The following is a 72,089-nucleotide window of genomic DNA, read 5'->3' on the forward strand; positions in this document are numbered from 1 at the left end:
ACCAGAGCTGCCCTTGTAATGCTTGAAAATGGGTACAAGTGGTTAAAACAGACATGCAAGTTGGGCTATCAGGCAATGATCGAAGCAAGACTACGAGCGCCTTGAAGTTGAAGGATCGTTTTTAAGCGGCAACAATCATATATGATTCCATCTGCAGTGCTGTATTATGCGTAGGTTGAGTGATAGGATCTCATCCGATTAGCATGAAAATCACTACACTTTCTTCCTTGATGCTACTATGTTTCACACCATCTTTCTTAACACTCTTTTTCAACAATATACTAAATGTTGGTATCAATGAGTTGTTATCTACACACTTCTAGATTTGATATTGACTTAAAGATGGCAGCCCCCATTGGATCTTGTTGTGCCATGCATGCAAATGCACCATTATAATTTTATCCACAATTTTGAATACATGAATCATCACCATTCTGCTTTGATCAATATCTAGATATATAGTTTTGTTTTAGTTAGTCGAAATGGCTGCTTTGCATGTGACATGGAGTTAGATATACTGGGTTTGGTGGGATCATTAATTAGGGGTTGGGGTGTCCTTATCAGAACAAATAATGATAACAATGTACCAAACATAGTCTAGAATTGTTTATTCTGGTGATTCGTGGCCAATTTTTCCACCTCTAGCCAGGCTTTCCTTGTATTTTTATTTGTGTTTAACTTAACTAGCCACCAATTGGAACGGAATAAATGCTTTTATGTGCAAATATAATTTTACTTTTAAAATTGGTTCTGTCTGTCGTCTTACTTTTTTTTATACCAACTTGGCCCTAACATTTTACTTTTGGTCTATTAAAGCCCCTTGAATTTTTAAAATTTAGTCTTTTTATTCTTAAATCAAAATTGATTATACTAAATTTTAGACTAAATTCGAAAGTTTGAAAAGTTCATAAACTAAGGACAAAATTAAACTTTAACCCTTTTTTGTGTGAGGAAAATATGAACATAAAAAACAAAACAGGCATGAAAATATTTTATATTATCTTCTTGTCAAATTTAAAGTTATTTTCTATTTTCCCCTTGTAATTTAAACGAAATCAAGATGGTAGCACCTAATTGAAATTATGGACATTAACTCTCCACCTATTTAGATGCCAAAATTTTTGTTTAATCTTCAACAAAATCTTGCTTTAGGTTTAATAATTATATTAGGGTATCTCCATTTTCTCACTTTCTCATTTAATTGATTAAATCAACCTTGCAGTAAACTTCGACCGTATTCCAGATACATCGTGGGATCCAGGTATTCACCAATCAGGACACGTGGCACCCGATAACCGTTAGATCAAATCCTGCATGCTCTCCACGTGCACCCTCCCCACCCAAAAACTAACTAGCGTAGTTTGGCAGTGACACTAACTGGGTGACCTGGTATAAAGGGGGGAAGAAAATATCGACGGAAACAATAAGGGTACTTTCGTAAATTTGAGGATAAAATTCCCCGTTTACTTAAAGTTTATATTGCTGCCTGCCGGACTGCTGAGAGATACGTGGAAATACAATTACGTGTGCTCTAAGCGAAAGCTGAAAAGATTTATTTTAATTGCTATTGCTATTGCTATTTCTCACACTCTTCACCTCCTTCTCAATCGTACACACTGTGTTTTTTTTATACAGAGGATTCTAAGCTAATTACTGGGTCTGCTTCTTTTTTCTTTTTAATTAAAAGATTCTTTTCCAGTATTTTTGTTGATTATAGAATATGATGATGCCTTGAATAGTTGTTTGTGGCGAATGGGTAGTTGGGGTTTTGGATTTTGAGTTCTGAATCAGTTACAGAGTTTTTGAGCAAGAAAAAGAAAAACAAAACAGAGACAGGGGAGATGAGGAAATCGTTCAAGGATTCTCTCAAGGCTCTTGAAGCTGATATTCAGTTCGCCAATACCCTGTAATTTCTTCTTTCTTCTTCTCTTCCTTGATTTTCTGTAGATGAGCATGGCCAGTACCGATTCATCATGATTTTCCCCTTTTTTTTCTTTGAATTTTTTATATATACTTCCTTTCTGATTTTCTTTCAAAGTATGCAATGCGTGATACTGTTTCTTATATTACGCTATAATCTAGTATTTGAATTCTTGTAATCCGGTAAATTAACGTTTTATTACTTTGGGGGACTATAAAATTTCAGATTGATAGTTTTCATCCTGGCTATGGTTCCATGTTGAATATTTCTTTTCTTTTCTTTGCTTAATTGGAGTTGTTATTGGTAATTTTAGTGTTTATTGGATGTTCATTGCTTAATAGATGGTTCTGTATTGAATATTAATAATGGCTCCTACAGTAATGAAAAGTGACTATTGTTCTTTTTCTTCTTCAAGCTTTTAAGATATTTTGGATATTCATTGCTTAATTAGATGGTTCTGTATTGAATATTAATAATGGCTCCTACAGTAATGAAAAATTATTGTTGTTCTTTTTTTCTTCTTCAAGCTTTTAAGATATTTTGATCATATATGGTTAAACTTATCCTAAAAGGAAAATACTTATAGAATTTGAAGTTTGAAAATAGTGTTTTTACCACAAAAAAAGCCTAGCCAGAAAAGGGGAAAACAGAGGACACTGAATGACTTGGATGAGACTAATGAGTCTAGAACTTCCATTTAGAGGATTTGGGGGTCCTTCTTCCTTTTATGTAGCTTAATTACTTGTCTATAGTAGTTTGATCTGTTCTACATGTATATCTGCATTGATTAGTACATGATAGGGACTACATTATACTACACGTTATTATTTTTTGTTTTTTTGAATGATTAGGGCTTCTGATTATCCAAGAGAATATGATGGTGCCTGTCTTCAGATGAGATTATCTTACAGTCCAGTTGCACATTTCTTCCTTTTCCTTGTTCAGTGGACTGATTGTCATCTTGCTGGTGCCTTGGGGTTTCTCAGGATTCTTATATACAAGGTGATTTGCAAGCGCTTGTGTAATGAATTTCTGATGTTCTTGTCATATTCTAAACTTATAGCATTTCAAGGACGTTAATTTTGTGATGTTCCTTTTTCTGAAGGCTTATGCTGATGGTAAAACCACCATGTCTATTCATGAAAGGAAAGCTAGCATAAGAGAATTCTATGGTGTGTAAGAGGGGATTTGTTGTTGTTGTGCATAAGTTTGATTCATATTTATCATAATTTTTGAAAAAATGTTTACACTATTTGAGTGGTTTGGACTTTGGATTGTCATGACAGGGGTGATATTTCCCTCGTTATTGCAACTATCTCGAGGAATTACGGATGTGGATGACAGGAAACAGAAGGAAATTTGTGCTTCAAAGTTCTCGAAAAGAGATGAACTGAATAAAGGAAAGGTCTCCGAAATCGACTTAGAGAGGGAAGAAGAATGTGGGATTTGCATGGAGATGCGCAGCAAGATTGTGTTGCCCACATGCAACCATTCAATGTGTATGAAATGCTACCGAACCTGGTAAGCCATCGAAACTGATCTTCTTTTTTTTGTTTCCTTTTTGATTATCAAGTAATTTAGCGTGGTGGGAATGATAGAGATTAAAGTAAGCAACCCGAAGTTGAATTCCGCACCACGGATATAGCTGGACTTCAAGAAACATATACAAACATATTATGAAGAAAAGCTTAGCATCTCCATGTTCAAGCTCTTCTCTTGTCAAAACATAGATTGAAGATAGGCATATTATGTTGAAGATAATATTTGTGTTTTTATGGTGTTTTATAGGCGAATAAGGTCACAGTCATGCCCCTTCTGTAGGGACAGCTTGAAAAGAGTGGATTCAGGTGATCTTTGGATATATACAAGCAAAAATGAAATTGTTGATTTAGCTTCAATCTCGAGGGATAATATGAAGCGTCTTTTCATGTATATTGAGAAGCTGCCGCAGATTGTTCCAGATCCAAAGATTGTTTCTTATGATCCACAGCATCAACGTTGATCACCTTATTATTTAGAAGTGTAAATAACATATGGTTCATTGTAGATAGAACTCATTTATGTTCTTCTTTCTTCATTAGTTTCATTGTAGTAAGTGTAGAAGCACTTTGGGGGGGGGGGGATTACATTCTTTGCTATGAAGTTATATGCTTTTTTTAGAACTGGTTCTCATTTGATTGTTCATCACTGTCTATATGGTACATGAGAGAGCATTCTTTGAAAACATGGACAATAATATTCTCTTATCTTGTCTATCAATGTGTTTCCATACATTAATATAATGCCAACAAGCTGCAAGAGTTTAGGTACTAGTGTAGCGAGTTTATGTTAAGATTATTTGCAGGCATTCCAAGACGCTTTCCATCCTCTAATGCTGGTAAAAAAAATCGTAATATTTTATAATGCTAATTGATGCCAAATTTGTAACCCACATTAATAAGATCCTGTTTAGCTGATATTTTAGGTTTGTCGCAGTCATTTTCCAATTATGAGTTACTTTATTGATTAGATTGATATGTCGAACTCGATTGAAATTTTATATAATGAGAAAATTAAATATATATATTTAAAATATTGGGGTAGAGCTTAATACTGCTTCGAAATAGGGTGTAATTTTAAATTTAATAAAAGAGGAAAATAGTTATATTTTAGAAGAAAAGAACGTTGGGGGGCTAGAATTGGATAAAAATGTTTTAAAATGATATAATATTAACACCACAGTTAAGAGTCGTGTGCATAACGCAAACTATGGTTATCATCTTATTGGGTTGTACCCTTTTAATAATTGAGTTCTTTAATGTTAGGATGGAAGTTCCTCCATTTAATTAATCAAATGTGATAGTCCAAGTGCTTTTTTGTTAGTTTATTTAATTTACACTTTTTCGTGATGTTCTTATAAACAAATGTGAATCATTTGTGCCTTTATAGTCGTGATTTCTGAGTAGTTTTTAAAGGCACAAAATTGAATTTAGGATAATTATAATTTAAATATCATATTTGGATTATATGGAAAAGAGCTTAAACTTGGAGTATCCTTTACTGGTTTGTTTGTGTTAGGCTTTGATTGGGGATTTATACTTGATGTTAGGATTAGTGCTAGTGTTGGGATTATTTGAAAGATTATTTATTAAATTGTATGAACAAAATTTCTTCTTATTTCTTTTTGTTTTCGTTTCATTTTCTATTCAAGGGCGAGGATCGAACGCTCAATGATCTCACTTAACTCTTATGGTCCGTTATTCAAATAATAAAGGAAGGCAAAAGGAAGTAAATGATGTTTAGATGGTTAAAACTCACAAAAGAATTCATCATTTTTGTCTTGCTAAAGAATAGCTGAAAGGAAAAGAGAGCAAGAGTGCATTAATTTGTAACGAAATCTTGTAATTATAACTTTCATATAAATTTATTTTGTTAATTAAAAGTTGAGTTTTTATTTTTCTTGCCTTATTTACAATCAAGTAAACTAATTTTTAGAATGTTCTCATTTTGGTTAAATATTTTATAATTTCATCACTTTATTTTTAGGATGTTTTTATTTTAGTCACTTCAACGTTAAATTCTTAACGATAGTTGATTGTACATCTTAAATCATGTCGTGTCATATTTATACTTTCAAATTGATCACTCAATTTCAAGGTTACCTTTATTTTGACCAGCAAAAAATCCTCTTTGTAAGTATTAATCCAAGTAAAAATAAAAAACTAATGTAAATACTAAACTGATGCATTAAAAGTATGTCATCTTATCTCTTTGTTGAAAGTTTTTAAAAAATAATATTGAGATTTTAAAATCTAAAATATTAAAATCAATTAAACAAATTGTTAAAAATTTATCTTTTGATAATATTAGCCGATTTGTTACTATGATATTAAAATTAATTAAATTGTTCAATTTAATTTTTTCTAAATTTTATAATTTTATTTTATGTTTTTAAATTATAATCAAACCAAATAACTCGTCTTTAATAATTATTTATAAAATTTAAATTTTTTTGATTATATGTTTTAAATCTTTCTTGCTAAGCTAAAAACAAAAGAAAATTATTACAATTAATTACATTAATTAATTTTATCCCCATGCTAAACAAAATTCAGAAATATTTTCATCAGTTTTTACTCTAACGAAGAATAAACAATTAATTTAATTAATTGTAAGGATTTTCCTTTACTTTTAGCGTAGCATGGAATATTTAAGACTATATAATCAAAAGAATTTTAAGTTTCATATACAATTATTAAATATGAATTATTTGAGTTGATTTCGTTAAAGATAATTTAGAAACATTGTAACACCCCTAGAATCGATGTACTATAAAAGCAGTAATAAACTTGAAGTATGTTGTGGTATACTAAATTAAAATAAGGACTAAATCATAAAGATATAAAAAGATTCATGGTCTAAGTGTAAATATTCAACATGTGAGGGGTTAAAGTATAAATATGGAAAATTTAAAGGGCTAATAGTGAAAATATCTTAAGGGTGGAAAAGTCTAGAAATTAAGGAAAATTGATTAATAAGGACTAAATTAAACAAATAGAAAATTATGAGGGATTAAATTGTAATTTTATCAAATTAAGTGATAATTCAAGGATGAAATTTTTAAGGATTATAAAGGAAAATGATCAATTAGAATGAGAGAAAATTCACAAGTGTAATGATGAGATGAGGATATTTTAATAATATTTAAATTAAAGAATTAGATAAATGTTATAATATTAATATTTTAATTAAATTTTTATTAATATTTTATTATGAAAATGTTAGTATAAAAAGGGAGGAAAGATGAAGAGAACTCATCATCCTTCCATGCTCCAACGTGAGAGAGAGCTAGAAAAGAGAAAATTTTATTTTTCTTACAATTTGGTCCTTTATTATGAAAACTCACATTTTCACCCAAAATTCTTGAAAATTTTCTTAGACACCGAAGAGAAAAGGTGAAGTAGAGATTCTAGAGAATATGTTCAATAATTTAGAAGTAAGAAGATATGAAAGTGAAGAAAATGAGAAGAAAAGGGAAGGATAGTGGTGAAGATGAGAAAGGAATGGAAATGAAGAAGAAAGGAAGAAATTCTAGACAAATGAGGTAAGTTTCATGCTAAGCCTACTTGTACTTCAATAGGTTGAGTTAAATATGTTGTGAATGAGATGTATGAAACATGTATTTTAATCTAAATACTAGAAATAGAAAGTATTTGATGAAGTATAGAGATTTAAAATACTAATTTAGTAAGCAAGAGAAAATGTGATTTGTATTGTGAAAAGTACTAAGATTAAGAAATGAATATGTAATTTACAAATAAACACAAGTGACTAAATTGAATAGTAATCAAAAGTATGATGATTATGTATGAAAGATAGTTCAAAGAACCATGGAAAAGAAAATACTTCTATTAAAATAGTTTGGACAACAAAAGTCACCAAAAATCATAGAAATTTATTTAGAGGTTGAAATATTTAGTTAAAACTTATTGAGTCTAGTTTCGTATGGAAGAAACGGTGTAAGAAATGGAATTGTATATTTTGAGATATATTAGTTTTTGTGGGACAATGTCAGAATGGATTCGGGTTCCCCTATTCTTGCAATGACCCGGTTTCTAGTGGTGTCAAAAAAAATCACGGTTCTGAAATGTCGTTTCACAAAAGGTGTTCGTAGATATTAATATTTAATATTTATGAGGTTGGTCTGGAAACATATTAAAGTTGGCCTAATAATTTTGCTTAATTGATAGTAAATTAAGGTACAAGTGTAATGATACTAAAGTCAGTGGAGTTGAAAATTACAATTCTGGGATCTCGTTTCCATAAACTGAGTCAATAGATATTATTAAATAATATTTACGAGTTAATTATAATTTTATATTAAATTTTGATCTGATAAATTTAGTAATTGGACAATTATTAAAAGTACAAGTCCATCGGTTCTTGAGTTAGCGGTTTTGAAAATTGAGGTTTTGGGATCCTGTTTCCGTAAACCGATCTCGTAAATAATATTTATAAATATTTACGGAGTTAATTTGTAGGCTAATTGAATCTTGAATAGGTAATTTCGTATACATAGTGCTTAAATTAAGCACAAGAACTAAATTGCATATGGGGTAAAAGTGTAATTTATAAAAGGATTATAACTGGGCAAAATAGGAGGGACTAAATGGGCAATTATCCACTAAGTTTTAATTGTATGGCCGTTTAGCATGATGAGTATACTATAATATATATATTGTAAAGAAGTATTATAAAAACAAAAGGAAAGAAAAGAGAAAAGAAGAAATAATAATAAATTGTTATAAAATAAAGAGAGATGGAGAGAATAAAGAATAAAGAAAATATGAAAGTAATAGAGAATGTACTTTATTGATCAAAAGGGTGATTACAATGCTTTATCGTAGTCTCTACTTATAGGCATAAAAAGTATAAAAGAAGTAGAGATCTAATTCTGATAACTATTAGAATTTAAAGTACATTAAAACTTTATCTTAATCATGATGGATATCCACTTAATAAAATATTCATAACATAAATGAAGTAATAGAATAATATTAGATTATATATATAGTGGTAGTGGTTGGAGATGAAAGAAAACATTTCCTATTTCTTTCATCTTCCAAGCTCGGTGCAGGGGAGAAAAGAAAAACGCACGACCAGAGTTCAAAAGTCTTGAGCTAAATTTGGTTAGTTCAATTTAGTTCTTTTTTCATAATTTTTATGTTTTTAGAATTATGGTACTTTAAGTTAATTAACCCATGTGAAAAAATTTGTTATTGTTAAAATTTGAGTGCATTACTTTAGTTGAATGTTTGAAGTTTTGGTGTTAAATGGTTAACTTTTAAGTTTAGATATGAAAAATGACTAATTCAGTAAAGTGAAAATTGTTAATTTTGAACATAGTGACTAAATCGTGAGTATATCAAAATTGATATGAAATTTATGTAATTATTGATAATAAAGGGCTGTTGAAGGATGAAATTGAAATGGGTTTAGCTCAAATATGAAAGTTAAGCTTGTTTCGGTTTTAAAGACTAAATTGAATAAAATGAAAAATTTTAGGGAAATTTTGAAAATATTAATAGGAAGAAATATGCATTATATTGAACGTTATAAAACACTTGAGACTGATAATTGGAATAAATTATTATATAGATCGAGATTTGAGCTAATTGGCGAATTAGTCCTTGACGTTTTGTGTGTCGCTATTTTTGTCAGGTAAGTTCATATGAGATTTATTTTATTGATTAATATGCATTTTTTATTATATTGTTTTGCTTAATATTTGAACTGTTATTTATATAATGTTTTTGGCATCAAAGGATTAAATCGAAAAATATGAATTAAATGATTACGATATGAATAGCTCAAGTTTATGGTGAACAATTGATTGGTTTGATGTTTATTAAATTTGGTATGTTATGATATTTTATATTATTATTGCTATAGTCCAATGCTAAGAAAGATTTGATTTATGTTGAAGTAGTTATATGGAGTTAATTTATATATATTAATCGGATTCAAATTGAGTAGAAGCATGTTTGTATTTTTATAACATTTGGTATGCTTTAAATGCTGGCAAAAGTATGTTTCAAATGCTGTCAAAGTAAGGTTTAAATGTTGTCCAAAAATATGTTTTAAATGTCATCCAAAGCATGTTTTAAGTGTTGTCAAAACTAGACATTTCTATAATGTTTATATTAAATTAGATGTTAGGATTAAATAAGTGTTTATGTCGATCTTAATGCTGATATTATAGGTGAATAAGTGTTTTTCCAAAGCTGGTTATATTTGATATGCTTCATGCCAATCTAATGTTTTACTTGATTTTTCCATTATATTATTGTCAAAACTATTTTTTTTTTAAGGTATGATTGGATCACCTTGCAATTTAATCGTTTTAATAAAACATTTCGATTTTACTAAAACAATGATTTTGGTCTTATGAAACTCGAGAAAAACAAATTTGGGAGTCGGTTACGTGCGAGGAAGGATTAGCACCCTCGCCATGCCCAAAATTGGTACCTAATTGATTAATTAATGTCTTAATGTCGAAAATTGAAAATTTTGAAGAAATTTAAAATATAATCCCTTGATTAAAATCATTTAAAAATTAGGAAAGGGTGTATTTTACGTTAATCGAGAAAAAAGATCATGTCCCGTAAGTTAGGGCACAATACCTTACATCCCGAAACGAGAATAAACACCGAAAATCTTATTTATTTTTAGAAATTTCTGATTATCTCAGTTTCGGAGAAGAAATCATATTCCGTAAGTTGGGTCACAATCCTTTTTTAATTCCCAAGATAAATTTAAAAGATGCGTTTTTGAAAAATAGTTCGCATATTTGAATTTATTAGAAACATCGAAGCCCCGTAAGTTAGGGATCAACTTTTCGAATTCTAAAATACGAAATATGGCTTATTATTATTTTAATACGTTTAGGTCAAAATTGATGCGGTACTTAAAATGATATGAAACTAAAATATCGAACCAACAAATGATTATAATACAAACGAATTAATAAACAGTTCATAGCATATGCAACAATAATGATTACATAACATATATTATTTTAATACTAATATTAACCAAAGAACAATAAAATCAACAATAATAATAATGAATAATAATGGTAGTGACAATAATATAAAAAAACATAACAAGACAATATCAAAATTAAAAAAAGAATTAATAAATAAACACACAAAATAGCATTGAGGAAATTAATCTAGGAAATATTAAAAGGACTATTAACAATGGGTGAACTTAGGGTCGTAGTAATAAAAATAATAATAAATAAATAGTTTAAAGTTTTGAAATTACATAAAAATAAGTGCATTTAAAGTGTTTAAATAAGTAAATAAGAAATATAATGGAAATAATAACGTAAAAACAAATTGCTTTAATGATATAGTTATGATAATTAAATTAATAATAAAATAGCCAAAATAACAAAAAAAGACTAAATTAAGCTTTTAAAAAATTGAGGCAAATCAGAAGTAAATGAAAAAGGGATGACCCTTTTGAACGCACGAATAACAAGGAGGGACTAAAAGGGTAATTTTTCCTTCCTCCAAAACGCGTAACTTCATCCAGGATTAAAATGCGATAAAACAAAATTAACAAGCTTAATTAAAAGAAATAAAAATAAATAAAAAGGATCTAATTAAAGCAAGTATAAAAAGTGGAGGGACCATTTGCGCAAATATCCCACTGAAGCAAAAACACGCGGATCCTTCCTCTGGGTCGGGGTCACCGCACGGGTCAAGGGCCTGAAACGGCGCCGTTTTGAGCCTGGTGTTTTAAATCAAAACGACGCCGTTTTGAAAAGCTTTATAAATTAACTTTTTTTTATCAAAAATTCATTTGATTCCTTTCTTCAAAAAAAAAACCGTCAAAAACCTCTCAAAGTTTTTCCTCTCTTTCCAGAATCCGATAGGACTCGGTCTTAGAACCTTTGCACCGACCATCGACTCATGGCGACGGCGTTGCCTTCATGAAGTTTAAAAATCAAAATGCCCATTTTTTGGGCTTTTCGACTCCCCGACTCAAAAGTCCCTGATTTTCATCGAAATCGGCACCTCTTTCGCAAAAAAGGTACAATTTTTATCTTTTCGTTCTCATTTTTGTTTAAAAATAAATGTAAATAAATAAATAAAAATAAAAAAATAAAAACGACACAACTACCTTTGAAAATGGTCTGTATTTGAATTGATTTTTCTCTATTTTCTTTTGATTCATTCGTAACTAAAAAAAACATAAAATCAGGGCTCTTTTTATAACCCGAAAATACCACTTATTTTTCTATTTTTTCTATTTTTTACACTATTTTTTTGCTTTTGGACTCTTCTAGTTTGTTTTGCAGGTACAGATGTGGTAGCACACATGGAGGTGCTGCGCGTAAGAGACGGCGACGGCAGCGACAGTTAGGTTGCTGCTAGGGTTTGCTGTTTTTTCTTTTGTTTTGGGCTAGGTTTAGTGATTTGAGTTTAGTTTGGTTGTTTTTTAGGGTTTGGGTTTGTAATGTAAATAGACTTTTAATTATTGGACTTTATTTATTTAGTTTATTTTTGTGTTTGTTTTGGTTTTGGGCTCAAGCCAAAATTGGCCTATTACAGCTGCCTTTTTTTGCACGTTGTCGTGTAACGAAAATGGAGCAAAGACTTAAAAATGACCAATTTTGCCTGGTCTTGCTGAGTCTTAACCTCTCTTAATGCTTCTCTTCTTCAAGTAGCCCAATTCTAGCCCATTGCGTCTTGTTGTTTCGATTCACTCTACTGCAACCTCAGATATGACTTGTAGCTTCAATCTACTCTACCACGACTTCAAAGGGAACGAGATTTGCGGTTTTAATTCGCTCCACTGCAACTTCAGGAAGTTAGGATTGGTGGCTTCAATCTGCTTCACTGCAACTTCAAGAAGATAAAATCTGCCATAATTTGTGGCTTTAATCTATTCCACTGCAACGCTAGAGAAATAAGATTCGCTGCCTTCAGCTTTAATTTATTCCAGTGCAACGCTAAGGAAATAAGATTTGCTGCCTTCAACTTTAATCTACTGCAACGCTAGGGAGATAAGATTCGTTGCCTTCAGCTTTAATCTGTTCCACTGCCATGTTAGGGGTATAGGGTTTGTGGTTTCACCGATCTGTTCTCTGGGGAACATGACCTGTAGAATCCCTTTCATGGGCCTATTTCTGCCTAGTGATTAGGATGTTCTGACCGGAATGAATCAAAATCTCCTAACTAAATGTGCATGCATGAATGCAAAATGTCATGAAAATTATCCCTTAATGTTTAAGTTGTTATTGCTCATTATTCATTAAGGCTTTACTACCAACACGTCAGAACGTCATCTTGTTCGGCTGGTAACATTCACATCTTACTTAACCGGATTGCCCCCACTGTAATCTTCAAGGTTCAATCCACTGTAATCTTCAAGGTTCAATCCACTATAATTTTGGGACATAAAATTTGAACCATCCTCTTCCCACTGTAATTTAGGAGTATAGGATGTGAATCCTCTCTCCCATCACTTTGGTCATTTACACCACTCCTAGGGTGTCGTACCAATGTAGAATTTTCTCTTCTAAAGAATAACCCCCTCTTATACTTGGTGATCATTGCTCATTTGTTCACCAACATGAAATCTTGTCATTTTTTTCAATCAATAATTTGACAACAAAATCCGAAGGGATAGTCTTAATTTAGACTCTTCCTTCCCAGATATTTCCAACCTTTAAACCTGGTGTGTTCTAAACAATAGTCTTGTTTCAGGTTCTTGTATTATTTAGAAACTTCTAAAGTAATATTCAGAACTTCCTTTGTGAAAATGTTGTTAGTCCATTAATAATTATTCCAATGCAACATGTTTGCAAAAGATCATAACACTTCGAAGAACCGTTTTGACTTTGTCATATGCTTAAGAAATCTACAGTACTTTGTCGATGCCCCAGACGTCGCATACCCCTTTCCTATTAATTCATGTATAGCAAGATCACCGCATGCTCCATTTTGATCAATATTTGAGCTGCCCCTTTCGGGTTTTCAACTCAAATCCCCTTTGGTCTTAAGGCGCCCTTTGCGGGTTTTCACCTTGGCCTCTCTTTTTTTTCTTTTATTTAGGACTCAAAGTGCCATTTACGGGTTTTCACCTTGGTCTCTTTTTAGGACTCAAAGTGCCTTTTGCTAGTTTTCACCTTGGTCCCTTCTCCTTCTTCAGGTAAAATACTTCTTGATTAAATTTGAGTTTACAGGATTAGACAAGTTTTTACTATCCATTTCGTTCAAAATCAATGCTCCTCTAGAAAATGCCCTTTTTACAACATAAGGTCCTTCCCAATTTGACATCCATTTCCCTCTAAATTTCTTTTGTACAGGAAATCTTTTTCAACACCAGGTCCCCTTCGTGGAATTCTCTAAGACGAATCTTTTTGTTGTAGGCTCGAATCATTCGTTTCTGGTACATCTGACCGTGGTGAATAGCTTTTAACCTTTTTCCTTCTATTAGGTTCAACTGATCATATTGAGATTGGATCCATTCTGCTTCATCCAACTTTAGCTTAGCCAATACTCGGAGAGAAGGAATTTCAACTTCAATGGGTAAAACTGCCTCCATACCATAAACTAAGGAGAAAGGCGTTGCCCTGGTAGAAGTCCTGATTGATGTTCGATAAGTAATGAGGGCAAATGGTAATTTCTTATGCCAGTCCTTATAAGTCTCAGTCATTTTCCCCATAATTTTCTTGATATTTTTGTTGGCCGCCTCCACTGCACCATTCATTTTTGGGCGATACGGTGCTAAATTATGGTGTCTGATCTTGAATTGACTATAGACCTCCGCTATTAAGTTGTTGTTCAAATTCAACGCATTTTTAGATATGATTCTTTCAGGCATTCCATACCGACATATGATCTTTTTTTTCAAGAACTTGCTGATTTCTGACTTTGTGACATTAGCATACGAAGCAGCTTCTACCCATTTAGTGAAGTAATCAATAACCACAAAGATGAAACGATACCCATTAGAAGCCTTCAGCGATATTGGCCCGATAACATCCATGGAGAAAGACCATGGAGAAGTCATAACATGAAGAGGTAAAGGAGATGCGTGCATTTTGTCTCCATAAATTTGGCATTTATGGCACTTCTTGGCATAATTGATGCAATCTCCTTCTATGATTGACCAGTAGTACCTGAATCTCATAATCTGTCTAGCCATTGTGAAACCATTGGCATGCGTTCTGCAAATACCCTCATGGACCTCCTCCAATATTTTATTAGCCTCCACAGCGTCCATACATCCTAATAGTACCTGATCATTTCCCCTTTTATATAAGATCCCTCATCTAAGACATAATCAATGGCTAGTCTTCTCAGAGTCTTCTTATCATTCTCAGTTGCCTAGTCAGGATACTCACGATTCTTCACATATCGTAATATATCTTGATATCAAGGGCTGTCATCATTTTCTCCCTCTTCGATATTATAACAATGAGCTGGGGTTTCATAGATGCTCATCTGAATAGGATTCATGTCCTCTTGTTTGGTCACTTTAATCATTGAGGCTAGAGTAGCCAACGAGTCAGCCATCTGGTTTTCCTCTTGCGGGAGATAGCAAAAAGTAATGTCATCAAACTCTTCAATCATTTCGAGAACCAGCTTTCAATAACTAACTAATTTGGGATCTCTCGTTTCCCATTCACCTTTGAGTTGGTATATCACCAATGCTGAATCCCCATATACCTCTAGTACTTTGATTTCACGTTCTATAGCTGCACGAATGCCCATGATGCACGCTTCATATTCTGCCATATTGTTTGTGTAATCAAAATCCAATTTGCAAGTAAAAGGATAATGATCTCCATTTGGGAAACTAAGACTGCCTCAATTCCATTGCCCACAACGTTCGAGGCTCCATCAAAGTTTAGCTTCCAAATGTGACCCACTTGGGAATTTTCTTTAGTGGTTGCCACATATATCAAGTCCTCATTCAGGAAATCAAAATTCAATGGCTCGTAATCCTCCAAGGCTCTACTAGCTAGAAAGTCAGTTATTGCACTCCCTTTCACGGCCTTCTGGCTCACATAGACTATGTCAAATTCGAAAAGTAAAATCTGCTATCTGGCCATCCTCCCATTCAAAAATGCTTCCATCATATACTTTAAAGGATCTAAATTTGAAATAATCCAAGTCGTATGGTACAACATGTACTGCCTCAGTCTCCCAGTTGTCTAGATCAAGGCACAACACAATTTCTCAACAGGTGAGTATTTCATTTCACAATCAGTGAATTTCTTACTGAGATAGTATATCGCCCTTTCTTTCTTTCCTGTCTCATCATGTTGGCCTAGCACACATCCCATGGAATTGTCAAACATCGTTAAATACAGTATCAGTGGCCTATCCGGACTAGGGAGTGACAGTGCTGGAGTATTAGACAAGTACTGTTTTACCTTGTCAAAAGCTTCCTAGCATTCCTATTCCCACTCACCTGGATTATGTTTCTTCAAAAGACAGAAAATGGGGTCACACTTCTCAGTTTGTTGTGAAATGAACTGGGCAATGTAATTCAATCTTCCTAAGAAACCTCGAACTTCCTTCTGAGTACGTGGCGGAGGTAAATCTCGTATCGCCTTGACTTTGTTTAGGTTGATCTCGATTCTTTTTTCACTGACTATAAAACCCAACAGCTTTCCTGACCTAGCTCGGAAAGTGCATTTCGTTGGGTTAAGCTTGAGCTGGAACTTTCTCAGTCTTAAGAATAACTTTCTCAAGACCTGCACATGTTCCTCTTCTGTTCTAGATTTTGCAATCATATCGTCAATGTAAACCTTGATTTCCTTGTGCATCATGTCATGGAACAAGGCTACCATGGCTATTTGATATGTTGCTCTTGTATTCTTCAAACCAAATGTCATCACTTTATAGCAAAACGCTCCCCACAAGGTGATGAATATGGTCTTTCTCATATCTTCGGGATGCATTTTTATCTGATTGTATCCAAAGAATTCGTCCATAAAGGAAAACAAAGAGTAGCCTGTTGTATTATCCACTAAAGTGTCAGTATGAGGCAATGAAAAATTATCTTTTGGGCTGGCCTTGTTCAGGTTCCTGTAGTCCACACACATTCGTACTTTTCCATCTTTTTTAGGGGCTAGGACAATATTGGCTACCCATTTGGAATACTTGACCACCTGTATGAACCCAGCATCAAATTAATTTTTGACTTCCTTTTTTATTTCTAGCACAATATCAGGCCTCATCCTCCAAAGTTTCTGCTGAACTGACTTGCAATCCTCTCTTATAGGAAGGCGATACACTACAATGTCAGTGTTTAACCTCGGTATGACCACACGAAGACATCTTTGAATTCTTGAAGTAACTCAATGAGGTCTCGCCTCGTCTTTGTGGTGATGTCAGTTCTAATCTTCACCTCTTTTCCCCCTTCCAAGCTCACAATTTCTATTGATTCCCTGTGAGGTAGGATTTGTTTCTTTTCCTATTCTATTATCCTCAACAAGTCTGGAGATAAACCACAGTCTACATCATCTTCAAAGCCATGCAATCCCTCTAAACACATGTCTCGTTCAAAAAGAAATTCTGAGCTTGTAGCAGCGTCACTCATGTCATTGATATCCAGGGACTTATTGTAGGTACAAAAGAATATACAAAGAATGGATGAATTTATGGATAATTATTTGTACAGTATAATTAAGAATGAATGAAAGAATGATTTGGAAGAAAATCTAAAAGAATAAAAGAATCAAAAATAATTACTCGTATGGAATGAAAGAATATTTACTCAAATGATTGCAAAAAATGTACTTCAATAAAATAATGATGTTTGGACATGAGCCTATTTCACAAAGGGATTCTTATCACTTCTAGGCTAAAAGCGATAAGAGTGTTCTGAACATCACTCTGAGTAAGCTTTAAATACTACAGAGATTTCTTCTGTAGTCCAATTGCTTAGCACGCTCCCAAGTTCATAAAGGCGGATATCTAACAAGGTCCTGCCTTCAATTGTTTCTTCATGAATGGCATTGATATGAACATTTCCCAACATTTCTTCAATACTTTCTCTCATTGGCGTCTTTCACTCGGGATAAATAATCTCTCCTAACACAAAAATTTTAGATATGCAAGGGAATATCATTGGTTCCCACTTGATTTCCTCCCCACTTATGCGTGCCCTTTTTCTTCCTTGCCTTTTCTCTAACTCTTTCCTTCTTTGTCTTGTATTTCGCTTGTAACCTAAGCCAAAACGGTCATGCTTGTCCTTCAGCATTGGAGCCTCAACTCTTCCCTGAAGATGTCTCTCTAATCCTTTTCCCGGTAAGGCTCCTCTTCTTACCATCAACTGTAGACTCATTCTTCTAGTCTTGGATATTTTTGGCACTAGAATCCTGCTCCCCTCAGTAATAAATGTTGCATTCACAAACTTCAAAGACCGGAAAGAACATTCCACTACCTCATCATTTGTCTCTAAGTACGGCGCATTACTGGTTACGGCCGCAATAATATCCTCTTCAGCATTTATCGTCACTAGCTTACCTTTTGACACTAGCTTTCAGCTTTTGATGTAGTGATGAAGGTACGGCCCCTGCCAAATGTATCCAAAGTCTCCCCAACAAACAATTATAGGAAGGCTTGATATCCATCATTAGGAAGTCCACCTCATAGGTAGTTGGGCCAATCAACAGAGGTATTTAAATTCTTCCCATGACTCTCCTTTTTGTGCCATCAAAGACCCTTACTATATTCTGGCATATCTTCATGTGTGAACTATCCATGGGTAACCTGTTAAGTGTGGATAAGGGCAATACGTTCAATGCCGATCCATTGTCAACCAGAACCCCCGTTAAAGTATACCCTTTGCATCTAGTAGTGATGTGCAGAGCTTTAGTGGATCCCATACCCCCTAGTGGTATGTCATTGTCGTTAAAGAAAATGAAGTTATCAGCACTTGTGTTATTAACCAGCCGATCCAATTTATTGACCGAAATATCATTGGCCACGTATGTCTCATTTAACACTTTCATCAATGCACTTTGGTGTACTTCCGAACTCAAGAGTAAAGCTAATGTAGATATGCGAGCTGGTTGTTTATGCAGTTGCTCCATAACACTATACTCGCTGTGTATCAAAAACTTCAAAAATTCTCTGGCTTCCTCCTCTTTCACTTGCTCAATAATTGGCGGCTCAGGTTCGACTGTTTTTCTCTTCTTTTGTTCCGCCATCAGATCTTTTCCTTTTATAGGTTCTGTTCAAGCATATATCAGATCGTAGTGTCTCTCACTACGCGTATGAGAACCTGCATCTTGATCCTCTTTTGAAGCACTAGTTGAATCCTCTTTTCCCGAGATTGTCACATTACAAACATAACTTCAGGGGACCCTCTTGCTATCCTTATAAGCAAATACTGCAGGCTTCTAAATTATGATCTTTGGTGTCCTCTGTACTCCAGCTTCATTATTTTTAGGTCGCGAACTGATGACCACAGGATAATTGACTTTTGGAACCACCGTCTTTGATTCTGACGTGCATATACTTCCCTCTTTTTTAACTTTTTCACAGAACTCCATCTCTTTATTATCCATCATGCCTTGAACCAAGGATCTGAATTCTTCGCACTCTTGGATCTTGTGCCCCACCTCATGGTGGAACTCATAGTAGTTCCTTATCTTTTCGTAACTTCCTTCCGAATTCGAAATGGTTGACCCTATTTTTACCATCTCCTTTCAGACCCATCTCAAAGGAGTTTTTGTTTCTGCAATGTCTGTATTAATTCTTCTCCCCATATCTTCACTCATCGCGTTTACCCCATTATCGATATGATTGGGTAATAGATTTTCTGCATTAGATGGGTCATCGAATTCGAGAATGCCCATATTGATGAACCTTTCGACTAACTTTTTAAAAGCAGTGCAGTTTTCTATTGAGTACCTCATGATTCATGCATGGTATTCGCATTGGGCGTTTGTGTCATACCACTTGGGGTATGGGGGTTGTAGAGGTTTTAAGTAGAAAGGGAAAACAACGTGTACATCAAATAAACTCTGATACAGCTCCCAATACGATATTGGGATTGGCGTAAATTGAAGCTTCTCAGTGTTTTGCTTTGTACCGAATTCCTGTCGTGATGAACCTTGTTGACCTGCAACCACCTTTCTTGGCTGATTTAAAGTAATCGGTTTAGAGTAACCCTTATTATATGCACTTGTGTTATTCACCTCGTTTTTTTCCTCGAGGCTGACATTTTATTACTTTCTTCGGCATCTATCTTCCCACTTCTTATGGCATTCTCAATCATCTTGCCATTCATTAATATATCTGAAAAACTTTTTGTGGCACTTCCTGGCATGTGTGTGATGAATGGGCTTTCAGTGTGTTGATAAAGAGAATCATAGTTTCTTTTTCTAGGAGCGACGGCTGAACTTGGATGGCAACCTCCCTCCATATCTGTACATATTGCCTAAAACTCTCACTAGGTTTCTTCTCCATGTTTTGTAAAGTAATCCTATCATGAGTCATATCCGTTACATGACTATATTGTTTCACGAATGCTTATGCTAGGTCCCTCCACGAACTAATTCTCGTACAGCTCAATCGGTTGTACCATTTGGATGCTGCCCCTATCAGGCTGTCCTGGAAGCAGTGTATTAGTAGTTGGTCATTGTTAATGTATCCAGTCATCCGTCTGCAAAACACGGTGATGTGAGCTTCAGGGTAACTAGTCCCGTTTTACTTTTCAAATTCTGGCATTTTGAACTTGTAAGGAAGAACTAAATCTGGAACCAAACTCAGATCTTTAGCGTCAATTCCATGATGACTATCAGCACTTTCCATTGCTTTGAATTTTTCCTCTAGTCATCTACACCTGTCCTCTAGCTATTTTGGTAATTGTGCTTTTGCTTTTTCCTTTTATACCACTTTATCAAAATCGAGGATAACAGGATTAGTTGAGTTATCTCTTGGGTTTGAACCTAATCCAGCCTGAAAGTTCATTAGCATCGAAGCACTGGCCTGAGATTGTTGAGGCCTAATTGTGATGGATGGTCTCCGCATGTGTATCTCAGCTTGGGCCTATATAATTGGTGGAGTAAAACCTGGAGGATAAAGCGGCTCCTTATTATCCTCACTCGGATTGATAATGGGGCATTTTCTTTTATCTATTCTCCCAGCCAATAATTGGGTCAACTGAGTCATCATGTTTCTTTGAGATTCTAGCATTTTGTCCGTCATGTCTTGTTGGATCTTAGATAGCTGCTCTTGCATTTGCATTTGTAGCTGGTCTTGCATCTCCCTTTGAAATTGTTCAAGTTTTTCTAATCTTTGGTCCATGTCTTTTGTCTTAGCTCGGGTATCGTAATGATGTTTAGTTGGTAGGTTTTTTGCCGGTTTCCAGATAAACTGAAATGATTTTAACCAATTAGGATCTTTTGGTGGACTTTAATGCATATGATGTAATGTAATGCAAATGCATGAAGTGAATGCAAAAAGGCATCGATTTTGATTCAATTCCATTTAAAAAACTTTACCAAAAAACAAAATTCTTTACATAAAACAAATTACATATATGGCTTTGCCCTAATACTCAAAACTTTAATTTTCCTAAGCAGTAAAGCTAACTCCTGCCCCCGGTCTGATTCCAGCTCATACTTTACACTCAGTATATCAGCTTGTATTGCCAAAGTCTGTAAGTAATCGACTACCTCTCGAATTTGAGCCACAGCCTCTCCCATAATGTAATCTCTGTTTCTAACTTGGTTCTGACAAAAGTGGAACTGTTCTTTCTGATGCTCTTCATTGACTTCAATGAATTCAATCCGCACTTCAAAGTTTTGTAATGTCATTTCTAATTCTTCCACTCTTCTTTTCATTTGCTCGATCTTGCCTAAGCTAGCTCTTAGCTCTATCGCAGAATTACGGTTTCGATATTGATGAAGAGTTTTCTCAAGTTTAGCCATTCTAGCTTTTAGTTCACCCTTTTCATTTCGACTTTCTGACAAACTCCTCTCTAGGGTCTCATTTTGTATTTGGGCCTCCTAGAATTTCCTTTCCCATCTATCAGCCTTGATATTTTCCTCTTGAATTTCTTGAGACCACAGCTCTGAAGTTTTCCCTAACCCGGCAGTTTTCATTGAGAAACGTAACTTTTTATAGTCTGTTTTTAAACTATCAAAATCTCCCTCAGCTTTATTCTTCCCTTTTCTTAATTTCTCAGTTTCTAGCTTCTGAACATACAAGTCTAGTCTCAAATTCATCTTCTCTTCTTCCATTTGTTTTATCTTCTTTTCTAACTCTAAATTTTTTCTTTCAAAATACTGCCTTATAATTTCTAGCTTGGACGGGATAAATCAAAAATGTTTTCCTATCGGCTGACTATCTCCCTGACTTGGCCCGAGGATGTTATCATTAATCCTCCTACCCCACCACTCGATATACTCAGGGGTCGTCATCAGACCTACTGTCAATCTCTTTATCCATCGAGTCTGGTTCCAGGCATTGGACATCTCTCGAATCTTCTTCTTGTAACTGTCGCCTTTATATGAGAATTCACACTGAGCTAGTCCTTGGGTTGCGGGTACGAACTGCCTTGACCTATACTGTCTTAGTACTAGCAACGGTGCATAGCCAATAGCTCCCCAAATCCCAAGTAGAGTGACCCAGTCGAAATCACCACGTCTATATAAGTTATCATCCGGAAGCATCCAAGGAGCTCTTCATTTGATATCCTCTTCTTGAAGATTCTAAAAAATTACCGTCCATTTTTCCTCCAAGATATCATCTTACCTCGGTATAGCTACTATTTCTTTCAAAGGCGAATAATTTTTGGAGAAGACCCAATAAGAAACCTTATCAACTTTCCAAAAGTGACTGTGGAACCATGCTAAAAAGAGCTGCACACATCCAATGAATCTACCATCACCCGCTCTCCGGCATTCGTTCAGCGATCTGAAGGTTTCTGTTAAAATTACCGGGACTTGTGTAACCCCCTTATCAAGTCGGTCAAAGAGATTGGTGATTGCTTCATCAACGTGTCCCAAGGCTTTGGGACAGACAACTAAGCCGTAGACACTCAAGGCAAAGGTATCAACTTTTTTTTTGTATCTGGGTGTGCTAGAATTACATCCTTCAAGTTCTTTCAGGAATGCATTTGTTATCCCCATTCTGCTTGATCCGTGCTGCAACCCATTGTTCACTCATCCCGGTAATATTCATCAATTTCTTCAAAAAGGTTGGGACATTAACAGCTCTCGAGTAGGCTTTGTGTACTTAAATCTTCGAGCAACGAAGTAAGGCCATGTATTCTTCCACTATAGGCACTAGATTAACTCCCCTAAAAGTGAAACAACTGTAAGCAGGATTCCAAAACAGGGCGAGGGCGCAAAATAAGTGTTTATCCACCTTTATGTCAAGCAGATAAAGCAGATCTCCATAGCCACAGTAAAAAAGCTGCTTGACCTCATCATTCCACTGATCCCAGATTTCCTTCAATTCTTGCAGACTATTCTGGGTTACACTAATACGAGTGAAGTCTCACGACTCTGATACATATCCTTCGGCCAAACTATCACATTTTTTCTACTGTGTTGCCTTAGACCAAGTTTGGATAGCCGCATTATCCTTCACCGTATCAAGAAATCCTTTTTCCATGATAAGCTTTCTATCTAGTAACCGAATATGAACCAACGCCTTTTACGATGAAATGCTATGCAGTCAAAATGCCATGTAATCAAAACAAAACACAAAAAAGTTAGTGTCATATATAAAAAATAGAATTCAACACAAGCAGGAAATAATAAAGTACCTATTCAGGAATCTACTAGGGTTTGGTATAGTTTTACCTAGGACAAGTTCCTAAAGTTCACTACATGAGGTTTGGCTTCTAGCGCAAAGGTGCCTGAACCAGTAGATTCCTCGATCCTCACCCATTATAGGCTCATGCGAACCGAGTTTGGTTCAGGGGAATACATTTCCCTATGCTGCACAGAGATGAAAATCTCACGAAAACATAGGTACGGATGTATTCCGAAAGCAATCCACTATCCTGCACGGAGGTGAAGACCTCACGAAGGACTAGTTTCTCACTCCCACTTAAAGGGGTAAAATTGACCAACTTATGTAATGCAAAATGCAAATACACAATAACAGATTTGGACCAACCAAACAGACACACTATGATTAAAACCATAAAAATAATAGATAGAATGCAAAAAGGGAAAATTTAAAACAAATTTTGATTTTTCAACAAAAAGACAAAAATTAATCAATTTGTGGCTTAACTCTCAACCAGTCCCTAGCGGAGTCGCCAGGCTATCGAAACCATTTTTTTTGTAAATAAAAAAAAAGGATCGACTTTTATTTTGAAATTAAAAATAAGAAAACGGGAGTCGCCATCGATATTTTTTTAAGGTATGATCGGATCACCTTGCAATTTAATCGTTCTAATAAAACGTTTCAATTTTACTAAAACAATAATTTTGGTCTAACGAAACTCGAGAAAAATGGATTCGGGAGTCGGTTACGTGCGAGGAAGGATTAGCACCCTCGCCACGCCCAAAATTGGTACCTAATTGATTAATTAATGTCTTAATGTCGAAAATTAAAAATTTTGAAGAAATTTAAAATATGATCCCTTGATTAAAATCATTTAAAAACTAAGAAAGGGTGCATTTTACGTTAATCGAGAAAAAAGATCATGTCCCGTAAGTTAGGGCACAATACCTTACATCCCGAAACGAGAATAAACACCGAAAATCTTATTTATTTTTAGAAATTTCTGATTATCTCAGTTTCGAAGAAGAAATCATATTCCGTAAGTTGGGTCACGATCCTTTTTTAATTCCCAAGATAAATTTAAAAAATGCGTTTTTGAAAAATAGCTCGTATATTTGGATTTATTGGAAAAATTGAAGCCCCGTAAGTTAGGGATCAACTTTTCGAATTCTAAAATACGAAATATGGCTTATTATTATTTTAATGCGTTTAGGTCAAAATTGATGCGGTACTTAAAATGGTATGCAAATAAAATATCGAACCAACAAATGATTATAATACGAACGAATTAATAAACAATTCATAGCATATGCAACAATAATGATTACATAACATATATTATTTTAATACTAATATTAACCAAAGAACAATAAAATCAACAATAATAATAATGAATAATAATGGTAGCGACAATAATATAGAAAAAACATAACAAGACAATATCAAAATTAAAAAAGAACTAATAAATAAATACACAAAATAGCATTGAGGAAATTAATCTAGGAAATATTAAAAGGACTATTAAAATGGGTGAACTTAGGGTCGTAGTAATAAAAATAAAAATAATAAATAGTTTAAAGTTTTGAAATTATATAAAAAAGTGCATTTAAAGTGTTTAAATAAGTAAATAAGAAATATAATGGAAATAATAACGTAAAAACAAATTGATTTAATGATATAGTTATGATAATAATAAATATATTAATAATAAAGGTAAAATAATAACATAATAATATTAAATTAATTAAATTAATAATAAAATAGCCAAAATAACAAAAAAATGACTAAATTGAGCTTTTTAAAAAAATTTAAGGCGAATCAAAAGTAAATGAAAAAGGGATGACCCTTCTGAATGCGCGAATAACAAGGATGGACTAAAAGGGTAATTTTCCCTTCCTCCAAAACGCGTCGCTTCATTCGGGATTAAAATGCGATGAAACAAAATTAACAGGCTTAATTAAAAGAAATAAAAATAAATAAAATGGATCTAATTAAAGCAAGTATAAAAAGTGGAGGGACCATTTGCGCAAATATCCCGCTGAAGCAAAAACACGAAGATCCTTGCCCTAGGTCAGGTCACCGCGCGGGTCAAGGGCCTGAAACGACGCCATTTTTAGCCTGGTGTTTTGAAAAGTTTTTTAATCAAAAATTCATTTTATTCCTTTCTTTAAAAAAACCTTCAAAAACCTCTCAAAGTTCTTCCTCTCTTTCCAGAATCCGGTGGGACTCCGGTGCTGAACTACCGCGCTGGCCACCGACCACTGGCGACGGTGCCGCCGCTTGCGGTGGCTGGAAAATAAAAAATGCCTATTTTTTTGGGCTTTTCGACTCCTCAACTTGAAAATCCCCGATTTTCATCAGAATCGGCACCTCTTTCACAAAAAAAAGGTACAATTTTTATCTTTTCCTTCTCATTTTTGTTTAAAAAATAAATGTAAATAAAAAAATAAAAATGGCACAACTACCTTTGAAAATGGTCTGTATTTGAATTGATTTTTCTCTATTTTCTTTTGATTCATTCATAACTAAAAATAAAATAAAATCGGGGCTCTTTTTATAGCCCGGAAATACCACTTATTTTTCTATTTTTTCTATTTTTTTACACTATTTTTTTGCTTTTGGACTCTTCTAGTTTGTTTTGCAGGTACAGACATGGCGGCACACGTGGAGGTGCGGCGCGCAAGGGGCAGCGACGGTAGCGACAATTAGGTTGCTGCTAGGGTTTGCTATTTTTTCTTTTGTTTTGGGCTAGGGTTAGTGATTTCGATTTAGTTGGGCTATTTTTTGGGGTTTGGGTTTGTAATGTAAATATACTTTTAATTATTGGACCTTATTTATTTGGTTTATTTTGTGTTTGTTTTGGTTTTGGGCCCAAGCCAAAATTGGCCTATTACAATTATCATTTCATTGGGAAGGATAAACGAGTTTAATTCAAGTTTGTTCAAATACTGTTGTTTTAACACTATTCGATTCTTACAATATTAATGTTATTCGAGTGTCCATTGATATTGTAGTCATAATATTATAAAGCGGGTGAATGTTATAAACTATACTATATGTATGTTCAGTTATAACGTTTAAAGGTTGGCGTTTCTATAACGCGACTATGTCAATTATTGTTCTTATATATGTATATGTTACTTTGTTTAGCAAGTATATAAAGAAAGTTAGTCTTTGGAACAAATTGGTGAAACGTTAAAATGAAATTGAAACATTGGTTTTGAATGAATGAACATTTATTTGTCAGTTTTACTGACCAAGGAGGGCGTACTTATTTGTTAGTTATATCGACCAGTGTTGGGCACAGTCATTTTTCAATTTTATCGACTAGCGTAGTGCGCACTTGTTTTTCATTTATACTGACCAGTGCTGAGCACACTCATTTTTTGATTTTACCGGCCAGCTCAAGGCGCACTTATTTGTCAATTATACTGACCAGTGCTAGGCACACTCATTTGTCGATTTTACTAGCCAACGCAGGGCGCAATTCGTTATTATGGATTTATCCGTCAAGTACTAGGTGCCAAATTTGGTATGTTAGTCAAAATAACATAAAGGTATGAGTTCGAGTACGTTATTAAGGAAGATAAAGAGAGGAAATGAGAATAAAAAATAATATATGAATAATGAATGACATTATGGGATATGAATTTTGACTACTTCGAAAAATGTTTAAGTATTCAGATTATAGGGATACTACTTGCTCAGTGGATGATTTAATTTATGTTGTGTGCACAGGTTAGGTACTCATTGATTAGATATTCAACTCAGCATCCAGTGGCAATCCTAAACTCAAACTTCGACTGTTTGTGCTTTTGGTCTTGGCATGTAACTATGATGTCTCTTTTGTATATAGTTTTTTTTTTTTTTTGAGATTTGTAAACTTTGAAATGTGCTTTGAGGTACCAATTGTGCATATTGGTTAGATTCTTAGGATATTTGATTCCAATGATATTTTGGGTTTAAATTAAATGTTCTTGAATAGGTTGAAGTGGTTGCAAATGGTTGCTTATGGTATAAGTGTTGCTAGGATGTATTACAAGTTTCATAAGGTATTTTCCAGGTACACACGGTCTGACACATGGTCGTGTGCCACACACAGGCTGGTGGCACAGCAGTGTAGTCTGTAACATTTTTGTGATTTTAGTGCACACGGGTTTAGTGAGTTACACGGTTTGCCCACACGGCTATGTAACCTATCCACACGGCCGTGTAACTCTCACATATGTCCATGTGGCCAAGCACACGGGCTGAACATTTTTCACACGGTTGGGGACACGGCCGTGTGTGCCCCGTTTCTAGATTTATTTTGTTTTAGCTTTTTATTTTTGCCTTAAATCAATGCCTAATCTTTTCTGAATTGTTTTTAAACTTCTATATATTCAATATTTAATTGAATTAGATTTAAGAGGTTCATATGCATGCTCGGATGTAATTCTTTCACATTTAATTATTTCTTCTAATTGTTTAAATGGTTGATATTGTATGGTAATTGTTTGTAGCACCCTAGTACTCACCAAAATTACTATGGGATGAAATTTATATGTTTAAGTTCTTAGTGAGTATATTTTCAATATAGTCAAAGGAAACATCATCTGAACCCCATACTATGAGATAATTATTTTTTAGTAAAGAAAGGTCGAAACTGTTAAGTAGCAGAACAGGGGCAAATTTGAAGATTTTATTGTACTGATTGGCTAAAGTATAAATTCTGAAATTTGTATGATAAAAAATATATTTGAGTCTAGTCTCAAAAACATCAAGCGGATCTAAATTTTAAATTTTGTTTCTCAAGATATAAATAATTTAGTGACTACGACAAAAGTGGACAACTTTGATACGAACACATAAGTAAATAGTGGAATTATAGTTAATTTTATATATAAGCATGTCATACTAAAAGCTAAAGATTCTAATATATATACATAAAGGATGTGGAAGGATGTTACGAAATAATAATAAGTGATGGAATGATTACTACATGTGAGAACATTTAAATGAATTGATAAAATAATAAGTGAATAATTGTTAATTAATGTGATTTTGAAATCTTGGCTAAAAGTTTATGAAAATTAAATTAATTGACACAATTTAGAAATAAATATGAAATATACATGAAGTGGATACACTACTTTATATAGTGCAAGTCCTCCAATGGACTTATTTGTAAAACTTTAATAATTGTGTTAATTTTATAAACTTTGTTATCTTTGATTGAAATATCATGTTTTAATGAGCTCTTTTAACTCATAAATAGTTCATCATAAATTCAATTATTACTAAAATGAGTAAAATGGTCTTCAATAATCAAATAATATGATAAATTAATCTAAAACTTCTATAGTTACTTGACAATGAATGTAACATCCTAGTACCTTAACCTAGTAATATTTTTTAGTATTATAGTTTTAAATTTTGATATTATAGTAATAAATAGGTTGACATTATCGAGAGATAAAAATTTTCAACATTTTATTTAATTGATTTTAATGTTTTGAAATTCAAAATTTCAATATTGAATTTTTTTTTTTTGTTTTGAAATTTTAATATGACAAATTTTTAGTGCATTAATTTTGTTTCTATAATTTTTTCATTTCATTTTAATCTTTAAGTTGAGTGACCAAAATGAAAGTATAAATATGATGTGAATATGTTATATCTAATTTGTTGCATGAGTTATAGATAAAATATTAATTTGGAACTTTTACCATTTTTAATGACTATTTTAAAATATCAAAAAATATAAAAATTCATAAATTATTTTTCAAAATTATAAAACTTAAAATTAAATAATGCAAAATTATATTGAAGAAACACTAAAATGTGTATAATTTCGGAAATAAACTTGTAAAAATAAAGATATATATATATATATATATATATATATATATATATTCTTCACTTTTGCTTCTCATTCATTTATGTCACGATCTTTATAAAAGCTTATAGATAATGATGATTATTACAATGATAGTCATTGATGTTCCTGAAACATTATTTGATATTTTTTAAAATGACAATCCAGGTTCCTTAACATTAAACAAAATTTTTGGATATTAGGAAAATAAGCTTGAAATTTTATTTATAGCAATAAAAATATAATTTTATTAAATTAAAAATTAATAGCTAAGTGATCTAAGAAGAACTAAATATATACTATTCTTAGAATTTACAAAAATAGATTAATTTTTAATTATTAAATTAAAATTATAACTAAAGCCAAACTTAGAATAAAATTTACTCAATTTTGTTTGCCTTAGATTATATTTCAGTCACCTATGTTTGAAATGTTACGTTTTAGTTACTTACATTATCATTTTGTTACGAAGTGGTCACTTTACCATTAAGCTTTGTTACCTCCCTAATGGCGATCCTACATGGCAATCTAAATTAAATTCATTTAATTAAAAATCTATTTTCATCTCAGTAACTGGACATCCAAGTTGATATTTAAAACCCATTTGGATTGCCTCGTAGGACTATCATTAGGGAGGTAACAGAGTTTCAATGTAGAGGGATCACTTCGTAACAAAACGGTAACGTAAGTGATTAAAGTGTAATATGAGGTAAACAAAAGTAATTATTTTTATAATTTACCCTAAAATTTATTATTGATGGGAGTCGGAGTATCAACAACTCTACTTGTGTCCTAAGAAGAAACATAGATTTTTTTTTAATAGCAACACTATGAACCGCAAAAAAATAAAAACAAAAGTGGGAACTTATTTATTAGCCCCCACAAACAGACGAGGATCCAACTTAGACTTCTTCATTGGTCAGATAGATAATGCTGCTTCATCCAACGTTCACCATATTTCTTCTTGGATAAACCCCCACCACTTTCCCTTCATTTATTACTACTATTAGCACACTCCCTTCAATTTCCTTTCATTTTACGTCACCTTTCTTCCAATAATGGCTACCACCGTCGCTGCTACTTCCTCTTTTACGGGCATCCGCCTTTCTGACGTCTACTCAAGCTCTGGGAGGGTAGTGGCCCGGTTCGACTTTGGGGGTAAGAAAGCCGCCAAGAAAGTATCTAAACCAACCTTTGATCGCCCATTATGGTATCTGGAGCTGTAGCACCCGGCTGGCTCGACGGTAGCTTGGTTGCTGATTATGGGTTCTAAAATTTTGGGTTGGGGAAGCCTGCTGAGTATTTGCAGTATGATTTGGATTCTTTGGATCAAAATCCGGTCAAGAACATGGCAAGTGACATCATTGGGACCTGGACTGAGGTCACCGACATAAAGCCAACTCCATTTCAGCCTTACAGCAAGGTCTTTGGCCTGCAGAGGTTCCGTGAATGTGAGCTGATCCATGGACGTTGGGACATGTTGGCTACTCTAAGTGCCCTCACTATTGAATGACTCACTGGAGTCACTTGGAAAGATGCTGGAAAGGTTAATTACTTGCCTATTGTCCTTAGGCTTAACTCTGTGCCTTTTTTAGAAACCATTTAAATGAATATTAATTGTTTGGTTATTTTTCAGGTGAAGCTTGTTGAAGGATCATCTTACCTAGGCTAACCCCTTCCATTCCCCATGACAACATTGATCTGGATCAAAGCGTTGGTGATTGGATACATTGAGTTCCAAAGGAATGCAGAGCTTGACCCTGAGAAAAGGATGTACCTTGGTGGGAAGTACTTCGACCCTCTTGGTTTGGCGTCTGACCCTGATTAACTGTTTTTGCATGATATTATTGGCTAAAATGAATTTGCTAATCGTAGAAAGTAGAGCTTATGAAATTTTGAAAGACTTGATTCCCAGTCTTGTGCTAGCTGAACAAATTTTCAGGAATAACTGTATTTTAAATCTTTAACAGCTTAATCAAGCATTTATATCATTTTAGTCAAATGAATATTACATTTATATATTTCATTCCAGAGAACCTTTCTATTACTTTGAAGATGTGAGCTTTATGGACAAAAAAAACACTTCAAAGAGGTGAGAAATAAATGAAATTATGCTCAACTCAACAATCTATAATTTGACATTTAGGTTTTATTGGCCAAACTTGTATAGTTTCAATATTTTCCAACACTGCCAAGGTTTTCTTGGCACTAATTACAAATCTATTTCATAAAGAGTTATTAGAGCAAACAAAGACCAAAGTTCCATACAATATTAAAGCTCAACTCATAGAGTGAGAAAGTGGTAATTGAGGTCCTCAAGACAAAGCCTCGAAAGGGTAGTAAAACCTAACACTTTATGAAGAATGAGTAGGTATTACTTGAAATAGGTTTCCATACCCATAAATTGAGAGAAAGAAGAGACTTAGGCGCATATCTTCAGCTAACCAGCCATCAAGGTGATTCAGTCTTAAATGCGGACAATCTCTATCTACATCCTTGTTCGCGTGATAGAGGAAATTTCTTCTTTGTTTTTCCGGCAAAATCCTTTGATTTGTCTCCCTACATTATTGTTTTGCTCTGTGAATACATTAGTTTCTTAACAATATTACTTTTTCCTGGGTTTTATTTTTTGCGCAGTCTGTGGCAAATGGGTGAAGATTGAACAAAAATGCTTTATGTACGTTCGTATTGTAGTTTTTTATGATAGATTTAAGACGAAATAGTGTCAAATTATTGTTTCTTTTATTTTTGCAATTATGGATGTTAGTATGGAATTAACATGGAAAAACTTGTTTTGAGAGGAAGTCTAAGAACCTTTCACATCTGAGTGAATGTCTATACTTTTTTTCCCTAAACATTCAGCTTTCATTATATGAAAGGTACAGACATAAGAAAACCCCTACAAAAAGTCCAATAAAAATACGACCAATTGTCCAAAAAGGCCCTTTTCTTAAAAAAATTTTACAGAAATGGGCCAATTTTTTCAAATAAGACTGGAATGGTCCGTTTTTATCAAAACATGCTGAGCTGATGTCATTTTCAGGGGAAACACAGAAAAACACATCTAGCTCAGCATTTTTTTTCCTGATGTCAGGTAAAATGCGCTTACGTGGAAGCATTTTTGTAAAAACCATCCACGTGGGCGCGCTTTTGCTCGTGCTCCAACGATCAACTCCAATGGCTATTTGAACTAGCCGTTGGGCCGTCAATGATCCCAAAAAAAAAAGTATAACCCCCCACACACACACACAATTTTCACAAATTCTCTCCTAATTTCTCAAATTTCTCCCAATTCTCAAAAAGTTCTCAAATTATTATCCTAAATTCTATTTTTATCTAAGTTAATATTTTTATTATTTTTTATTAGTAATTCCAAGAAATAGTATTTTTATTAAAAATTTGTTCTTCTTCAATTTAGCAATGGTCAAGCGTCTAATCCGTCTTGATGATAAGCACATCTCCATCACTCAATTGCAAATGGTAAGAATAAATTTTAATTTTTAAATTTTTTTATTTCATAGTTATAATTGAACTTAGTATTTTTTTATAACTTTTTATCTAAATAGGTGGAAGATCGAATTTTTGCAATGTCATATTTGTAATTTACCTGGTCTTCCATCATAGTTGATCGAAACATACTTGAGGGAAGATGGTTTTTTCCACGTGGCCTACTTAGGCCGGGGGTGTAAGTTGGACTCAAAACTCATAAGTGTGTTGGTGGAGAGGTGGAGACCAGAGACGCACACATTCCATCTTCCATGCGGTGAGTGTATTATCACTCTAGAGGACGTGCAGTTACAGTTGGGGTTCCCAATGGACGGATTGGTAGTCACCGGGTTTGTTCAATCTGCTAATTGGGGGACTGTCTGTTATGAACTTTTGGTTGTGGTACTAGAGATGATTACCGGAGGTTGGATTGAAATGGCCTGGTTACGAAATAATTTTGCGGAGCTGGCGGAGCATTCTACTGAAGAGAGAAGAGTACGATACGCTCGGATGTACATCCTTCAGAAGGCTATTCGATTGAGAGTCGGGAACGACAAGGATTCATCTAGCCGAAAACACAGGTGCGATTTTGGGTAAAATTTATTACTATAAATATCACAAACCGGCTCGATTTTTAAAATTTTATTTTTCTGCAATGCAAGAAAGCTGCTAAAAAAATTGTTTTCAAACCAGATTTTTTCAACAATTTTGACCATGTTTCTACAGTCGTCAGATGTAAACGCTTTTATCGCGTTATTCTGGGTGTGTTTGGTTCGGATTCTATGTATCCAAATTCTATCTTACTAAGGTTTACTAAGGGTGTAATGAATTGAAACATTGATTATAAGATTTAGATATGAATATAAATTGCTATAAATAAAATCTAGTAACACATGCTAAGGGTGAGACTAATAAGCAAAGAATTGAGAGTATTTCTAAATGTTTGGCTAATGAGAAGATGAAATTGAAACTTGATACTTGTTAGAATGTGCATAATAAGAATGAGAAACATTGTAATTATGATACTAGTGTGACAACAAAAGAGCTATGTGGCTAAATTATTGAAATGGTGTATGACTCGAATAAGGAAAGGATAATTATAGTGTTATAAATAAATTCTCACCTTAAGAACAAAGGTATCATAAATGGAACCACCCTAATTGTTTCATGGGAACAAATTAAATGAATTGATCAAAGTGGCTTGAGTGGTAATAATGTGTTAATGAGATATGGAACAAGATCCTTTTAATATGTGGATTAAATGAAATTTACATAATATTCATAAAATACTCAAGCTATAATATGACTAGGTGAGGTAGGATAATTCACAAGTACTTACTAAGATTTCAAGCTTACTGCGTTAGTTGTTTTAAACGTATACGTGAACTTTTCTATAAAGATGGAACTATAGGCTTGGAGGCATCGCATCACCACTTGTAGATTGTCAAGGTTAAACCTTTAATGTTGTTTTATAAATGCAGGAATGGCATGTACATAGAGGCTTAGACCCATGAAGATATTGTAATTATTTGTTCCACGTTAATTGGTGACAAATGTATTTGAATTGGATTATTTATAAGTTATACTTTGATACTTGAAATTGTTGAGTATGACCTTGTGATGAATGCGAGTTTAAATGTTGTTTGAATGTGTTTAAAAAGATTTAAATCTTGTTGATATGGTTTAGTTATGTTTGGAGGTGAATCGTAGTGTTTTTGGATTGATTTTTAGTTTTAAGGGCCCAATTTCGAAAACTATATTAAGGTATCAGAACTTAGGAAGACAGTAGATGAAAAGCTACAATATTTGGGTTCAAGTGTCAATACCTGGCTCCCAAGTTCCTATACCTAACCCAAGGTATCAGAACATGGAGTCTAGGTATTGATACCTAGCCTTCTAGACAGTGCCCTTACACAATTTTGTGAGTTTCGAGCTTGCTGAAGCTTGTTTTTGGTCCCTAACACCTCCAATCACCCGCGAACTGCTTCTAAATGATTTTAAGATGATATTACCAAACTGTTTTAAAGTTTGAACTATGGAAAATCCTCTAATTTTTCAAAGACAAAAAATTTCAATTAAAGTCGTTGGGCTATACATATTCATTTTATGAATTGGAAACATCCCTAAATGCATTAAACAACCTAAATTGACCTTAATTTGCATCTAAATCTTTTTAAATGTGATCAATTTATTTTTAAAGATAAGTATATGGCATAAAAACACTATTTTTATAAAGATTGGTTTTGTATAAGTTAGAAAAGGGCACTTTAGCATCTCATAAGTGTACTAATTCATCGAGACGAGTAAGGAGTGTTACAAGCACCTTCAGCCACCTTGGACTAGGAAGAGCTGACTACGAAAGGGGAGAAACCGTGGGCTCTACTCAATCTTTAACAACCAAATAATCAGATTTGGTATGACGATTTTGATCTTCTTTACGTTTCAAACCCAAGGAGGCCAAGGAGGAAGAGATGTTCCCTAAAAGCATCGGGTAAGTTAGAGGAACTAGGTTCGATGCCACTGCAAAACGACCAAAGAAAAGTCTCTACTGGTCACCAATCAAAGGCTGATGGCAAAGATGAGGTAAGGTCTGAACGCTCGAAGAGAAAGAAAAGAAAAGCCCAAAAGACAAAGGAAAGAAGTTGGATGATAGCTAGCATAAGACCGACACAAAGGCAAAAAAGATTGCTTGGAAAACCGAGGGAGAAGACAAAGAGATTTAAGTTTAGAAAGCAGCAAGTGGCCTTGTATTATTCCCCCCACTTTGAGATTTTTTTGTCCTCTGCTTTTATTTGCATAAACAACAACTTCTTGCAAATTTCAAATTATTTTATGTTTACAGTGTTTGTCATGTTAGCTAATGATACAAATATTCATGCAACCTTTGCACATTTCTCATTAAGATAAGTTATACCCATCTTTATTATGGTCATTCATTTACTTTTCTTGTGCCCTTTTGGATTAGGTGACACCATGTTAACCAAAATTTTTAGGATAAACTACACTAGTAGTCACTCAACTATTAGTAAATTTTTTTTTGGTCACCCAACTATGAAAAGTTACAAAATGATCACCCAACTATTTAATTTTGTCTTTTTTGTCACCAATTGGCTAATGGTAGCAGCTTTTAAAATTGGCATAATAGCAACTGTAACCCTCAACATTTAAATACATTGTGTCTATTTAGTCCTTATTCTAAAAAAATCTAACCATCAACATTTACATATTATGTAGTTTGGTCTTTTTTTCAATTTTTCTTTTCTTTGACCCTTTCATCTAAAAAGCTATAAAAGCAAATTTATTAGATAAACTTGACTGGAAATATACAAAAATAGAAACAACCAACAATCCAATATAAAATTTTCATTTGTTCTTGTTCTTTAAAATTAACCCTCAATGCTACAAAAGAGAGAGAGAGAGAGAGAGACCGAATTACACAATATGTAAATGTTGAGAGTTAAATTCTTTTTAAAATCAAAATTAAATTGACATCATTTATAAATGTTGAGGGTTAAAGCTGTTACTAATTTTTAAAAGTTGCCACCGTTAGCCAGCTGGTGACAAAAAAAGACAAAATTAAATAATTATATAATCATTTTGTAATTTTCATAGTTAAATAACAAAAAAAAAAAAACTAATAATAATTGTATTACAGTTTACCCAAACTTGAATTGGTGGGCGAATAATGGGCTTAGAGCTAGAGGAACCTAAACTATCCAAAGCAAACCCCATCCAATAGCAACCTGCGCTTGACCCATAGTTCAAATGTGGGAAAATAGATCCGTGGACAGTAAGAACAAATGAGATATCTGTCAATATCCACTTTCTTATTTTTTTCTTTGTGAATTGATTTGGGGGTTTTGATTCAATGTATTGAATCATAATGAAGAAGATTTTGAGACAGCATATCATCTGGTTGGTTTGGAAGCTTGGTTTTGTTAATACTGACAAATACTTTTCACCCCTAGCGATGGAATTGAGAAAATTTTCAAAGCTTGTATGAATCTCCACACGTGGTTTCGGTTCATAAAACATCCTTCTCCTTCAATACTCTTTGACACCGACCATTCAATCATGGAAAAACGTTCGATTGAAAAGGAGTGAATGACCGCCACATGAACCATGTGCAGCTATGCCCCAACCCTTTGTATAAATTCCCATCACACCTGCAACCAGGTACCACCTCATATCCAGTTTAATTTTATTCAATATCCATCAACTCAAAATAATATCCAATTCTTTTAGTTTCAGTAATTTTGTTTACAGAGAACTGTTTGGGAACATAGAAAGTATGGGGCCTGGGGAAGATTATAGAGATGTGGGACTCAAAGCATTGGATCCAAAGATTTTCCGTCAAAATAATTCCAATGGGAATGATGAAGAGGCAAGAAACTATCCGCTATCCATTCCTGCAGATTAACAAATAAATAATGTAGACCTCGGTAGAGTCAATTAACATATAAATAAGAAAATATCATTACAATGAGGCAAGATAAATCTACAATCGTAAAATTCCAATCATGATTTGTTGTTATTAGTCTCATTAGTTTTTATATTTTAGTTTTAGTTTATGTAATTTTGAATTTATTAAATTTGGTCCATGTATTTTTAATATTTAAAATTTTAGTCCTGACTTAAATAGTGACAATTAAATTTGTTTGATTAAATTTAATTATTGGTCTTGTATATATAGTTGTAGATTTAGTTCATTTTCTCCAATTGGATCATTCTAAGTTTATGTACTTTTTAAAACTTTGAACACGTTAATCCATTAATTGGATTTTAGTAAGTAATATATGAAAACAATAAACTGAAATGCCATTACACATATAATAATATGTTTGATGAATCGATTTTGAAAATAACCTAACATTACTTAATGAATTTAATAATATGATTATTTGGTGATGACTGAAATTTTAAAATCTAGAAAGTATAAACACTAAAAATAACTAAATAAAAGTAGAAGAATTAAATCCATGACTTTTACTAAATACAAAGAGCAATACTAGAATTTAGCCTATTATAAATAAATACCAAAAATTAAATTAAAACAATGATGAAAGCTTTTAATATTCATGGGGTGATAGTAATTTTAGAATTACACATCCATGATAAAATAAAATATATCGACTATGAAACGATAATAAATTTAACAATATTTATCTTCACTCTGCTCAGTTATTATATTTAGATAAAATTTATTAATTATTTAAAGTAATCAATCAAAGATTTTTCTTTTTTTTTTACCTTAGGTTCTAAAACCTATGAGGTAATAAAGCAACTTTGAAGAATTAAAGGCGATGAAGTTGGATTTAGGATTGGGATTGCCTTGGAACTTGGAAGTAACTATGGTTTCTTTTTTATTACTACGTAGTTTTTTTTTTCTTTTCTTTTCATATTATTAATGGTTTCTTCCATATTATAATTTTTTTATTTGTATATGAATGACTTATCTTTTAAGTAACCTCTAAACTTGAATGTTCATTTCTTAAATATTATTCTCTCACGTGGCTTTCTTGTTTGGCTTTATCCTTCTTGAATATTATCTAGATTCATTAACTCTATGTCATCTAGATGTAATGAGTCTGTTGACAGTCTTGGTGGTGAGTTCCAAATCTCCCACGTGTTCTTAATTTCCTCCATTATGTGTGATAAAAAATAGTCTATCTCCATGACAGCTATCTTTTTTAATAGTTGCACAGATTTTTCATCTCTGTCATCCTGGATATTTCCAATTTCATATGCCAATATTTTTCTTTCATAATTCTTTTGTTAAAGTAAATATTGGGCTTTTGTCATTAAATCTATCTCTGCTTGGATTTAATAATAACTGGGATTATTGTAACACTTGTTAATGTTTTTTGTCAAGTGTCATTTGTCTTCTTTAACTGCTGATAATTTGAGACTTCCAATCATTCCTTGAATAATCCAAATTTGATATGGCTTACAAAATTTTTCTTTTTACCAATACCAATAAAACGCTTATTTCAAGATGAATCTAATAGTAAAAGTCATCTTCCTTTATTATACTTAATAATATAGACTTAATAGATGCAGGAAAATCTTTTAATAGATGAAAAGAAAAATTTTGAACTATTATTTCTTTAACAAAACCCCATTCAATATTACTTATATCAAATGGTTCGTGATCAAGTCTAAATTTTATAGTAGGAAATTTTTATCTAAATTATTAATAAACACATAAGCTTGCGAGAAAATATTCTAAAAAGCTTTTTGAAATTGAACTTGCTATTTGCAAATAGCTCCATTTATTTTTGTAAAATTTCCCTTGGTAGAATTTTTCTAGCTTTATTATATAAATAAAGCCTAAACATTTTATTCATAATAGGACTATTTGTTCCTTTATTAATAAAATATTGAAATATATCAAGAAGTTTGTTTATCTCCTTAATATCTAAATAACCTATTTCAAGCTCTTCCCAATCCCTATACAAAATAGATTTTAGTAATAAATCATGAGTTTCATTTTCTTTAGTTATTTTTCAACTAAAATTGTGAAAGCTTAGTGAGAGCTCTTCTAAAATTAGCTCTTTGTTCGAAATATGAGTTTTACATATTTCATTAATAACGTTATATAATTCTAATGGTAAGATCGGATTATAAAATCTTTTATTTCTTGAATTTGTTGTGTTTTCAACAAATTTTCTACTCCTTTATTATTTCAACGAATCGAGAGCTCTTCTAAAATTAGCTCTTTGTTCGAAATATGAGTTTTACATATTTCATTAATAACGTTATATAATTCTAATGGTAAGACTGGATTATAAAAATCTTTTATTTCTTCAATTTGTTGTGTTTTCAACAAATTTTCTACTCCTTTTATTATTTCAACGTAACTGGCTTGATATGCTGAGTTTGGGTATTGGGACCAAGGGAATTGACTTATCGCTTTTGGTGTAAAAGATAAATGAGTTCCAACTGGTTGTCTTACCATTGGATATGAAATATAATATTCTTGATTAGGATAAAAAGATGTTTGTGCAGGTAACGTCACAAATCCTTGATTAGGATTTATTGTTTTCCCTTTGTTGGGTCTTTTATGGACAGTAGTTTATTCATCAACTTTTTCTAGAGATTTTTTTACCTCTATCCATATGGCCTGCTAAGATAATTAACAATAATATTATCAGTTCCTTTTACTTATAAAACTTCAAAATTAAAAGTACATAATTCATTATACCATCTAATTCTCCTAGATACGGTTTCCAAACTTTTATTAGTAAAGAATTGTTTAACTCGCTGATTATCGGTTTTATAATAAATTTTTTGGTGCTAAATATATAAGAAAGTTTTTATTTTTTTATTGCTAATATTTCTTTTCATATATAACATAATTAATTTCATTTGGGTTAAATTTTTCGAACTATATCCACATATTAGTTCTCATTATTTATTGTTTTAGCTTTTAAAATACATCCACAATAATTTTGTGAGGCATCTGCTTTTAAAATTAATTTATCACATTGTTTAGGTAAATAAACTTTTGGAATATGATTTATTTGATTTTAGGTTTTGTATAATTTCGAGTCTTTTTAGACCGGATAAAAGTTTATCCTCTTTCAATTTTTCATATAACTTACATATTTTTTCCGGATAAGTTAGGAAAGAAATTTCTTCCATAATTAATAAATCTCAAAAATTGTTGAAGCGCTTTTATCTTCAATATTTTTAGGAATTCTTTATTTTACAATAATATGATCTTATAGTTTAAGACCATCTGCGGATAATTTTAATCCTAAAAATTTTATTTTTGTTTTTCTAACTCTATTTTCTTAGGGCTTAATATTATTCCATATTTTATGAATTCTTGAGAAATGATATTTGAATGTTTTCTATATTTTTCTAATGTATCTGAAAATATTAAAATATCATCTATATAGACTACACAAATTTTTTATATTTATTAATTTTAGGGTTTAGGGTTTAAGGTTTATAGTTTTAGGGTTTAATGTTTAGTGCTTAGGGTTTTAGGGTTTTATGTTTTAGGGTTTGTGGTGCATTACATAATCCAAATGGCATTACTCTCCATTGATAATGTCCATTGGGTGCACTAAAAGCTGTCAAAGGTTTAGATCCTTCGGTTAGCATGATTTGCCAAAATCCCGATTTACAATCAAATTTACTAAAATATTTTGCTTGTTTAGCTTGATGAATTAAAACATCATTTCTTGGAATAAAATATCCTTCAAAAATAATATTTTGATTTAATCTTTTATAGTTAATAACCATTCTAGCTTTTCCTCTTTTTATTTCAGCATGATTTCTGACCATAAAAGTTGGACTAGAATGTGGACTATTAGTTTTTTCTATTAATCCTTTTTCTAATAATTTTCTAATTTGTATATCAAATTCATCTATATCTTGTTTAGTATAGATCATTGGTTTAACTCTAATAATTTTATTGGGATTTTCCAATTTAATTTCACAATATCTAGTGCTATTTTACCATAATTTTATGGTTCTTCACTAAAATTATTTTCTAAAATTTTGAACAACCAATGACTTGTTTTAAGTTGTTTAATCTGTTCTTTTCTTGGTGGTGTAAAATCTTTATCACACACAAATTTATAATTTTCTACTAATAATATTTCTCTGAAGATTTTCTCTGAGATAACATAATTAAATTTTTATCTATAGAGATCAATGGTAAATGTTGGTATATAAAATTATTTCCTAATAATATATCTCCATGCATTGCAAGAAAACATAATATTTTGGGTATCACAAATATTACATTATTTATGTAGATTGGTACATTTCTAGCTTTATATTAGATTATGGTTTCATTACCATCTATTCCTATTGCTTTTATTGGATGTTTCATAGATTCTCATTTTCTCTGTGAATGGTAATCTTTTGCAACTACTTGGTTGTAGCTCCTGTATCTAATAAAGCATGCAAGGAATATGTTTTGTATTCTCTAAATTGAAATGTAATTTCAATATATGTATAATATTTCTGGATTAGAAATTTGAAAATGTAATTACATCACTTATTCCATTTTTATTTGTTGAATAATTTTTGAAGTTTGTATTTCTTCCATTCTAGTGTTTCTAGAATTTTTACTTGGTTCTAGGAAAAATAGGAATATGAATTGTTTTCATTCCTATTGGTGTAGAACTTGTACTTATATTATCCTCTTCTTCCTCTATTGGAGTATTTGAGGTAAAATTAAATTATCATTTGTAGTTATTATAGCAGTATTTTTAAAATATAATTTATCTCTAGATGACATATATTCTATAGTACTTATAGGTTTAGAAGTACTTGCACTACGTATCTTTTCTATCATCCAGTCTTTTTGTATTGATAGATCTTTTAAATGTAATAATTTTGGTTGTATTTCAAGTAGTAAATTTATTAGGTTCAAAGAGCTCAATAATTTTATTATTAATCTCTTTGATTTCTACTTTTCTTTGTATTTGTATATTCATTAATAAAAGTCCAATTTATTGCTAGATCTTCGCTAAATCATTAATTTGAGTTTTTGTTTAAATTCTTAGACATAAACACTCTTCTATTAGAGGATCTGTAATAGATATAAAGTAATTTGGTTTAACTTTAAATCCTATTACACTGTATGTAAGTTTGATTGAATTTTTTCGATAAGTGCTTTTATTGAATTTTCAAATATTTTATCTAGCAAAGCGCTATTATCGATATATCTTGACTTTTTCAAAATAAAGCTCGATAGTTATCATTATTATTCCTAAATGTATATATCTAACTTGAGGATATTTTCTTTTATTATAACCATATATTTTCTATTTCTGGTTTCTATCTAACTAGTTTATACCTTTTATTTTTCTTTTTATATCTTTTATAAGTGTTAGGATGTATTGGTTTACATCCAAATTCCCATTCATTTTCTAAAATTTTTGTACAATGTTTAGTATTTAATTTATGCTTAACTTGTTTAGAAACTTTACTTTGTAAACAATATAATTTTTTTTTTGCAAAATTTATTCTATTTCCTATAGAGCCTATATTTTCGATGGTACACCACTATTTTACTATGCTATTCTAAATAAGAAACATATTTTTTATAATATCTCATCCCACAGTGGTAGTAATTTATGAAAATATTGGTTTTCCAAAATTATATATTGTCATTTTTAGTTTTTGATATTCATGAAGAAATTTTTAGAGAATTCTTCTAATACCTAATATCACATAATTTGATTTTTGACAATATATAACTAGATATACTATCTTGATTTTTTTTATCAAAATAGCCACAAAATTTTGTTATTAGAATAAAAGTTAATTCTTTTAAAAGATCTTTGGGAGTTCCTATCTGGTTGGTTAATTGCCATTTTTGTTCTTTTTCTTTATCAGATTCTTCCCGTCTTCTTAGAAATTGTAGAACATCTCCCTGAAATGTTTCAACAAAATAGTTTAAATTTTTTTCTTTTGACTACATATTGTTGTTGTTTACAACAATAGTCATAGATGTGCCCAGTCATCTATGGTTTTTTTATAGTCTGCTATAGGAATATTAGTTAAATCTAAATATATTCCTCCTTGAGCAACATTTCTTTTATTTAAATCATCTATTCTATGTGGAACTGATTGAGTAGATGATTCTCCTAGATTTTCAGTTTTTATTTCATTTGTAGCTATATTTTCTATTTTATTACCAAAAATTCTAGTTGTATTTTTAACATTTTCAACATCATTATTAAAAGATCTCATATAATCATCATTTTGAAGATCTGGCTCTATTTTTCTTTTTCCATAAAGATCTGTTTGATCAGTATCCGTAGGTTCTGATATTTCTATATTTTCGTCTTATCCGTTGAAGTATTTTCTTCATCAGATTTATAACTTGTAACTTTTAGGTCTTCTAGGTTTATAGAGTTATCAGAATTATTAGAACTACTACTGTCTGTAGTGTCATAGTTTAACATATAATGATAGTTAAATAAAGTAAATAAATCTTTATGTTTTTCATAAAGTTGTTCTATTAATTTTAAATATTCAACTCTTTCATTTTTATCAAAACTCTTAGTGAATTTATACTTCCAATGTTCTATAAGTTGCTTATAAGATTGGAAATCATATTTTGTTGATGAGTATATTTTCTTTTCTGTTTTTCAAGTTTTTATTTTTATTTATTATTAGAAGATGATTCTTTTGAAGAAGTATCTTCTTCCTCGATAAAGTTAATATTATATTACTATTTCCATAATATAAATGTCCTAAATCTATCTTTTGTTCTATCTTTTATTAATAAGAACTTGTTTTATCTTTTATTAACATCGATAATATTTCTTTAGATTCGTTGTTCAAATCTAATTTTGTAACTTCTCCTAAATTATTTACTTGTTGTTCTATTTTACTTACTTTGTTATATAATTTATGAAAATATATAGAAGTAATATCTATTAAACTACTAAGACGTTCACTCGAGTGAAATATTATTTTCATTTTTAGAGTCAATATGCATAGTATGATTGCAAATTTTATCTTTATATGGACAATCTATTTCTTCCATGAAATTTATCTTTGGTACCTAAAACCTTCCGCTATCTTTTTATGTCTTTACTCTCAAAGGCTTAAAGTCTCACACAGACATAAACATGTAATAGAAAGACAGAATAACAAATATATGAGTTTTAAGATAAATAACCATGAAATAAATGAAATTATAAATAAAATATAACAACTTTTACTTTTTTTTCATCATTTTAGACTATAATTTTACCATTCTAATATATTATATCTTTATATTTTTTTCTAAAAAATAAAATAAAATGTTATTATTTTTAAAAATTAAAATATAATTTTTTCTTATTAATTTAAAATAAAAAAGTTATTATTATGTAGACGAGACGCTGCGATCTTAGCTACCCCTGCCTCTGAATGAATTTTGTAGTCGCACTTGTAAAAAAAAAAAAGTGGGAGCCGGTAAATGATTAAATGCATTGCTCATCAAAGAAAAATATAAAAGAAACATTTGGAAATGGTCCTAATTTCCAAAGAATGGGCATCAAATGCAGTTTGACTGGTTAGTTACAAAACCAAAATGCATGGCAGCCACCGGCGCCTCTCGATTCACGAGGCTCGCTGTCCTGCGTCTCCCTAATTTAAATCATGGCCGTTGGATTGCCAATCGTTTGTTCATCTCGAGATTGCCCGAGTTTAATAACTCAGCATTTTTTGAATTTTAAGTTGAGAGGAAAGTATCCGCTACCTTGCGGCGGTTTTTACCTCTTTTTATTTAGTGTTGGTTTTAGTCAATCCTCCACCATGTGCCATGCTGCTGCCTCAAGAATGTTCTATTCAAATGATTCGTAATTCGACTTCTTTCTATCACATAATTACTTAAATTGCCACTCCGCCATCTTTAAATTATATATTAGTTCGAACATATCTAAAATGCACAAATAAAGTTTTAAATATATTTTATTTATCTTATGACCTAATAATAAATTCTAAATCGTATAACAAAAATGGGCAATCATAGCTTTTTAATAAAAATGCATCTCTACCCAACTCATTAGGTGAAGTAATATGATATATATTTATTATTTAGGTTAGATATAAAGTCTACATTCATTATCACTAATCCTACTTAATCTTAAAATAGAAAAAGTTTACCCTAACTACAATTAAAATGAAGGTAACAAAACCCTTTTCTAATTCAACCAGTTTTATATATATATAATCCTTCACTAAAAATTTTGAGTTTAGATGAATGAGTGCGTTTAATTACAACTAGTGTAAAAGCAACGATAGTGATAAAATTAGATACGAAGATAAAATAAAAAATAAGTTAGACACACTTCACTACCATCCAAACCCACCTTAAATCTAAAAAAAACACCTTTATCTTTTACCCCAAAAATATGGAACAAAGTAGAAAGAATTTATTTTGTCTTAAATAGAAAGAAATTTTAGATTTTTAGTACAAGAAAAATGGCATTATAGTGATTATCTCTATAATTAAGGGTAATTTATATAAACATCTAACAATGGCTAAACACCCTCCTTCAAATTTTCAAATTTCTTCTGAGCTAAAACCCAGACAAGCACCTGTTGGTTGTCAGATCATTCACTAAAATAAAATTTAAAGAAATAACAAAAGAAATAATATCTTTTTCTTTAAAAATTAAACATTTCCCTCTTTCACACGGAAATGACGTCGTAATACTACTAAGTTCCTCCTTCGTTGAACCAACTTTCTTTTTTTTTTTGGAATTTGGAGTTCAGGTTTGGATCTAAGAAGAAAGGATTTGGTGGTGATTTTTATGGTGTCTTTGATCAGTTTTTAGAGACCGATAATGGTGATGAAGGAGAGAGACGAAGAACTAGCTTTGTTCCTGGAAATGCGGAGACGAGAGAAGGAGAAAGAGAAAAGCAACAATCTTCTCTCCGTTCACAAATCTGAACAACAACTCAATGTTCCTTTAGGTAAACTAAATGATTTTAACTTCATTTTGAGGTTCTTCCTTGTGGAAGACTACTTTATTTTTTTGAAGTGGTTGTATCTTTGTTGACTGTTGACTAAAGTGATGTTCTTGGATTTGAAATAGGATCTAACGTCAACGTAAACGGAAACGGAAACGTCGGTGGCGGAGGTTCTCCGGTATCGAAGATCTTCTCGGCCTTGCCTGTACGAAAGACTGCAGCAGATAATTTTTTGAATTCGGAGAACGAAAAGTCTGATTATGATTGGTAAATGCTAAAGATATCTTATATCTCTCTAGCTGCTTTGGTTGATTTTAACCTTAAAATTTACGATCGATCTCTGCTTAGAGCAGTAAGATGTTTATTATGGAGCTCTAGGTTTTGGATAATTGAATCTACGTGCTTATCAAATATCCTTTCTTGCTTTTTTTAACCAAAAGAAAGAATATGAAGTTTGTATTAAGCAATAATTTGAATTTTATCTTAAAGCTTCCTTTTAAGGGGGAAAGGTATGGGTACCAATTAAGCCATAAAGAGAAGTACTTGACATCATTCTAAATCTTTAAAAGAAAGCATTCATTTGCTTTTTGTAAAATTTGGATTTTGACATGAAAAAGGTTTTTTAAATGGAGAATTAAAATTTATTATTTGATTTTATTTTATAGTCTCCATATCAATCATACATCAGGTAGTAAGTTGTGAGAGTGCAAAGATTAGATATGGTAATTATCCCAAAATCCAGTGGCTGAAGTTTTTAGGTGAAGGATGTGGCCTAATGTTAAATTTGTTGTTTCTGCAATGCTAATAACTTTATTGGCATCCATATGATCTATTCCCTCTTTCAAATTTGCTTTTACCTTTTGGCAACAGAATTTGTTTAAGATATTCTTCCCAGAAAAAGAAACAGACATTTCAAAACTTGATAATTATATTTTAATGCTTTGACAATTTACATTTCCTTATGGTTACCGTATGAATTCTGTGGTTCAATGTTGATTTGTTTCTTTTGCTCTGTAGTCAGTACTAATGGGAGATATCTTCTGTCTTCAGGCTTCTTACTCCACCTGGTACACCACTATTTCCCTCTTTGGAAATGGAATCACAGAAGACTCTAATGAGCCAGATTGGGATGTCTAATGCTCGTCCAGTTTCACTGAAAACAAGGGTAAGAACTCTTATGTGATTTGAGTTCTGAATGCTTTCAACCCTTTTCCTTCTGCTGTGATGAGCCTGTCCAGATCGCCAAAATTAAGTTGTAATAGGAGTTTCAGTTTCTATCATGTCATCCTGGGAGCACTAAATCTCTTTGGCATGTGTTATGGTTGTCAAGTTATGACAATTTACTGGATTTATTTGCTCTTTGGTTGTTAGAGATTTTGTTACTTCCCTATTTGTCATATCTTGCAAATTTATCTTGCCTTGGGGTTTCAGCTGGCAAATCTCCCGGAGGAACCTGCTTTGAAGAGCACCCTTGCCTTAAAGCAACAAGCTCCGTCAGCCGGAGTAATCTCTTCCAGTACTCTAAATAGAAGGCCATCCTCTTCCGGGGGTTCAAAATCTGCTAGTAGACCTGCAACACCTACTGGTCGGCCCACTCTTCCCACGACAACCAAGCCTTCAAGGTCTTCTACTCCTACATCACGAGCCAACTTGCCTTCCGTAAAGCCTGCTGCTTCTACAGCAAGATCCTCAACTCCAACTAGATCTGCTCCACGTTCTTTGACGCCAACTGCTAGACCCTCTTTGCCTGCTTCCAAGTCGACATCAAGATCATCTACGCCAACACGTCGATCAGCTTCCTCATCTAGCACGCCTATTGCATCTGCGCCTTCTGGTCGATCCTCTTCAGTAACAAGATCAGCTCCCACTGCATCTTCAATACCAAAATCAGCTTCCCTTACTTCTTCACTTATGAAATCAGCTCCTGCTACATCTTCTGTTACAAAATCAGGTACTGCTGCGTCTTCCATAAGAAAACCATCAACTGCCACTACATCAAAAAGCACAGTACAATCACGGGGCACATCTCCAACCGTGAAGTCTAGGCCATGGAAACCATCTGAGATGCCTGGATTTTCGCTTGAAACACCACCAAATTTAAGGACGTCATTGCCAGAAAGACCGGTATCAGCCTCACGGGGGAGGCCAGCAGCACCCGGTGCCAGATCATCTTCTGTTGAGGCCAATTCTAGTGGAAGACCAAGACGCCAGTCCTGCTCGCCTGCTAGAAGTAGGGCATCAAGTGGCAGTTTTGGTAATGGGAGCTCCATTCGTTCTGTGCGTAGAGCAGATGCCAATGGCAGTGACAACGAAAGTCCAGTAGTGATTGGGACAAAGATGGTTGAGAGAGTGGTAAATATGAGGAAACTGGTACCCCCAAAACAAGATGACAATCATCGAAACAACCCTACCGCAAAATTATCTTCTTCTCTCGATAGCTCAGGATTCGGGAGAACACTCTCCAAAAAGTCTCTGGATATGGCTATGAGACACATGGTAGATCTCTTGCATTACATCAATGCATTTTGTTTACTTGATTATTGTTGATAGTAAGGTTTTTTATATTGATATTTTCTCGTGCAGGATATCAGGCGAAGTATTTCAGGTCAGCAGCGTCCGCTTATGACAAATGTTCCAGCTTCCTCCATATATAGTGTGAGATCGGGATCCACAAAGAGCAGGACTTTAAGTGTTTGTGATTCTCCTCTTGCCACGAGCAGCACTGCCAGCTCCGAGCCAAGTGTCAACAATAATTCATTCTTTATGGATGGGAGTGAAATGGAAGACAATGATATCAGTAGCGAGAGAGGAATCTCCTCTCCGACCAGCCAACATGTTAGCTGACCAAGGGAAACACTTCCATCCAAATTAATATATGTGGGGGGAAGCTCAGTCAGCATGATGATGAAGAAACAACCTGTTTCTTAAAGAAGCTGATGGTTAATGGAGCATTTCAAATTTATGTAATCTGTTAGTGCAGGGGTGGTACTTCAGTACATTGATGTAAGAATGAGCTTAGAATTTGAGGGGGGAAAAAAGAACAACTATTTTATAGTAAAACATTGATTCCTGGTATTAGATATGCTGCTCCTACCTTGCTCAAGGTATAAAAAGGAATTATTCTCCCAACTCATAACTTAAAATCTTTTCCCAATTGGATCATCCAACTAATTGTCTGTGTTTTATGATCAATGGAAGTTTTACTATAAAAAAGTATGGACTTCCATTCACCTTGAATTTTTGTTTTTGGTATCTTTTATGTTATATAGTTCATGTTTGAGGTTTAGATTTGTCCCTTTTAATAATGTTATCTTTAAGTTTAAACTTAAGTGAAAATTAACTATGAATAGTCATGTGCAAAGAGAAATGTGAGATATGATTATTAAAAATTTTTAAGTAACAAAGGTTGAGGGATTAACTAACAAATAAGTAATATCAAAAGGATTTACAAAATAATTAACCTTTCTCAACCCCACTCATTTGAGCAAAGACTCTTATAATATTTTTCAAAAATAGGATAAATTCAAAATCATACATTGGAATAGATTATTTAATCACTTCACCTGTTCTTTTACCAATCATTTATTTTTAGTCTTCTAATTGTTGATTAAATTATATTTGACTTAAGATATTTTAACATGAAATTATTTAATTTTAGCCTTAAAATTTTATAGTTTTATTTATGAAATTTATCTTTACCCTCGACCCGATCAAAACTTTAATTTAAAAAAAAGAATGCCAAGTTTGGGGGTGAGTTGAGGCTAGCTTAACTTGCCTTAAAATGATATTACATTTTTTTATAGCTAAAATTAAATAAAATATTTAAAAACCATTTTATTTATATATGGATCACATCAACCTAGCCTTTCATCTAAGCAGGGCCAATATTGGACCGGGCTAAATGGGCCACCAAGCCCCTAACAGCTCTACCTAAACCCTACGTCAATGCTTAAACATCGTTCATTTAACTTTTTCCCTTTCAAAGAAAAATCAATTGTTTAATTAGGGTAGAAGATTTTTAAAATTTTTATGGTTGTGTAAATTAAATTTTTTGAATTGAATTGTAATTAAAAATAATAATTTTCATGTAAATTTTCACAATATATTTTAATTCTGTTTTTAATTAATTTGATTCAATCCTTATAATAAAATAATTTATTTATTCAAATTTTAGAAACAATATTATTGAGAAAGAATTACAAATATCAAATATGAATCGTAAAACTGATATGAAAAATTAAAGAAAAAAGACTTAATGGTGTAAAAAGTCCTCAAACTTGAAAAAAAAAAAGCAATTAAGCCTCTACTTTTTTTTTATTTTTTGCACTCACTTGGGTACATGACTATTCACAATGTATCAAAAAGCCCCTCAAACTTTTTCAAAAAAAGCAATTAAACCCAGGGGCGAAGGCAAATAATTTTTTAGGGGGCCGGAATTAAATTTTAACTTTTACATAATAAAAATGTAATTTCACCATTTGAATAGCCTATATTTTTATAATTTTTAAAAGATTAAATCAATTTTTTTTTTATCATTTTTAGGGGGCCAAAGTGTAATTTTACCTTTACTAATTTAAAATTTTAAAAATTTAAAAGACCAAAATGGAAATTGGCTTGGCCCCTTGATTAAACTCCTGCTTTTTTTTTTTTTTACACTCAAGTGGGTACTTAAATTTTCAAAATGCATAAAAAAGATCCTAAAACTTTTTCAAAAAAAGCTATTAAGGCCATCCCTTTTTTTGCACTCAATTAGGTACTTGAACCGCCCCTAACTTTTTTTTAGTTAAAGCCACCATGTGTCACAACTACAATGTGACATGTGGCAAAAAAAAGGGATAAAAAGTAAAAATTAATAAAAGTTATAAAAATAATTAAATTTAAAAAATTATAAAAATCATAAAAATTATAGAAATATAGAAAAAATATAAAATTTTATAAATTCGTAAGAAAAGTATAAAAAATGTAAAAAAAATATAAAATTCATAAAAGAAAATTATAAAAATTATCGTATTAAAAGAAGCATTTTATAATTTTTTCTATAACTTCTATTATTTTTTATCAATTTTCACCACATGTCACACTGTGTTATGACACATGATGGCTTGAACTGAAAAAAAATTAGGGACAGTTAACTTTAACGGTCAACTATTAAAAATTTATTGGTAACCTCTAAAATGCAAAATTTTTGTTGAGTCAATATTGTTTTAATGAATAAAACACAGTGAAACTATATTAATGTAACATAAATAAATAAATTGTTATTCTAGTAATCTCAACAAGAAGTAGTAACTTTTGTGGGCTCTCGTCCAACATTTAATTAGTCAATTTTGATGTTGTTTATCTCTGTTTGTCCATTACAAAGCTGGATGGCCACATTAAATTCGGGTTCAGAACCCTAGCTCCAAATTCAACAAAATATGGGCCTAGGACTGGGCTTTTAAAACAAATAATCTATTTGAGCTTTCACTCCAAAATGATTCTTATTTAAAGCTGATTTTTCTATTTGTCTAAAAAACAAATTCTAATTTTACTTCAAATAAAAATATTATTATTATTATTTTCAAAACCAAACATAAGTGGATAAATCAATACAGAATTTTAAAAACTAAATTAAAATTTTCAAATTAATTGAAGCTAAAATTAAACAAAATCTAATTTAATTCAATTTAAGTCAAAAATGTAAACTACGATATTATATCAATTAAGTCCTTTCATTATTGAAATTTTTAATTCAACTGTTAAATGACATGTCAAATATTATATAGCTAAATTTAAAAAAATTAAAATGTTGGCAAGTAAAACTAATAATTGAAAAAAAAGTGAATGATAAAGCTTATATAAAAGTTTTGAAAACCACAAAATTAAAATTTTTAAAAATCTTTTTTTACAATATTTATTTTAAATTATGCCACATAAGATCTAACGTGTCATTTAACAGTTAAATTAGCTATTTTAGTAATGGAATGATGTAATTAATATAATCTCAATAATTTGAAATGTAATTAGAATGATTTGAAGTTTAGAGACCTATTTAGAATGAAGGTCACAATTTAGGGATGTTTGGTTCAATTAACTTTTTATATCTTTAAAAAATCATTGTGTCATATATATATATATATATATAGTTCTTAACATTCTTTTCCATAGTTAATACTTTTAAGTTCATATTTTTTTTCTTGGTGTGTTTGGTGGGGTGAAAAACTAAAAGGATGAGAGGAGAAAATGGAAAGAAAATAAATTTGGAATGCGCTTGATAGAAAAAAAGAAAAAAAAAAAGAGAGATGAAATAAAATAAGAGGGAGGATGATTTTGTATCCTAATGTATAAAAACCAATCCTTCACAATTGAAATGACGAAAAGAGAGGGATCTATATGTTAATTCAAAATTATACATTTTCAAATGTTTTTTTCAAGTCTACCCATTTTTTAATTATTCCTACAAAGTACACCTACGAAAAATTATATTTTTTTATTCCATCAAATTTCTATCTTTTCAAAATTTTACGGTTTTGTTGATGAATGTGTGGGTGGCCGTAAGTAAGAAAGTTGCAGGCAAAAGGAATTGGTGTGAGCCCCATTTTCAGGATAATTTCCATGTTAGATACACTATAATTTAATCATACGACCTAGTTTCCAAATAAAACAACCCATTGTGCAAAACACGTGTTGACTGAAAAAATGGAATCGGTAAATTTAATTAAACAAATACGTTTGAGTTATTTTCAATTATTTTATAATCTTTTTAGATACATCTTTTTTGAAGTTGACAGGGACTCAAGGGGTATACAGACCAATTTGTTATTCATTTCTTTTAGTTTGTTGTGGTCATATCCACCCCTACCAATTAGGGAAAATAAAAGGAAAAATGCATTGATTTAATTCACATTCTAGCACCACCAAACTCATCAACACCTACTAATGGAAAAGCTTGTGGTTTTTGGTCTATAAAATTAGAGATTAGAGGCATGGGTTGATCATAATTGCTAAAGGGACAGCTCAACTTCATATACATATATATGATAAAGTAATGGAGGAGGACAAAAAATGATTACATGCCAATAATTTTGGTACCAAATATATGTTATTTTGCAATCATCCCTCACTAGTTTTTATTATAATTAATAGTACAATCATTGTATAATACATAACTATTATATATACTACCTTGAATACGATTAGGGACCAATATCAATTATTATATTGTTAACCCTTTGGCTTTTCTATTTATATTTTGAAAAATATAATATAAGTTTGGTAAATAAATTAAAATATTTTCAATAATGAAAACAAGAATACGTTTGATATCCTTTTTTTTTTGGTTAGTAGAAACATAAGAAAAAAATAATTTACATTTAAAAATTATTATACAAAATACTATTATATCTATATTAAAGTTTGGGAAGAGATTTTGACTAATCGATCAAAAAGAAGAATCTACTTCAACTGACATGCCCTTAGGCACGACCATACATAACATAGAAATCACACTTTGAAGGGGTGGACAATTAGCTAGAGCAGCGAATGTTGTTGTGAAACTGATTGCAAATGAGAGGAAATCAACCACATTAAAATTACCTTCTGGAGAGGTCTATTTGATATCCAAAAACTACTTACCAACAGTCGGCCAGATGGAGAATGTTGAGTGAACTAGAACAATTTGGGTAGAGCTTGATCTAAATGTTGGCAATGTAAGCATCCTGCAGTAAGAGGAGCAGTTATGAACTTTGTAAACCATTAAAACCTAGGGTATATCACTTAACAAAAGGAGAGAGTGAAAAAAAATCAGTGAAAAATTAAGTAATAATTGTATTTTTGGGAGAATTAAATAATGATTGTATTAAAATTCATAATTTATTCATTCTAGAAATATATTGATTTTCAATTATTATTATTTTTGAAGAATTGATTTCAAATATTGATTCAGTCCTATAAAGTCAAAACCCATATTTACCTTCCAACAACAATTTCTATTATAGACTTAACAACTTCATATATTATATGATTATTATAAAAAATATTTCTTAATTATTTGTTTGTATAATTTATATAATAAAAATTTTAAGGTTAGAATATAGTCCAGTCTCTATATATTTTGTACATTTGAAATTTAGTTTCTCTACTTTTATTTTTAAGAATTTAGTCTTATTACTTTTAAAATTAAAAATTGAGGTCAAGTTGTTACCACCGTTAAGATTCTTCTATTAAATTCATTAGTGCGACATTTTAAAATAACAAAAATTCACTTGATAGTGATTGATAAAAGATAACGTTGAAAATGCTAATATATATATATATATATATATATATATATTCTTAAAAGAATTCATTAGAACTCATTATTATAAAATATTTTTTTGTTGGAATAGTGTTTTGAAAAAAAGACGTTAGCATTGTAATTAAAAGTTAACAATATTAACTATTTAGACTAACCAATTACATTATAAAAAAGTAGATGGATCAAATAATATAAAAATTTAAGTATATGGATTAAAACCAAGTTTCAACAAAATATAAGGGCCAAAATTGAAATTTTCCTATAATCTTATAATGTTAAAAGAAAAAAAAAACAAAGCAAATCTAAAAGATGTGTAAGTCTTAAAACATTTGAGACATTCAAGTTGTTTATAATTACATAACATATTTTAATTGAAAAATTAACGATATTAACTATTTGGATTAACTAATAACTTATAAAATAAAAGGACTTAATTATATCAGAAATTACAGTGTAATTTAAACATAATAGAAGAACTTTGACATTTTCTTATAATGTAAAGAAAAGAAGATAATCATATACGTGTCATCAAAGGGAAGGCCGCAAGGGTGTTTCTTTTATATATAGATATATAAATATAATCACTTATACCAATTTAATTAAATTAAACTATGAAAGTTGTTTTTTTAATAAAAAATCAAACTTTTATTAAAATGATTGTGTTAGACATGGATTGTTTTAGATCAAATTCAGGTTATGGTTCCTCTATTATGTTTAAATTTAAGATTTGGTATCTATTCTAATTTTATATAATTTGGTTCCTCTACATAATATTATTAATTAATCTAAATGGTTGATACCTTTAATTATTTCGGTTAAAATATTGATATCACATCTTTTCTTCAAAATATCTATTCCAACTTCATGTATATATATGTATATATATGTCTATAGATGTTTCTAAAAGGAATTCACATAATCATATTAATTGGAATAGGTAAGGATGCTAATTAATTGGACTGACTATTGCCACTGTAAAAATAGAGGACCAAATTTTGTCAAATTAAATATAAAGATTAAATCACAAATGTGAGCAAAGTAGAGAGATTGAAACTGTGGTTTTACCATTATCTTATAATGATTAAAAAAAGAGAAAAAAGGAATCGAGTCATTAGTTAGTCCAATTAATTAGCATCCTTAATCATTTCAGTAGTGGGCATGGACCTTTAAGAAAAAAAAACACTTATTTCAACTTATCAAGCCAAAATAAATTTTTTGTTAGAATAGTTTTTTTTTTTAAAATTCAAGCCGCAAATTTATTTATTTTTGGGGTAAAAAAACCCAATTAAACTAAATAACTAAAAGTCTCATACACTAATCTTATTATTCTTGAAATTTTCTAACCTAGATTCATCTTCTAAATTGCTCTCGCTGGTTTGACCCTAGCTTTGTGTGCCCATCCTAATGAAATCTTAATAAGAGTAATCAACAATATTAACTATTTGGACTAGCTAATAATATTATAAATTTTAATAAATGTTTTTTTTCAAAAATACATCTGGTTGTTACCACTGTTAAATATCATCAATTAAATTTACTAGTGAGATATTTTGAATTTAAAAAATCACTTAGTAATGAAGCAACAGTAACAAAAAAAATTGAAAATGCCGATGTGGACTTTTTCCTTAAAACACATATTTGAACTTGTAATGGTAAAATAAAATTTTTTGTTGGAATGGTGTTATTAAAAATTGATGTCAACATTTTAATTGAAATAATTGACGATATTCACTATTAATGAGTTTAGAAATGTATAGAAACCTAATTATATTAAAAAACAAAAATATGACATAAATTTCAAGTTTTGATATAATATAAAAGGCGAGAATTAAAATATGATTATAAAAGAAAACCTCAAAAAGACTTAAAAAGTAAAAAAAAGTAACCATTTTGAGTTAGAAACAAGATTAAGAAATAAAAAATAAAATGAAAGAGAGGTAATGATAGGGAAGGCAGGGCCTTTGGTTTCCTTTTATGTGAAAAAGGTATGTTTGGCTTGTTAGGAATAACTATGATCTGGTTTTGTCGGTGAGAAAAAAAAATTGTGCTGTAAAACCCACCTAATTATGCGGGGGTCAAATAAAGAGGTACACATAAACCTTTGGTCGCATGCATGCAATCTTCTAAATCCTTGCCTGCCTTTTCTTTGTTTTAACTTGATATTTTTGTGGATGATTTATAATTAAATGATAATTAATTATAAATAAATAATAATAAACTTCAGCTTTAAATTATAAATTATTATGTAATACTTTTATTTCATATAATAATAAAATATATGAAATATTCTTGTACACAGTCAAACAATAAACAGAATCCAAACATGGTGCAACTTAAATTAGTAGCACACATATTTTTTATATTAGAATGAGAATCTGAAGCACCAACGAAATTATGGCAAAAATCTAACTATTACAATAGATAGAATATAATGACATCTATATTAGAATAAATATGGGCCGAAGACACAATATATGAGTATTTACATATACATTTCCAACTTTTACCCAATGTGTTCAGAAGCTCATCCTAATTTTATTAAGGTTTCAATCAAGGGCCTGCATCTTTCAACATTTGCTTCAAAATAACACATGAAACGTTGGGCCAATAAAGAGTGTTGAGAACATGGGCAAGTTGTCAATAATTGACCTCTTAGCTTACGTCGAGAATCTCTAGCCACACCGCCCCCACGTCGCTAATTGATATAAAGACCGTTCCGGTTTAGACTTTTTTATCTAAAATTTGTAGTCATACATCATAAAGAAGGTCCCAACACTATCACACCCATCTTTCTCCGTAAAATGATGCCTCCCGTAAAAGAAGAAAAAGACCAAAGAAATTGTTAACCATCTCACTTGGTTTTTTTTCAACTGGTTTATGGCTTTTTTTCAGGCATACCATATGTCAATTTTTTATCTATTAAAATTACTCCTACACTTGTTTCTTCCATCTCTTTTAGACCCAAAAAATAACAAAAAGGTAATACGAATGAAAGTGAAGAAACACTCGATGCTTCGTATATTATATTATTGGACTCGCTTCCTTTGGGGTGTGTCTCTTTTGTAAACTTATAAAATATCTCTTCCCATTGACCTCCAGACAGGTTTATCTTGGCAGCTCTAACAAGCCTTTGAAATTCTGAATATCTAGATAGCTTCAACCTCTTCCTTCACCACCCCATATTGATGGCAGCCAAAAATTTTGGCTGCCGGCTTGTTAATCGATCCAAATCGCCTGTTGTTTTTATGATCTTGTTTGCTCTTCTAATGTTTTCGATGCTGGCAGATAGTATTGTTTCTAAAATATCACTTGAATCGGCTGCTTTCAATCAGAAACGTGATTACCAGGCGTTGCAGAGTCCGAAACTTGTAAGAAATATCAAGAGGAATGTTGTTTTTCCTCTGCCATTGACTGTTTCTGCACAAAACAAGATCATCAGGGTCGATAATGAACATGGGATTGGGAAATTCAGGAGAAGAAGACTGCCAGAGTATGATATTTTCACGTCAGATGAGTTGACAAAGAAGTTCCATGGCCGAGTTCTTGAATTCTTCAACCATGGGTGCGAGGTTCACTTCTTCATGACATGGATTGCCAAGGTAGGGTCCTTTGGAAGAAGGGAAATCATGGCTGTGGAAAGCGTTTTTAAAGCTCATCCTAATGGTTGCTTGATGATTCTATCCAGAACCATGGACTCAGTACAAGGTTACAGGATCCTGAAACCGTTGCTTGATCGTGGTTTCAAAGTTCTAGCAGTGGCCCCAGACTTCCCATTTCTGGTGAAGAACACACCCGCTGAAGCTTGGCTTGATGATATGAAGAGTGGGAAAAAGGACCCTGGTGAGATTCCATTGGCTCAGAATCTATCTAATTTATTGAGGCTTGCAGTTTTATACAAGTACGGTGGTGTTTACTTAGACACGGACTTCATAGTGCTGAGGAGTTTTAAAGGGTTGAAGAACACAATTGGAGCACAAAGCATTGATGTGGTGTCTAAGAACTGGACAAGATTGAACAATGCAGTGCTGGTCTTTGATATGAACCATCCACTCGTACTCAAGTTCATTGAGGAATTTGCTTTGACATTTGATGGGAACAAATGGGGACACAATGGGCCCTATATGGTTTCCAGGGTAGTTCGTGGAGTAGAAGGGAGAGCTGGTTATAATTTTACGATCTTACCACCTATGGCATTTTATCCTGTTGATTGGATGAAAATAGGGAGCTTCTTTAAGCTGCCTAAAGATAGCGCTGGGTGGAGATGGATAGAAGCTAAGGTGTGGCAGCTAAAGAGGCAAACATATGGAGTACATCTCTGGAATAAGCAAAGTAGCAAATTAATGGTTGAAGAGGGAAGTGTAATGGGAAGATTAATGGGAGAGAATTGTGTTTTGTGTAAACATGTATATAGTTCTTAAAAAGAAAGTGATTTTATGCAATCAAAACAGATTGTCCTACAGTTAAGCGTCAAAATGTTGTGCCCCAATTCAAGGGCCTCTCATTGTAAATTAAATGTGAATCGAGACCGGGTAAGGATAGGTTATAGAAAGTAGTAAATATAGTTGAGACATGGGCATAGGACTAAGGTATCCTTTGTTGATTTTGTGATCTTTAATCTCTCTCTTAATGAAATGGTCTAGTTAAAGCTCATGATACTATGTTGTTGGGACACGGTCAAATCAATTATAGCTAACTTTTTTTGTGCGGTGAATAAAGGAGGAAAATCTTTGAATGAACTATTGAGAGACACTAACCTAGGGAAGGCAGAGCCAACTGCATCTGATGACAACAAATAGATATCACCTGGCAGTGGCTCATTATACACAAATAAATTCCTTTTGATCGACAACCTCTCCTTGACGAGCCAATGGGCAACAAATTCTCTTCTCTTGGGACATGCTTCATTTGTCATTGCTAATCTCTCCAAATGTTCTTGCTACAGTGTTGTTTGTAGATTGTAGCGTAGAGTCATGGTATAATGTCCAATTTACCTATCAGTTTGATGATTATAATTTTGGACAAACTTAGAATTAATAGATAAATTTAGAATTATTATATGCAATAATCACATTTTTTAGGTAGAATAAGGGATGAGTTGGAATTTATTTAATTTTTAGATTATTATTTAATTGGATGAATAAATAAAATAATTGACTCTAAAATGAAAAATAAATTAAAAAATCATCGTAGTTGAATATTATTTGGATAATTAAATAAATTTACATATAAATTTTAATATGATAAAGTCATCATAATATTAAAATTAAATTATGTAAATTATTTAATTATATTAATTAAGACATGTTATTTAGTTAATTAAATAATTGAGCTTTGTTTCTTTATCCAATTCAAGAGAAGGAAGCTTGTGAAATTGGTCTGGACAATGGTCGGCCACCTTGGCCCAACTTAGTAAGGGAAGGTCGGCCGCCGGTCATCTCCTTGAGTCTCTGTTGGACTGTGACAGCTCTGTTTAATTACTTTATAACTCTAAATAAGAATTAAACTCATACATGTTTTTCTCTATAAATATAAACCATCTTTAAACCCGAAACCCAAATACTAAGGGAAACTCTGTAGAAATTTAATGAAAAAAAATTAGAATAAATCCTAATTTTCTTGGGTTCATGTTCTAAAGTACGAAGGAATTATAATTGCAATCATCTAGCCATTATAATTGGAGAACCGTAGAGTTTTGGAGTTGGTTCAATTTTATAAAGAGGATTTTGCATACCTTTTCCCTTTAAGAGAGGTTTGATTTGGGCTTATGTTAGTTTTAGAATAGTGAAATTAAATCAATTGGTAAAAAGTTTGAAGAGATCAAATTTCATTTTGATTTGATCGGAAAGTTTAAGGATCTGTCTTAAGGACTCTTGTGATCTTGGCATACATGAACTTGTTTAATCAGATTTATTATTTTAGATATCATATCAATGATTCATTTTATTTTATTTTTGTAAATTCACTGCATCACTTTACTATGTTCTCTCAGTCGTTTTCCTACACTTCCCTATGTTTTAAGGATTTGGCACATCTCATGCCACATCTCTTAAGCAGTATGTGCATCTAATTTTTTATGTACTTATTTTATTTTATTTTATTTCTTATCCTTATCGTTTATGATTTCGTTTTAAGCAAAAAAAAGAAGAAGTGATTTTATTATCCGCAAATTAAAGAAGACATTTATCATTTTTTAAGTAAGCATAAATCAACTAAGTAGAAGAGTCTTATGCAATCATGACATTGTTTCAGTTGAAGAGATGAGTCCTATTCCAAGTTGATTTTTTTTGGATATTATGATAAAAATGAGATAAGGTTTTCAACGAGGAATGTTTGTAGTACATCCTTAAAGGAGTCTTTTATCAAGAAGGAAATATGTACAGCAAAGTCTTGAAGAATCTTAGTTGGCCTTGGTGTTTTTTACATGAGTTCCATGCTTCAAGAGTCCTAGTCTATCTTGGCTTGTTGGTGCAAAAATGAATGTAAAACAGCTAGAATAGAGAGAAAAACTAATTTTTTTTTTTTAAAATTTGTTACAACATATAGCAAATTAAAGTTACCTAATACAACTTCTCCCAGTAAGCTTTCTTGTAAATTGTAATACATGACTTATACACAAAAAAAAAAAAAAACTTCAACTAAACATGTCAAATACAACTAATTTTCCCAGTATGCACTTTGTGTGCCAAGATGCGCTTCGTGCGTCAATATGCACTTTGTATGTCAGGATGCACTTCGTGTGCCAGTATGCATTATGTGTGCCAGTTTCCCCTACTTCAATTTCTTCGATGATGCACTTTGGTGCCGGATTGGTGTGTTGGTTGGACGATTTGCGTATCCGTCTAAGTCCAAGTCAGGTTAATAGAGATTATAAAACATAATCTTGTTAAATGATATTAATTGAAATGATATGATGATATGGAACCATAAGTACTTAAAAGTAATTCATGATAGAGAAAGCATATAAAAGATTATGCAAATTGGTTAGAAACAAGCACTGGGGGCCGAATCAAATATGAATGAGTCAGTAGACTCCATAAAGAGCATTAAACCGTAAGTTGAAAGATCAAATGACATTGATTGAAAATGGAAATTGGGTAGCATATTGTTAAATGTACATGTATTTGAAACTTAAATGGATTGTTTTTATACATATTAATATAAGGCATGGTATTGAATGTTTCAAATGGTACATAGATTGACATTTGTTGAATGGTATTATATGGTGAATTTTATTGCAAATGTTAAATGAATTGGTATGTAAATTTGCTATATGTATATATAGATATGATAATGGAAACTCTTGGCATGATGGAATGTGAAATGGTTAAACATTGAACTTGAATTCATTGTGTTCATTTGCTAACGCAAATGTTGCATTGACTTGAATCATGAAAGTACCGCTGAGCTTTATCACTCAGCATAAAGTTGATTCTTTCCATGCGTAGGTTATAGTCAATCCCGAGATTTTGAGACATGATACACCATCCAATTAGCAGTTCTCGACTAAAAATGTTTGTACAGTCCTTTTTTATTTTGGTAAATGACATGTACCTAGGTTTTGAGTCAATTTCGTATAATGTATGGTCATATTGATATTTAAGCTAGTAATGGTTTAGTTGATGTCGAAACCTTTTTAGAAATCGACTTTATTTTGAAAATGAAAATGGAGTCGCCACCAATCCTTTTTATTAGGTGTGATCGGATCACCTCATAATTTGATCATTTTAATAGAAGTTTAGATTTACTAAAATGATAATTTTTGGTCTATAAATTCTAGGAAGTGGGTTCGGGAGTTGGTTACGCACGAGAAAGGATTAGCACCCTCGTAACGCCCAAAATTGGTACCTAGTTGATTAATTAATGCCTTAGTGTCGGAATTGAAAATTTGAAGAGAATTTAAAACGCAATCCCTCTTCTCATAATGTTAGTTGATTAAGATTTCATTCAATTAAATTAAATTTTATGAGAAAGGGCCTTATTTCGAGGTAATCGAGAAGGAAAGATCACACCCCATGAGTTAGGACACAATCCCTCAAATTCTCGAAAACCAGAATAATCGCCACTTGATTGTTACCTAAATCTTTTTTTTTTTGTTATTTTAAATAGGTTATTCAATTACTTTCATTTTAGGAAGAAGACATACTCCGTAAGTTAGGAGTACGACTTCCTCAAATCCCAATGTTGACACCATTTTTTTGACAAAACGGGGTCGACTTGGATTTTGAAAAAGAAAACAAAAATAGGACTCGCCACCAATCCTTTTTGATGAGGTGTGATCGGCTCACCTTGAAAAGTGGTTATTTTTAATAAATGATTTGATTTTATTAAAACAATGATTTTGGTCTACGAAATTCAGAAAAATGGGTTCGGGAGTTGGTTACGTACGAGGAAGGATTAGCACCCTCGTAACGCCCAAAATTAGTACCTAGTTGATTAATTAATGTCTTAGTGTCGAAGATTGAAAACTTTAAAGAGATTTAAAATACGATCCTTTATCAAAATTTTGAAAAATTTAAAGAGAGAAACATATTTTCACGTTAATCGAGAAGAAGAATCACGTCCCGTAAGTTAGGACACAATGTCTAAAATTCTTGATACGAGAATGAAAGCCGAAAAATTTATTTATTTTGAAAGAGTTCGATTATCTCGGGTTTAAAAAAGAGATCATGTCCCGTGAGTTAGAACACGATCTTTTGTTAATTCCCGAGAACATTTAAAAATTTTGTTTGAAATGATTCGTGTATTTAAATTTTTCGAGAAAGTCGAAACCTCATAAGTTAGGGCACGACTTTCTTGAGTTTCTAAATACAGAATGTTGCCTTATTTTGAAAATTTTCTTTTTTTGAATTTGAGCAAGAATTAATGTAATATAACGAGATGTGAGTTTAATTTATGCAAATATCGTGTAAAGGCAAACAATTACTTCGTACAATGTGTAGTGTAATAATAATGAAATAATATAAAATAACTATATTAGTAGAATATTTAAAGGGTAAATAATAAATCATAAAATACAATAATAATCATGACGTAATTACAATAATAATCACCAAATAATAATAACCATGATCATATTAATTACTATTCTAATACTAGAAATATAAAATGAATTAAACACTAATAAAAATGATAATAATAATAATAATAATAATAATAATAATAATAATAATAATAATAATAATGAAATGTATAAATAAAAGAATAAATAGCAATATAAATTCTAAACACAAGAAAAGTAAGGAAATGGATAAATACATGAATGCATAAATAAAGAAATAAAACAGGACGAAAAAGAATAAATAAAGCTTGAAATTAAAAGGATAAAGGATCAAATTGAGGTTAAAATAAACTTTGGAGTCTAAATTATAATAAAATGTATGAATAAATATAAAAGGGACTGGATCGAAATTTGAATGGAATTTAAAGGTATAAATTATAAATAAAAAAGGGCCAACTGAAATGCGCTAGAAAAGGGCGAGGACTATATGGGAAATTATTCCCAGTCCTTTGGAGCGCACCGTTTCCGTCTGGACCGAAATGAAACAAAAATGAAATTATACCGCAAAATGTAAAGGAAAAAAAGAATTTCAGGACCAAATTGTAAAGCCTCGCAAAAGCGGAAGGGCCACATGCGCAAATAGCCCCTTCACCTCAGAAACACGCGGATCTTGAGGGCCAACGGGTCGGGTCACGGGTCGGGCCAAAATGACGTCATTTTGGCACCTGACCCCTAATGTCAAAATGGCACCGTTTAGGAATCATTATTTAACTTAAATTTTTCTGAAAAAGATCATTTTTACAAAGTTTTTTTTAAAACTTCTCTCTCTTTCTCACAATGTCCGGCCTTTAAGTTCTGGCCTCCGCCGTGCCGTCTCCATGGCCTTTAAGTTCTCCCTTACTTCGCTGCATCCTTGAAGGCTAGGCCTTCTCAACCGTGGGACCGAGAGAAAAAGAAAAAAAAATTTCCCTATTTGACTCCGGTGACGGCGAAAATGGGTTTTAGCGCCGGCCTTCGAAGCAAATAGGTATCCTCCCTTTTCCCTTATTGTTTTGTTTTTGTTAAAAAGTGTAGTAAAAAAATAAACATAAAAATAAAAAAAATAGAAATAAAGAAAAATACACAATAGAGAAAAATAGAAGCAGTTAAACTGGAGTCAACCTTTTTAAAAGCTTTGGCTCTATTTTTTCATTAATCAGTTGTAAAAAAAGAGAGAAGAAAATACAGAAGTGGCGCTCGGCTTTTATAGCCGATTTGTTTGCATTTTTTTCTATTATTTTGTTGCTTACGTGTTTATTTTCCTTCTGTCGGCGATTGATAGGCGACGGTCGACATGATAGCGGCGGTGGCAGACGCGCCGCGGCCTGGAGACCAAGAGTCCGAAGCAAGTGGCGGCCAGGCTAAAAGACCTTAGGTGCGGCGCACCTAGGGTTTGAAATTTTTTTTTGTTATGGTTTGGGTTTCTAGGCTAGGGTTAGGTTATTGGGCCTTTTGGGTTTGAATTGGGTTGGTATTTTGGGCTCAAGTTTGGGTTTCACTTGGGCTATCTGATGTTGGGTCTATTTGTAATTGGGTTAGTTGGGCTGCTATCTTTTTTGTTTATTAATTTTAGTTTGGTCTGGTTTGGGTTTTGGGTTCCGGGCTAAAATTGGGCCTTACACCCAAAAATAATGAGCATCGACTCAATTTTAAATTTTTTTATACGTTAGATAAAATGAATGTAACTTTTGAAATGATATTCCTTTTAGTTTATTTGAGCATAGTATAAAAATGAGTAAATAAATTTTAGCAAGATGGCATGACGATTGGCAAAATGAGATAACATAGTGGCGAGTAGGAAAGAATGATATTAACATGATAGATGAATAAATAAATGAATAAATAAAATAAAAAGGAAAAATGCTATGCTAACGAGTAATAATAATGCAAATATAATGAAAGTAAAATACCTATTTATGGTAATAACAACGATATTAAGGTCATGATTATTACCATAACATTAATATGAATGATAGAAATAATAATAATAATAATAATAATAATAATAATAATAATAATAATAATAAAATAAAAGGGATAAAATAAAATGCATAATAATAAAGAAAATAAATAACAAGGATTTAAAACAATAAAAGATTTAGTAAATAAAGAGGCAACATTTAATAGATGAGGATTAAATCGAAATTTAAATGAAATTTAAGGAATGTATTGCAATAAATAAATAAATAAATAAATGGGTAAATAAAGAAAAAAGAAATAAAAGGCTAAATTAAAAATATAACAAAATTAAATGTATAAATCATAAAGAAAAGGACATAAAAGGACTAAATTAAAATAGGGTGAAATATTTAGGGACTTAAAAGGCAATTTTCCCTCAAAATTTACATGTGTCCTTCCCTTAGTGGGTCCACAGTAGTCGAGGGACCAAAATGCACAAAAATAAAATAAAAGGGCGAAAATAACAAGTAGTAGGACGAAATTAAAAAATAGCAAAAAAGCGGGAGGGTTAAAGCAGAAATTAGGCCCTCCCTTTAAAAATACGCGGATCGTAAGGGAATCCAGGTCGGGTTATCGGGTCGGGTCAAAATAACGCCGTTTTGGGACTTACAAACATTGGCCAAAACGACGTCATTTAGTCCTGTCTATATAAACTAAATTTAAAAAAAAAAATTCATACTGCCTAGGTTTAGAAAAAAAAACTTTGAAAACCTATTTTTTTCTCTCGGTTTTTCCTTAGTCCGGCTTTTGAGTAGCCAGCCCTCCACCGTGGCCACTGGTCATCGGCGGCCGGAGTTTTTTAGAAAAATTACCTTTTTCTTTTCTTTTTTTTTGATCCCGATCTGAAGGCAACGCCTTCGAAACTCGAAAAAAAACTAAAAAAATAGCCCTCCTCGCACCTCTTACGCCTCTTTTTCGACGGAATCCCAGCGAGCCCGAAGGAGCCCAAGGGTCTTCTGGAGTGAGAGAAGATCTCTGATGACGGAGGGAGGCGGAATGAAACCAGTAAAAATGTATTTTTATTTGTTATGCTTTTCGAAAATAAAAATCGCCTTTGTTTTCTTTTAACTTTTTTTCTTCGTATTTCTGTGTTTTGAATCTTACAAAAGTTCGGCCTTTATAGTCATTTTAATTACAATATTTCTCTTTTTCTTTTTGTCTCTGCTCTGCTATCCTGCTTTTTGTCTCTTTTCTTTCTTCTTTACAGGTTACGATGGTGGTCAACGATGATGGGAGAACCATACCCTTGCCATTTTGGTGAAATGGCGGTAGAGAAGGTAGACCTCGGGACGAGGTCCTCGGGTGGCGTGCCTATAAGGGAGCAACGCTGGAGGCTAGGGTTTTTTTTTACGTTTTCTGAAAAGTTTTGGTTGTTGGGCTTTGGGCTTATGTAACATTGGGTTTGGGTTAGGGTTTTGCATTTGGGCCATTATTTTGTAAATGAACTTGAATTTTTTTATTTTTGGTTTTTATATTTTGTTTATTTATTTTTGGTTTTGGGCCGGACGAAATTGGGCCTTTATAGCTTCCCCCTCTTTGCTCGTTACCATGTAACGGAAATGGAGCAAAGACTTTAAGAAGAACCAATTTTGTATGGACTTGTCGAATCTCGACTTCTTTGGTGTTCTCTTTTTCAAATAGTCTCATTCTAACCCATTTCAACTTCAGGGGTATAAGAATCGTAGTTTCACTCTACTCTGCTGCAACTTCAGGGAGATATGATTTGTAGCTTTAATCTGCTCCACTGCTACTTCAGGGAAATAAGACTGGCTATGGTAGATTTAATCTGACCCACTACAAATTCAGAGGCATAGGATTTGTCGCTTCAATCTGCTCCATTGTAACTTCAGGGAGATAAAACTTGTAGTTTTAATCAGCTCCACTGCAACTTCAGGGGGATAAGACTTGTAGTTTCAGGGAGATAAGATTTGTAGATTTAATATGCTCCACTACAACTTTAGAGAAATTCTGTTAGATTCAATCCGACCCATTGCAACTTCAGGGGTATAGGATTTTTAGCTTCAATATACTCCACTGCAACTTCAGAGAGATAAGATTTGCTATGGTGATTTCAATCTGACCCACTGTAACTTCAGGCGTATAAGATTTGTGGTTTCACTTGTCTGTTACACCGTTCTTTGAGAAACATGACCTGTAGAATCCATTTCATATGCCTATATTTATGTCAAGTGATTAGGATGTTATGATCATGATGAATCAAATGCTCTTAACTAGATGTATATGAGTGATATTTGTATGCATGCAGAATGTCATTTTCGAGAGTGATCTCTTTTTTAATGCTTAGGCTGACATTGATCATTGTTTGTCAAGGTTCTATCATTGATGTGTTACCAAACTTTCTTGTTTAGATCTGGTATCTTTGATAGGAAACCCGAAGAAGTAATCACAATTTAGACTATTCGTTCCCAGATATTTCCAACTCTTAGATTTGGTTAGTTCTAACTAGTGGTCCTGTTTCGGGTCCTTGTACTATTTAGAAACCTTTCAGAGCAATATGAAAAAAATGCTTTTACTTGAATATTGTTAATTCATTAATCGTTATTTCAATGTAAAAATGCTTGAAAAAGGTTGTAACAATGGACAAGATTTCAATTTATTGGGGGTAAAGCTCGAAATGAATAGATTAATCAAAATAGCAAATGTTGCTAAAATACAAAGTGAGTAGAATGAAATTGGGTACCCTAAATATCGCAGCATGAGCTTCTCTACACAAACTTCTTGAGGACCATTTTGAGTCTGATATGTGTCTAGGAGATCTAGAGTACTTTGTTGATGCTTCAAGATGCAAAGTTTCTCATCCTTGCTACTTCTAAGGGGACAAGACTACCACATCCCAATCTTTGATCAAAATTTGAGTTGCCCTTTCTCAGGTTTTCAACTCAAAACTCCTTTGGCCTCAATGCGCCCTTTTGCGAGTTTTTGCCTTTACCTTTCATTTCCTCTGTTTTTTAGGTAAAATTTTTCTTGATTGAATCTGAATTTACGGGATTGGGCAAGTTTTTGCCATCCATTTCGGTGAGAATCAATGCTCCTTTAGAAAAAGCTTTCTTTACTACATAAGGTCCTTCCCAATTCGGCATCCATTTTCCTCTAAAGTCTTTTTATATGGGCAAGATATTTTTCAATACCAGGTCACCCTCATGGAATTCCTTAGGGCGAACATTTTTGTCATAAGCTCGTATCATTCGTTTTTAGTACATCTGACCATGACGGATAGCTTTCAGTCTCTTTTCTTCAATCAAGTTCAACTGATCATATCGGGATTGGATCCATTCTATTTCATCTAACTTCAATTTCGACAAAACTCAGAGAGAAGGAATCTCGACTTTAATAGGCAAAATCGCCTCCATTCCATAAACCAATTAGAAAGGCGTTGCCTCGGTGGAGGTTCTAACAGACGTTCGATAAGCATAGAGGGTAAATGGTAACTTCTCATGCCAATATTTATAAGTCTCACTCATTTTCCTTAGGATCTTCTTAATGTTCTTATTGGCTGCCTCCACTGCACCATTCATTTTTGGGCGATATAGTGATGAGTTATGATGTTTGATCTTGAATTGACTACATACATTCGCTATCGTACTATTGTTTAAATACAATACATTGTCAGATATAATCCTTTCTGGCATCCCATACTTATATATGATCCCTTTCTTCAAGAATTTACTGATTGTCGACTTTGCGACATTGGCGTAAGAAGCAGCTTCTATCTACTTGGTGAAGTAATCGATGACCACAAAGATGAATCAATGCCTACTGGAAGCTTTTGGTGAGATCAGCCCAATGGCATCCATGCCTCACATAGAGAAAGGCAATAGAGAAGTCATAATTTTAGGTATCGATTTTGAAAATGGAAATGGGAGTCGCCATCGATCTTTTATTGAGGTGTGATCGGATCACCTTGAAAATAATTTTAAGTCTGCGAATTTTGAGAAAACATGTTCGGGAGTCGGTTACGCACGAGGAAGGGTTAGCACCCTCGTGACGCCCAAAATTGGTACCAAATTGATTATTTAATGTCTTAATGTCAAAATTTTGAAAAGATTTTAAAATACGATCATTTTATCTTAAATAAAATGAATTGGATGATAATGCTCACTTATTTCAAAGAAATCAATTGTCACACTCAATAAGTTAGAGTACAACATTTCAAATCCTCAAAATTAAGTTTATCTCTTGACTTTTAAAACCTATGCATTTTGAGAAGGATATCTGATTATTTGGGTCAAATGAGAAAATCAAAACCCAGTAAGTTAGGGCTCGATTTCACAAAATTCCTAAATATCGAATATTGCCTTTATTTTCATTTGTTAGAAAAATCCTCGTCTCGAGAAAACAATATGTCATATCCAATGCGTTAGGATACCACGTATCGAATTCTCGAGAATGAGCTTTTTATTTTGGAATTTCTATGTTCAAATTGAAAAAGGGGTATTCGGTTATCTAAATTCAACAAGGAGAATTGAAGCCCAGTAAGTTAGGGCACAATCCTCTCGAGAATTTTGGATACTGAGTATTTTGAAGGTTTATGTGCAAAACGATTTCGATGTTTTTCCAAACAAATGTAATGCGATTGAATGGTAGTGCATAATTCAAAATGACAATTCGTAAATTACGATCTATGCTAGTGAACGATAAATCATCAAATAATATGAACAAGCAATGGATAAATTTAAACAAGAATGGCAACGATAATTTCGGTAATACAACATTCAAAAATTAAATGAATTATCAATCTATTTTAAAAAATAACAAGGAAGAAAGAATAATACATATTGATTTTAAAAATATATATGTGAAATGAAAGGTTTAATATAAAGAATAATATACATATAATGATGCATATAGATTTGAAATACATAAAATATAATAAAATAGGGTTTCAAAATATAAATTATATATACGCATATGTACAATAAAAATAGTCTAATATAAATTGTATACCTATGTATATATATATAATAGTATTGCACAAATTATTATTAATTTTAAAACACAAAGGCATATAAATGGGTTTAAAAAACGTATTATAAAATAAGATCACAAAATACATATATATATATATCATATTAGATTAACATAGAAAATATATGAAATGAAACATGCTGAAATTAAATATTAATATATAATAATATAAAACTTAATATAATAATACACAAAAAATTATAATACTAAGAAAGGAAAATAATACATAATGAGATTAAATAGTAGTATTTGATAATAACTTAAAGTAACAATACATACATATAAAGATAAATAAAATATGATAAATATAATAATCTATAATAATAAGAGTAATAATATATAGTAATAATAAAAGGCTAATAATAATAATAAAAATATTAATAAACTAATATTAAACAAATTAATAGAAAATAAATAAGAGGGATTAAATCGGGTTTAAAATCAAATTAGAAGGAAAATATGGAAATAAAATAAAACTAAAGGGCTAAAATGAACGTACAAATAACTTGGGGACTAAGTGGGGAATATTCCCAACCTCCCTCAAAATGCAACGTTGCATGAGAATGACTAAAGTGAAACAAAAATGAAATAAGAGGTTAAATTTGAAAAGAAATAAAAGAACTGGATTGTAGCGCCCATAAAAGCGAGGGACCGGTGGCGCAAATAAGCCATTGAAATGAAATGAGCGGATCCTTTCCTCGGGTCGGGTCACCGCGCGGGTTAATGCTCAAAACGGTACCGTTTTGGAGTCATTAGGACGGGCTTCAAACAGTGTCGTTTCAAAGTACGAATAAAACTAAAAAACAAGGCATTAAGCCATTTTTCAGCAGATTTGCAAACCCTAAGCCAAAAACTCTCCTCTGTGCGCCGCTCTGCTACATCATTTGACAGTGGCTTTCGAATCCCATGCACGACTCTGATTGCGACGGAGCGAGCACGAGGTCGGTCATCAGGTACGTTCCTCACTCTTCTCTCTTCTTTCTCTATATTTCTCTTCTTCGTATAAAAACTAAAAGAAAACAGTAAAGAAATGCAGAGATAAAAATGGCAAATCACCTTTTCGTATCTGCTTTGTTTGAATATTTTTTTTAATATGTGCGTAAAAAAAGGGTTCCCCTAACAATACAGAAATGGGGTTTTATAGCCCCGAAAATACATCCATTTTTCCTTCTATTTTCTACTATTTTCTTTTCTGTTGCTATTTTGTTATTTTTCTTTTCTCTTTCTGTTTGCTGCTTGTTTGTTGTGCAGGTACGGGTACGGAGACCTACGTGGAGATACGGAGGTGCGCGGGCGCGCACGTACGGAGGCTGGCGTGAGTGGTGCTACGTGCGTGGGGAGTGGCTCGGGGGTGAAGGCGCATGTACGGAGGCTCGTCACGTGCGGAGAGCTTGGCTGCGGTGCCCGGATCCTTTAGGGTTTCTGCAACCTCTTTGGTGTTGGGCCATCGAGCTAGGGTTGGCTGATGGGCATTAGGCTTAGTGGGTTTGGGTTTGGGTAATGTATTTTGGGTTTGGTTATGTTTGTATAACTGGACATTTGGACTTTAGTTATATATATATATTTTATTTGGGTTTTAATATTTGTATCAGGCCGGGCAAATTTGGGCCATTATAGCTGCCCCTCTTTGCTCGTTGTCGTGTAACGGGAACGAAGCAAAGACTTTAAAATGGCCAATTTTGCCCGGTCGTGCCAGACCTTGGTGCCCTTTTTCTTCAAGTAGCCTCATTCCATCCTACTGCATCTTCAGAGGTATAGAAATTGCTTCGATCCACTCCACCGCAACGTCGGGGAGATAGGATTCGTAACTCATAACTTTGAACTGCTTAACTGATGTCGGGGAAATAAGATTCGCTGCTGTA

The 72,089-nt window shown here is 32.1% G+C and overlaps 5 protein-coding genes and 2 long non-coding RNA genes across 8 annotated transcripts; all 7 read left to right on the forward strand.

The window, feature by feature from the left end:
- The first annotated feature begins 1,479 nt into the window (after window positions 1-1,479).
- LOC105780367 (E3 ubiquitin-protein ligase AIRP2) lies at window positions 1,480-4,180 on the forward strand. Its single transcript, XM_012604654.2, has 5 exons — window positions 1,480-1,906; window positions 2,773-2,923; window positions 3,027-3,093; window positions 3,208-3,442; window positions 3,710-4,180. Exons 1-5 carry the CDS (start codon window positions 1,842-1,844, stop codon window positions 3,921-3,923), a joined length of 732 nt encoding a protein of 243 aa, XP_012460108.1. The 5' UTR covers window positions 1,480-1,841; the 3' UTR covers window positions 3,924-4,180.
- Window positions 4,181-8,517: 4,337 nt separating this feature from the next.
- On the forward strand, window positions 8,518-11,354 carry LOC128040565 (uncharacterized). Its single transcript, XR_008195277.1, has 3 exons — window positions 8,518-8,589; window positions 9,059-9,121; window positions 11,336-11,354. It is a non-coding gene; the product is annotated as an uncharacterized LOC128040565 (long non-coding RNA).
- Window positions 11,355-11,411: 57 nt separating this feature from the next.
- LOC128040385 (uncharacterized) lies at window positions 11,412-12,723 on the forward strand. The gene is made up of 2 exons (XR_008195025.1): window positions 11,412-11,503; window positions 11,760-12,723. It is a non-coding gene; the product is annotated as an uncharacterized LOC128040385 (long non-coding RNA).
- Window positions 12,724-30,105: 17,382 nt separating this feature from the next.
- On the forward strand, window positions 30,106-30,560 carry LOC128040415 (chlorophyll a-b binding protein CP29.2, chloroplastic-like). Its single transcript, XM_052629160.1, has 2 exons — window positions 30,106-30,225; window positions 30,339-30,560. The coding sequence occupies exons 1-2, from the start codon at window positions 30,106-30,108 to the stop codon at window positions 30,558-30,560; spliced, it is 342 nt and encodes a 113-aa protein (XP_052485120.1).
- Window positions 30,448-34,193, forward strand: LOC105781013 (protein MAIN-LIKE 2-like). 2 transcript variants are annotated; one of them, XM_052629351.1, is made up of 6 exons: window positions 30,448-30,593; window positions 30,684-30,852; window positions 31,685-31,724; window positions 32,466-32,527; window positions 32,672-33,114; window positions 34,015-34,193. In XM_052629351.1, the coding sequence occupies exons 4-6, from the start codon at window positions 32,468-32,470 to the stop codon at window positions 34,037-34,039; spliced, it is 528 nt and encodes a 175-aa protein (XP_052485311.1). In that variant the 5' UTR covers window positions 30,448-30,593; window positions 30,684-30,852; window positions 31,685-31,724; window positions 32,466-32,467; the 3' UTR covers window positions 34,040-34,193. The 2 variants fall into 2 exon arrangements, with proteins under 2 accessions (XP_052485311.1, XP_052485310.1); XM_052629350.1 differs by lacking the exon at window positions 31,685-31,724.
- An 11,409-nt stretch (window positions 34,194-45,602) lies between these two features.
- On the forward strand, window positions 45,603-49,200 carry LOC105780335 (putative GPI-anchored protein pfl2). Its single transcript, XM_012604596.2, has 5 exons — window positions 45,603-45,973; window positions 46,096-46,237; window positions 47,021-47,135; window positions 47,402-48,466; window positions 48,554-49,200. Exons 1-5 carry the CDS (start codon window positions 45,844-45,846, stop codon window positions 48,812-48,814), a joined length of 1,713 nt encoding a protein of 570 aa, XP_012460050.1. The 5' UTR covers window positions 45,603-45,843; the 3' UTR covers window positions 48,815-49,200.
- A 7,817-nt stretch (window positions 49,201-57,017) lies between these two features.
- On the forward strand, window positions 57,018-58,895 carry LOC105780720 (uncharacterized). Its single transcript, XM_012605201.2, has one exon. The coding sequence runs from the start codon at window positions 57,431-57,433 to the stop codon at window positions 58,661-58,663; it is 1,233 nt and encodes a 410-aa protein (XP_012460655.1). The 5' UTR covers window positions 57,018-57,430; the 3' UTR covers window positions 58,664-58,895.
- The last annotated feature ends 13,194 nt before the right edge of the window (window positions 58,896-72,089 follow it).

This window comes from Gossypium raimondii, chromosome 4 (genome assembly GCF_025698545.1).
Source record: "Gossypium raimondii isolate GPD5lz chromosome 4, ASM2569854v1, whole genome shotgun sequence".
Classification (NCBI taxonomy): domain Eukaryota; kingdom Viridiplantae; phylum Streptophyta; class Magnoliopsida; order Malvales; family Malvaceae; genus Gossypium; species Gossypium raimondii.

Coding starts and splice junctions, on each gene's coding strand:
- LOC105780720 (XM_012605201.2), top strand. CDS start 57,431: ATGGCAGCCAAAAATTTTGGCTGCCGGCTTGTTAATCGATCCAAATCG.
- LOC105780367 (XM_012604654.2), top strand. CDS start 1,842: ATGAGGAAATCGTTCAAGGATTCTCTCAAGGCTCTTGAAGCTGATATT. Junction 1,907..2,772: donor ATTCAGTTCGCCAATACCCT/GTAATTTCTTCT, acceptor TTGAATGATTAG/GGCTTCTGATTATCCAAGAG. Junction 2,924..3,026: donor TCAGGATTCTTATATACAAG/GTGATTTGCAAG, acceptor CTTTTTCTGAAG/GCTTATGCTGATGGTAAAAC.
- LOC105780335 (XM_012604596.2), top strand. CDS start 45,844: ATGGTGATGAAGGAGAGAGACGAAGAACTAGCTTTGTTCCTGGAAATG. Junction 45,974..46,095: donor ACAACTCAATGTTCCTTTAG/GTAAACTAAATG, acceptor GATTTGAAATAG/GATCTAACGTCAACGTAAAC. Junction 46,238..47,020: donor GAAAAGTCTGATTATGATTG/GTAAATGCTAAA, acceptor TTCTGTCTTCAG/GCTTCTTACTCCACCTGGTA.
- LOC105781013 (XM_052629350.1), top strand. CDS start 30,735: ATGACAACATTGATCTGGATCAAAGCGTTGGTGATTGGATACATTGAG. Junction 32,528..32,671: donor CCATCACTCAATTGCAAATG/GTAAGAATAAAT, acceptor CTTCCATCATAG/TTGATCGAAACATACTTGAG. Junction 33,115..34,014: donor TCATCTAGCCGAAAACACAG/GTGCGATTTTGG, acceptor TTATAAATGCAG/GAATGGCATGTACATAGAGG.
- LOC128040415 (XM_052629160.1), top strand. CDS start 30,106: ATGGCTACCACCGTCGCTGCTACTTCCTCTTTTACGGGCATCCGCCTT. Junction 30,226..30,338: donor GTAAGAAAGCCGCCAAGAAA/GTATCTAAACCA, acceptor GGGTTGGGGAAG/CCTGCTGAGTATTTGCAGTA.